The sequence below is a fragment of the Loxodonta africana genome, chromosome X (assembly GCF_030014295.1).
Source record: "Loxodonta africana isolate mLoxAfr1 chromosome X, mLoxAfr1.hap2, whole genome shotgun sequence".
Lineage (NCBI taxonomy): Eukaryota > Metazoa > Chordata > Mammalia > Proboscidea > Elephantidae > Loxodonta > Loxodonta africana.
Window position 1 is genome coordinate 123677666 of NC_087369.1, and position 72089 is coordinate 123749754.

The window sequence follows — 72089 nt, forward strand, 5'->3', positions numbered from 1 at the left end:
ACACAGAGTCATTATACCAAAAAGAATTAGTCGATGTTCAACCATTTCAAGAGGTAGCATATGATCAGGAACTGATGGTACTGAAGGAAGAAGGCCAAGTTGCACTGGAGGCATTGGTGAAGAACAAGGCTCCAGGAATTGATGGAATATCAATTGAGATGTTTCAACAAATGGATGCAGTGCTGGAAGTGCTCACTCATCTATGCCAAGAAATTTGGAAGACAGCTACTTGGCCAACCGACGGGAAGAGATCCATATTTATGCTTATTCCCAAGAAAGGTGATCCAACCGAATGTGGAAATTATAGAACAATATCATTAATATCACACACAAGCAAAATTTTGCTGAAGACCATTCAAAAGTGGCTGCAGCAGTGTATCAACATGGAACTGCTAGAAATTCAGGCTGGATTCAGAAGAGTACATGGAACCGGGATATTGTTGCTGATGTCAGATGGATCCTGGCTGAAAGCAGAGAATACCAGAAGGATGCTTACTTGTGCTTTATTGACTATGCAAAGACATTCGACTGTGTGGATCATAACAAATTATGGATAACATTTCGAAGAATGGGAATTCCAGAACACTTAATTGTGCTCATGAGGAACCTATACATAGATCAAGAGGCAGTTGTTCGGACAGACCAAGGGGATACTGAATGGTTTAAAGTCAGGAAAGGTGTGCATCAGGATTGTATCTTCTCACCGTACTTATTCAGTCTGTATGAGAAGCAAATGATCTGAGAAGCTGGACTATATGAAGAAGAACAGGGAATCGGGATTGGAGGAAGACGCATTAACGACCAGCATTATGCAGATGACACAACCTTGCTTTCTGACAGTGAAGAGGACTTGAAGCATTTACTGCTGAAGATCGAAGACCACAGCCTTCAGTATGGGTTACACCTAAACATAAAGGAAACAAAAATCCTCACAACTGGACCAATAAACTACATCATTGTAAACAGAGAAAAGATTGAAGTTGTCAAGGATTTCATTTTACTTGGATCCACAATCAACACCCATGGAAGCAGTGGTCAAGAAATCAAAAGACACATTGCACTGGGCAAATCTGCTGCAAAGGACCTCTTCAAAGTGTTGAAGAGCAAAGATGTCACCTTGAAGACTAAGGTACACCTGACCCAAGCCATGGTATTTTCAATGGCATCATATGCATGTGAAAGCTGGACAATGGATAAGGAAAACCAAAGAAGAATTGATGCCTTTGAATTGTGGTGATGGTGAAGAATATTGAATAGAGCATAGACTGCCAGAAGAATGAACAAATCTGTCTTGGAAGAAGTACAACCAGATTGCTCCGTATAAGCAAGGATGGTGAGACTGCGTCTTACATACTTTGGACATGTTAGGAGGGACCAGTCCCTGGAGAAGGACATCATGCTTGGTAAAGTACAGGATCAGTGTAAAGAGGAAGACCCTCAAGGAGATGGACTGACACACAGTGGCTGCAACAATGGACTCAAACACAGCAACAATCGTAAGGATTGTGCAGGACCAGGCAGTGTTTTGTTCTGTGGTACTATGAGTTTAGCTATGAGTCGAAACTCAGTGGCACCTAACAACAACGATGAATCATCCATGAAGAAAAAAGTAAATTGTACAGGTCAATAATCACAAAGGGAACACATCTGATGAACACTCTCCTGGTCAAGAAAGAGAATACTGTTAGCAGCCCAGAAGCAACCCTCATGTCTCCTGTTTATCTCTACCCATTGGCCAGCTTTCCTGTTCTCTCCTGCCTTCTAGTCCTTTCCCCAAGGCTGGTGTGCCCCTTCAGTCTCAGTCTCATTTTGTTTCATGGGCCTGTCTAATAATTGGCTGAAAGGTGAACCTCAGGAGTGACTTCATTACTGAACTAAAAGAGCGTCCAGGGGCCATACTCTAGGGGTTTCGCCAGTGTCTGTCAAATCAGCAAGTCTGGTCTTTTTTGTGTGTGTATGAGTTTGAATTTTATTCTACATTTTTCTCCAGCTCTGTCTGGGACCCTCTATTGTGATCCCTGTCAGAGCAGTCAGTGGTGGTAGCCAGACATCATCTAGTTGCTCTGGTATGTAAATGGAATCGTATAGCATATTCACTGATCTGGCCATTCTCTGGAAACCCTGGTGGCGTAGTGGTTAAGCACTACGGCTGCTAACCAAAGGGTCGGCAGTTTGAATCTGCTAGGGGCTCCTTAGAAACTCTATGGGGCAGTTGTACTCTGTCCTATGTGGTCGCTATGAGTCAGAATCGACTCGAAGGCAATGGGTTTTGTTTTTGGTTTTTGTGGCCATTCTCTTGGGTCTGGTTTAATTCACTCAATCTTATATTAGCAAGATCCATTCACATTGCTGTGTGTTGTTTCTGTCGTAGGTGCCAACGAGTTGGCTCTGACTCAAAGCAACCGCATAGGACAGAGTAGAACTGCTCCATAGGATTTCCAAGGAGTGGCTGGTGGATTTGTTGTTCACTCAGTTTCATTGTCATAAAGTGATTTCATTGTACAAGTATCAATACTCATTTATCTCTTTCAATGTAGAGGAACATTTGGGTTGTTTCCAGTCTTGGGCAATTTACATGTCTCTTAGTGCATATGGGCATGCGTTTCTGGTGGAAATTTGTAGGAGCAAAATGACCAGGTCACAGAGTATGTGCATGCTCAGCTTTAGTTGATTGTGCCACAGAGTTTCCGAAAGTTAGACCAGTTGTTGTAATAATATACATCTTCACCAGCAGTGAGGTGAACTGATTACTGATATACCAAACAGCAGGTAATAATCTTGCAAAAGATGCCAGACACAAAAGAAAATAAACTGCATGCTTCCATTCATATAAAATTCAAAACCCAGCAAAACTAATATATCTGCTACCGGTATATTAGTTTTTTTATAATAAAAAGCATGCAGTTATATTAGTTTTTTTTTATAATATAAAAAAAAGTAATATACGGTAGCAGAAATCAGGATAGCAGTTACTTTGGGAGAACACAGTGGGCATATTGACTGGATGGGCTACAGGAGAGACTCTTGGAATTGCTGGTAATGTTCTCTCTCTCTATCTGGATTGTGGCAGCACAGGTGTGCACACTTCGGATTAATTTAAGAAACACTAATGATTTGTACATACTTTCTGCATGTGTTTACGTGCGTGTGATATCGCAACAATGAAGTATACAGTGAAACCTGTGATAGCAGGAACTCAAGGGACTGCCTTGTTTTTCCGTGTCTCGAAAGTTTTCCACTTTTGACAAGGTACAGCCTTACCACTTTTTCTGTCATACTCTATTAGTGGAAAATACTCGAGTTTTCCTTCTCTAACAGGTTTCTGCCTTACACGGGTTCTGGCTTCCGCAGGTTTTACTGTATATATTTTCATAAGTCAGAACTACAGGGAGAAATAGAAAAACCTGCCATCCTAGTTGGATATAGAAACAACTCTCACAGTATCAGAACAGTCAGGCAAAAAAATTCAGCAAGGATACAGGTAATTTAAACAAAATGACTAACAGACTTGACCAGATGGATATATAAAGACTGATGTATAAAGAGCTCTGCACCCAACAAAGACAGAATTCACATTTGTTCAATGGCATGTGGAACCCTGAACGAACCTTACCATGTGCGGGACCATAAAGCAAGTCTCCACACATCTGAGAAGACGGAAATCATACTGAATATAATTCCTGACCACAGTGGAAGAAAACAAACAAACATAATTAGGAAAATCACCATGTGCCTGGAAATTAAGAAGTTAAAAATTGTGAGCCAATTGATAAAGAATTGTTTTTATAATAGGACCCTCCCCACCCCCCACCCCCAAAAAACACCGGTCTTAAAATCTGCCAATTATTCAGTGTGTATCCCAAGGCAAGATACTAAAACTCTGACTTTCAGTTTCTCCCTTTGGAAAAACAAGGAGGGAAATCCCTCCGTCACAGGGTCGCTGAGGTGATTTGAGGAAATTATCCTTGGTGGCGCAAATGGTTAAGCACTAGAGTCCTAACTGAAAGGTTGGCAGTTCAGACCCACCCAGAGGCACCTTGGAAGTAAGGAGGACCATCTGCTTCCTAAAGGTCAGAACCTTGAAAACCCTGTGGAGCACTTCTGTTGGAATCAGACTCGACAGCAACTAAAACAACAACCACAACATAAAAGAATTTGTTTTGGTTTGTTCTCAGGCAGACCTCGAATCTAATCCTACTTCTCTCACTTAATAGCTGTGGAATTTGCTGAAAACTTCCTTACCCCTCTGAGATTCAGATTCCTGATCTGTACAATGGAGATAATATTGACCTTGTATGTTTGTGTAGTTCTCAAAAAAAAAAAAAAAAAGATAATGCCTATAGTTAAAAATTGTCTCACATGTATTCTAGAAAGGATAACTCTTTTGTGTTTGTTTGACATCTTGCAAGGGGAGTTGACTAAAGGTAATATCTAGTATTCTATTCATATGTTTGTCTATTTTTCTAATTAAAAAAAGACTGTGTTATTTTGAAAACATTTGTAAAATTTTATACCATAAAATCAAAATTTTAAAATTTTGAGAACCCTTGTCTCAGTCATTCCTCCCTGAGAATTTATCTTATAACAAGGCAGGTTTTGGAATTTTCTATTAAAAACAATGCTACAATTAACGGCATTTTACATATACTTTCCAAAGGCTCAATTGCTGTGAGTGGAAATTAATGGCTAAAGGGTATGACCATTGTATATTTTCATAGCGGGAGCCCTCGTGGAGCCGTGGTTAAGTGTTCAGCTTCTAACCAAAAGACTGGAAGGTCTAATCCAACAGCTGCTCCGCGGAAACCGTATGAGGCAGTTCTTCTCTGTCCTATAGGGTCGCTATGAGTCGGAATCAACTCGACGGCACTGGGTCTGAGTCTGGTCACTTTATATTTATCTCCATGAATCCTAACAGCTCTCATGTTACCCATTATTAGAACTTTTATTCGGATGAGGGTACTGACTTTAGGGGAGTGTAAAAACTGGTGGTGTGGGGGCGTAAGGCCTCCTCCTCTAATTTCACAAGCAAAAGGAGGGAGAACCCTTATCAGCATCAACAGCCCAAAGCGGATTCCTGTGAGGTGGAGGTCACACATACCTCCAACATTTTTACCAGTTCTGACACCACCTGTCCTTCCCACAGCACTCTATTCTCTTCTGGGTTTGATAATTCATTGCAATGGCCACACAGATCTCACAGACCATAGTCACAGTTATAGGGTTTTCTTAGGAAAATAACAGAATCAAGGTCAGGAACAACTCTGGATACAGTTCTTTGATCAGGACAACATATTCTCAGCAGTGTCAGAAGGCAGGACTCTCTCTGGCCCTCGGCCTCTTGGCCCCTCTGCCCCTTGGACTGGCCTCTGCCCTGCTTGAGCAAGTAGTTCCGTGGGTCAGCCAACCCCACCACGGCTTCTGCTGCCAGTCTCCTGGTTCCTGCCATCTCGAGCAGCTCTCAGTGTTGCTACTACTGCACCACTCTCTTGCTGTCTTCCGTGTTACAACTCTCTCTCTCTCTCTCTCTCTCTCTATCTCCTGGGTCTAGGAGGTTCTCAGCACAGGGATCTCAGATCCAAAGGGTGTGCTTTGGTCCCATCTGTTCTTCTTGGTAGTAGTGAGGCCTTCACCCCGAATCTACTTCTGGTATGGCTCATTTTAAGCCTCGTGGGATGGCAAAACTGACCGTTCTCCTCATTAGGGTTCCATACGCCTTATTTGCACCATCCCATCCCCCCATGTGTGCCATGTACCTTATTTGCATTATTGGCGAGCTGTCCAATCCCTTTGGTGGGCCACAAATACCTTATTTGCATAGTCCCACCCAATCATTTTTGGCAGTTACAAGACCATGGGGAGGAAGGCCATATAAAAGCAAACCATCTCACCACAGAGATGGATCCCAGCCACGGCACTGGATAACTAACATACATGGTTTGTGAAGCATACTCATCAACAAAGAGATTGGCAAGTAATTTCAATGGAGAATTCACATACAAATATATGTGAACAACAAATATGTTAAAATATGCCAAAACCACAAGAACTAATAAGAGGCAAATATAAATCCTGAAAAGTAATATTAAGTGGAAAAGACAACTCACAAAAAGAACATGAGTAATATGCTTCCCATTTAGGTGTTGCTGTGTAGGTGTGTATGTTTGTGTCTACCTCAGTGACAGGAACAATCCAGAGAATATGTGCCTTTCTATGGACAAGAGACCTGTTTGGGTCAAGGGGGCGTGGGTTGGGCTAGTGAGAGATGCAGCATAACATCAATTTTTAAATACACTTTTCTATATTTGAAATCTTATATTCAGAAAAAAATTATTTTAATAAAAATTTGAAAACACTTGTGAACAGAATGACAAACGTAATGTAAATATAGGTTCACTATAGGGTCCCTGGAAACCCTGGCGGCATAGTGGTTAAATGCTATGGCTGCTAGCAAAAAGGTTGGCAGTTTGAAGCCAGCAGGCACTCCTTGGAAAATCTATGGGGCAGTTCTACCCTTTCCTGTAGAGTCGCTATGAGTCGGAATCGACTCGATGGCAATGGGTTTGATTTTTTTTTTTTGGGCAGGGTCCCTATGAGTGGGAATTGACTCGATGGCAACGTGTTTGTTTCTTTTGGTTTTGTACTCTTCAAATGTTGTATAGAAACCACTCAATAATGTGAAAAATAAGAGTCAGCTTTCACTGATGGATTACTAGATTCTGTTGTCAGTTCTTGATGTATATCATATAATGTAATTCTCCTAACTCTGTTTAGAAGGAGTCCTGAAGGCGCAGTGGTTTCAACAGTTAAAGGGTGTGGCTGCGAACCGACAGGTGGGCAAGTGCTCCGAGATAAGGATCTGCAGCCTTGGAAACCCTACGGGGCAGTTCTACTCTGTCCTCTAAAGTCTCTACGAGTCCAATCGGCTCAACGGCAGAGGGTTTTTTTTTTTAATCTTGTTTTACAGAGAAAGCGGAGACCTGAATAAGTAATTGACCCAGTAGATACGAGTCGGAATGGACTTCAGGGCAACGGGTTTTTTTGGTATACTGAGTTTTGGAGCCCTCGTGGCACAGTGATTAAGAGCTAGGGTGAGCTATGGCTGCTAACCAAAAGCTCGGCAGTTCAAATCCACCAGCTGCTGTTTTGAAACGGAATGGAGCAGTTCTACTCTGTCCTATAGAAACGCTATGGGTCGGAATCGACTGGATGGCAATGGGGTTTCAAGTTTCATATTGAGTCTTATGGGAAAATGAAGTAGTTAAAAGTAGTTGCTTTGACCGTGTGTGTGTGTGTGTGTGTGTGTGTTTCTAAGTCTCTCCTGGCTCTCTCACCCCAAATACACACAGGCGGAGCTTTACATTCTGCTCAGACAGTTCACTTCCAATCTCAGGTTTGAATATCCCAGAAAAGGATGGACACAAAGGGATTGGTGCCAGTAGTTGAAAAATTCCAGAAAACTCTGGCTGATACTATTAAGCCAAGATCTTCACCTCCATTTGTCTGTCCCCTTTTCTTGAGCCACCTGATCTGACTCTCGGAGCTGCAATCCTGGATCTGGCCACCAGGTGGCACTCATTTCCGTTTGTCTTTGTTCAAAGAAAAGAGCATTTTGCGCAGTGAAACATACGTCATGAAACGGCTTGTTGACTGTGATACCAATTCTGCTTGAAAAATTTATATGTATACTAAAGCAGTTCGACTCATTGTTGACCTTAAATCTCCATGTCATTTATTGATTTATCTATTCCCTCATCAATGTCGGCTAACACGTCCACATTGTAGAGAGGACCCCTCCAAGAGAGCAGGGGTTCACCCTCCATTACCCTACCCCTCCGAAGGCTTCCCAGACACTCTCCCACTCCCTCTCACCCCCTTTCCAGGCCACTCTGGATACAGCTGCCCAGACCACGCTGCGGCATCCCCATCCTCTCAGTCACCTCTTGTCCACCCAGCTCTGCGCTGGGCAGCCCTGTGGCGCACGAAGGCGCGCTACAGCTACCTGGTGTTTCAGCCTCTGGGTGGTCAGAGCATGTGTTTGTATAGTCTTATTTTATGCCTGTACCTTTGTCAGATAGAACCAGCATCATTCTGTACATAGGTTCATAATTTATCTTTTAAGAGAGGGCATTGCGGTTTTTGCTCCTTTTATGAACCCCTCTGTAGAGAAGTTTGACAATGCCGGTATTTTGGCGCCACTTCGTGACAGAAGGCTGAACTGCAGCGTATACTTGTCAGGAAGTTGGGAGGGAGGGGCTGTGTTCCAAACCCACTAGAGAGAGCTTTCTGGAAGGGTGGATGGCAAAGGAGGCATACCCAGGGTTCAGGAAAACTGATGGCCTTCAGACAGACAGTACTTTCTCTTTTTATGCTGAAGGGAAAGCTCTATGTGAGTGGAAGAAAAAGATCGTTTTTATTTTCCTGCTTTGAAAATAAAAATAGCTAGATACCTACATATGCAAAAATGAATTTATGCCAGTCGTCACCTTTGTAATTTGCTTTTGCGTTTGCTGTCTTTGTATGTAAATACATTTCTATGGTAAAATTTTAATTTACAACAAAATTTCAGGCTTTTTTTTTTTAATACCTACCTTGTGTTACACTGTACAGGTGTCCCAAAATTTGTTTCATCAGTACTCTCATGATGAAAATTCCCTTTCTTTACCATTTTTTCTATTGCAAACAATAGTAAGCTTAACGCTTTTGTTCGTATATTCTCAAATGTGTTTGTAAGCATTTCTTTGTAAGTTCCTGAAAGTGTTCTCTCCAAACCATGGAGTCTATAAAATTTTATCTCAGTACACTACATTCCAAATGCTATAACTAATTCCCATTCCTCACGATGCCGTATGAAAGTGCCTTTTCCCCACTCACGGGAAAGAATGTGAAGTGTTGCTAATCTGACAGGGAACAAATCGTCTCTCATCATCGTTTTCATGACAACGTGCCTTTAATGCCTGACCGTAATGCCATCCTATGGATGTGGCCTCATCAATTTTTGAATTCCATGTCGTTTGGGATTTGCAGTGTTTCAGATACTCCCTGTTATACGCAGTGTGTGGATGGCATCCTTTTCGTCTCTGTAGACTGCTAAGGGGTGCAGTTCTGGGCGTGATTCAAGGTCTGGGACTCTCCTGATTCCCCATCTCAGTGCGTGTGTTGAACAAGGTGAAGACAGTTGGGAGTTAGATGATCCGTCATGACGTTCAGGTCATGCTATCGACCCTCCTAAGGGAGGAAAAACGTCACTGAGGCCCACAGCTCAACTTCCCTTGTCTGGGTCTGAGATGTGCTGAAGTGGCTGCAAATGTCCATATTCCCCCATGTATTTTCTCTGTTATAATCATACCCAGCCACAGTTCCTGATTATTCGGATATTCTTTAAAAGGTATGTATTTATGATTTGTCACTATCCCATTTTGAATAAAAAACTAGAACATTAAAAAGAAGATGATATTCACCAGGGTGTAACATTTTTCCTTCTGAACTATGTATAATAGATCTGAACTATAGATAGATCACGTTTATTCAAATTTATGGCTGTAAGCCACAGAACATGATTGCATTTTTAACTTATAAAATATATGAAGCTGATTATATTCTTACATTGATTTTCCTGGAAAATAGGTTCAGACAAATTTGTTTTATGTGTATACGGAATGTCATTTTTATCCTCCTTAGTACCCTAACTGCTTATCGGGATATAAGTGTATCTTCCATACATGCTGTCTTGTTATGGATTATAAGTACAAATCATTTACCCGTTGAGATCGAGTCAATTCCGACTGATAGCGACCCTATAGGATGAATAGAACTGCCCCACAGGGTTTTCAAGGAGCGGTTGGTGGATTCAAACTGCTGACCTTTTGGTTAGCAGCCAAGATCTTAACTGCTGCACCACCAGGGCTCCAGAGATAATTTACGTGTTTTTTTAAACTGCCCTACAGCCATACAAGGTGAAGTCCCTTTCCTGATCACCATTCCCCCACGCCCCTCCCCAAAGGTCACCACTCTTGGCCTTTGTGGTCAGCATACGTCCATCTTTCCATGTATACACAAATAAATATTCGTACTTGCATTGTATATAGGCACATTCATATAGCAGTTTACTCATTTGTTTTTCAGCACCTTATTCAAATCACAGAATAACAGTCCTTATATTTTTCCCTTGACAAGATGTACACTGTTTAAATTATTTTGATTAAGGTACAAAGTACAGGGTTGTTGGAAAAGAGGAAGACCCTCAACAAGATGGGTTGACTCAGTGACTGCAACATTGGGCTCAAGCATAACAACGATTGTAAGGATGGCGCAGAACCGGGCAATGTTTGGTTCTGTGGTACATAGGGTCGCTATGAGTCGGAACCAACTCGACCGGAGGGCACCTAACAACAACAACAACAAGGTATAATTTAGATAACATTAAATTTGCTGCTTTTAGCTTACAATTCAGGAGTACTGACAAATGCATACAATGGTGCAACCGCTACCACCACCATCAAGATATTCCCAGGTGTTCCATCACACCAGGACATTCCCATGCCCCCCTCTTTTTTTTTTTTTTTAATTTTGTTGTTGAGAACATACATAGCAAAACATATATAGCAATTCATCCGTTTCTACTGCTGTCGAGTCGATTCCCACTCATAGCGACCTTAGGGCAGAGTGGAACTGCCCCATAGAGTTTCCAAGGAGCGCCTGGCGTATTTGAACTGCCGACCTGTTGGTTAACAGCCGTAGCACTTAACCACTATGCCACCAGGGTTTCCAAAGAATATATGTGCCCCAAAATATGTATGAATCAATTGGGCTGGTCTGTGATTCCCAGTATTTTGTGATTCTCCAATGTGTTGTAAATCCTGCCTCTATGGTGCTAATGAGGGAGGATGGGCGCAGTTGTGTTAGTGAGGCAAGACTCAGTCTACAAGAGTGGATTGTGTCTTAAGGCAATCTCTTGAGATATAAAAGAGAGAAGCAAGCAGAGACACAGGGGAAACCTCATAGCACCAGGAAAGAAGCACCGAGAGCAGAGCGTGTCCTTTAGACCGGGGCTCCTGCACAGAGAATCTCCTAGTCCAGGGGAAGAGGAGAAAGACCTTCCTCCGGAGTCGACAGAGAGAGAAAGCCTTCCCCTGGAGCTGACACCCTGAATTTGGACGTTTAGCCTCCTTTACTGTGAGAAAATAAACTTCTACTTGTTAAAGCCGTCCACTTGTGGTAGTTCTGTAGATAACTGAGACACAGGGCAATAGCTTCAGGGATTCATCTAACCTTCATGGCTCCGGAAAATTTGGAGTCCATGAGGATTTGAAAGTATGTTCTGCATTTCCCCCCTTTTAATTAGGTTTTTTCTATGGAATCTTTTTTTAAAAATTATTTATTGTGCTTTAGGTGAAAGTTTAAAAATCAAATCATTCTCTCATACAAAAAGCCATATACACCCCGCCATGCACTCCCCGTGGCCCTGCCCTTAATGAGACAGCACACTTCTCCTCTCCATCCTGTGTTCCCTTTGTCCGTTCAACCAGCTCCTTTCCCCCTCCTTCTTCGCATCTCGCCCCCAGACAGGAGTCGCCCACATAGTCTCAGGTGTCTACTTGAGCTACGAAGTTCACTCCTCACCAGCGTCATTGTCTATCTTATAGTCCAAGCCAGTCCCTGTCTGTAGAGTTGGTTGTCTAATTTCTCTTCTGGTGTTTGTGCATTGTTACTAATGTTTTATATACTGTTTATGCCATGTACTAGGGCTCCTAGCATTGTCTGTATTATTCTTCCATGATCTTTATCATTTTAGATTTTATATTTAGGTCTTTGATCCATTTCGAGTTGGTTTTTGTGCATGGTGTGAGGTACGGGTCTTGTTTCATTTTTTTTGGAGATGGATATCCAGTTATGCCAGCACCATTTGTTAAAAAGACGGTCTTTTCCCCCATTTAACTGTTCTGGGGCCTTTGTCAAATATCAGCTGCTCATATATGGATGGATTTATGTCTGGATTCTCAATTCTGTTCCATAGGTCCATGTATCTGTTGTTGTACCAGTACCAGGCTGTTTTGACTACTGTGCTGGTATAATAGGTTGTAAATCAGGTAGTGTGAGGCCTCCCGCTTTGTTTTTCTTTTTTCAATAAGGCTTTACTTATACAGGGCCTCTTTCCCTTCCATATGAAGTTGGTGATTTGTTTCTCCGTCTCATTAAAAAATGTCATTGGAATTTAGATTGAAATTGCATTGTATCTATAGATCGCTTTGAGTACAATAGACATTTTTATAGTGTTGAGTCTTTCTATCCACAGCCAAGGTATGTTTTTCCACTTTTGTAGGTCTGTTTTGATTTCTTGCAGTAGTGTCTTGTAGTTTTCTTTGTATAGGTCTTTTACATCTCTGGTAAGATTTATTCCTAAGTATTTTATCTTCTTGGAGGCTACTGTAAATGGTATCGATTTGGTGATTTCCTCTTTGATGTTCTTTTTGTTGGTGTAGAGGAATCCAACTGATTTTTGTATGTTTATCATGTATCCTGATACTCTGCTGAACTCTTCTATTAGTTTCAGTAGTTTTCTTGAGGATTCCTTAGGGTTTTCTGTGTATAAGATCATGTCATCTGCAAATGGAGATACTTTGACTTCTTCCTTGCCAATCTGGATGCCCTTTATTTCATTATCTAGCCTAATTGCTCTGGCTAGGACCTCCAGCACAATGTTGAGTAAGAGTGGTGATAAAGGGCATCCTTGTCTGGTTCCCTTTCTCAGGGGCATGCTTTAAGTCTCTCTCCATTTAGGATGATGTTGGCTATTGGCTTTGTATAAATGCCCGTTATAATGTTTAAGAATTTTCCTTTTATTCCTATTTTGCTGAGAGTCTTTATCATGAATGGGTGTTGGACTTTGTCAAATGCTTTTTCTGAATCAATTGATAAGATCGTGTGGCTTTCGTCTTTTATTTATGTGATGCATTACATTGGTTGTTTTTCTAATGTTGAACCCTCCTTGCATACCTGGTATGAATCCCACTTGGTCCCGGTGAATTATTTTTTTGATATGTTGTTGAATTCTTTTGGCTAGAATTTTGTTGAGGATTTTTGCATCTAAGTTCATGAGGGATATTGGTCTGTAATTTTTTTTTTTTTTTTGTCATGTCTTTACCTGGTTTTGGTATCAGGGTTATGCTGGCTTCACAGAATGAATTTGGGAGTATTCCTCCTTTTCTATGCTCTGAAATACCTTTTGTAGTAGTGGTGTTAACTCTTCTCTGAAAGTTTGGTAGAATTCCCCAATGAAGCCGTCAGGGCCAGGGCTCTTCTGTGCTGGGAGTTTTTAAATTACTTTTTCAATGTCTTCTTTTGTTATGGGTTTATTTAGTTGTTCTGTCTCTGTTTGTGTTAGTTAAGTAGGTAATGTGTTTCTAGAAATTTGTCCATTCCCTCAAAAACCCGAAACCCACAGCTGTCGAGTCAATTCCGACTCATAACATAACATTCCCTCAAGGTTTTCAAATTTGTTAGAGTACAATTTTTCATAGAATTCTGTTGATTCTTTTAATTTCGGTTGAGTCTGTTGTGATATCGCCCATCTCATCTCTTATTCAGGTTATTTACTTTGTCTCCTGTTTTTCTTTTGTCAGTCTGGCCAATGGTTACTGATTTTAGTAATCTTTTCAAAGAACCAGCTTTTGGTCTTACTAACTCTTTCAATTGTTTTTCTGTTCTCTACATCATTTAGTTCTGCTCTAATTTTTATTATTTGCTTTCTTCTGGTGCCTGAGGGTTTCTTTCATTGCTCTCTTTCTATTTGTTCAAGCTGCAGTGATATTTCTTGGATTTTGGCCTTTCTTCTTTTTGTATGTGTGCACTGATTGATATAAATTGGCCTCTGAGCACTGCTTTCACTGTGTCCCAAAGGTTCTGATAGGAAGTGTTTTCATTCTCATTGGGTTCTATGAATTTCTTTATTCCATCCTTAATTTCCTCTATAATCCAATTGTTTTTGAGCAAAGTGTTGTTTAGTTTCCATGTGTTTGATTTCTTTTCCCCAATTTTTCTGTTATTGACCTGTAGTTTTATGGCTTTATGGTCAGAGAAGAAGCTTTGTATTATTTCAATGTTTTGGATTCTGTTAAGGCTTGCTTTATGATGTAATACGTGGTCTATTCTAGAGAATGTTCCATGTGCGTTGGAAAAGAAAGTATACTTGGCTGCTGTTAGGTGGAGTGTTCTGTATATGTCTATAAGGTCAAGTTGGTTGTGGCATTTAGCTCTTCTGTGTCTTTACTGAGCTTCTTTTTGGATGTTCTGTCCTTCACTGAAAGTTGTGTGTTGAAGTCTCCTACTATTGTTGTGGAGCTGTCTCTCTCGCTTTTCAACGCTGTTAGAGTTTGTTTTATGTATCTCGAAGCCCTGTTGTTGGGTGCATAAATATTTTACATAGTAATATCCTCCTGGTATATTGTGCCTTTAATCATTATGTAGTGTCCTTCCTTACTTTTTGTGGTAGATTTAAGTTTGAAGTCTGTTTTGTCAGAAATTAGTATAGTCACTCCTACTCTTTTTGATTGTTGTTTGCTTGATATATTTTTTTCCATCCTTTGAGTTTTAGTTTGTTTGAATCTTTAAGTCTAAGATGTGTCTCTTGTAGGCAGCATATAGTTGGATCATGAGTTTTTTTTTTTAAATCCATTCTACCACTCTCTGTCTCTTTACTGGTGCATTTAGTCCATTTACACTCAGCATGATTATAGATAGGTATAAGTTTAATGCTGTCATTTTGATGTCTTTTTCTGTGTGTTATTGACAGGTTTCATTTTTCCACTTATTTTTTGTGCTGAGTAGTTTTTCTTTTTAAATTGTGTGTTCCTCCTCCTCGTTGTTGTTGATTTTGTTTTTCCTGAGTCTTTATGCTTCTCTTGTATTTTATTTTGATTTGTAGGATTATTAGCCTCCTTTGTGGTTACCTTAATGTTTCCCACATTTTTCTAAGTTTAAATCTAACTCGTATCTCCCTATATTGCCTTGATTTCCTCTCCTTATGGAAGATCTATGACTACTTTATTTAAAAAATAGTCCCTCTTTATTATTCAATATTGTCATCTTTTATACAATGACATCACTGATTCCCTGTTTTGAGTGTTTTTTATCTTGATTTATTTTTGTGACTTCCCTATCTGGGTTGATATCTGGTTGCTCCATCCTGTGTTCTAGTATTGGGTTGATATCTGAAATTACTGATTTTCTAACCAGAGAATTCTCTTTGGTATTTTTTGTAGATTTGGTTTGGTTTTGCAAATTCCCTAAGCTTCTGTTTATCCGGAAATGTCCTAATTTTGCCTTCATATTTGAGAGACAATTTTGCTGGATATGTGATTCTTGGCTGGCAATTTTTCTGCTCCTTGCCTGCATGGTTTCTGCAGAGTAGTCTGAGTTTATTCTTATGGATTCTCCTTTGTAGGTGACTTTTTGCTTATCCCTGGCTGCTCTTAAAATTCTCTTTGTCTTTGGTTTTGGGATGTTTTATTATGTCTTGGTGACTTTCTTTTGGGATCTACCTTGTATGGGGTTCGATGAGTATCTTGGATAGATACCTTTCATCTTTTGTGATGTCAGGGAAGTTTTCAGCCAACAAATCTTCAACAATTGTCTCTGTATTTTCTGTAGGTTTCTGTATCACTTGTAGGTTATTCTTCTTGAGAGAGTCCCACATGATTCTTACGGTTTCTTCATTTTTTAAAATTCTTTCATCTGAATTTTCTTCAAATATATTGTTGCAGGTGTTTTGTCTTCGAATCGCTAATTCTGACTTCCATCTCCTCAATTCTGTGCTGTTGACTTTCTACTGAGTTGTCTAATTATGAAATTTTATTGTTAATCTTCTGAATTTCCGATTGCTGTCTCTCTATGGATTCTTGAGGCCTATTAAATTTTTCATTATGTTCTTGATTAATCTTAATTTCCTCCACTGCATTATCTGTGTGCTCCTTGGCTTGTTCTGTGTTTTGCCTGATCTCCTTCCTGACGTCTGGAAGAGTTCTGTGTATTAATCTTTTCTATTCTACACCTGGTATTTCCAGGAAGACATCTTCATCCAGAAAATTCCTTGATACTTTGTTTTGGGAGTTTTTTGAAGCAATCATGGTCTGCTTCTTTGTGTGATTTGATATCGACTGTTGTCTCCGAGCCATCTATAAGTTCTTGTATTAATTTGTGTTTGCTTACTATGTCCTGGCTTCTTACTTTGTTTGGTTTTGATATACCCAAATAGGCTACTAGAGTGAGCTAACTTGATTATTGGAGCCTTTAAAGCACGAATGTCCTGTTAGCAGATGGCTAGAGCTGTTACCAGGTATATGAGCCTAGGAGTCCATTCATTATTCTTGAATAGATTCAGCTCACATGTCCTGGTAGTCATTCACCTAGTGTGTGGTGCAGGCTCTCACCTACGATTTTAGAGGATCAGTGGTTATTGGTGTATGCATAGGTTTCTGGCAGTAGCAGGGGGTCACACTCTGAGGAAGGCAGGGGTCTGACAACCTTCCCCAGATATTTGTGAGGAGGGCACGTAGCTGTTCTTTAGAATGGTCTGGTGGGTGGGCTCAGCACCCATACCATAGGCATCCAATGCTTTTAACTGTAAGGACTGGTAGGCACCACTTATCCTCGGACCTCTGTCACTGGTGGCTAGGTGGCATGGGTGGAGCCGGTAGGTGAGAGTCCTGTTTAATAGGCAGAGTGGTATCAAACGTCAAAAATATGCCTCTCCACAGCACAGCTGAAACAGTCACAATCAGACCTCAAACAGATTCGCCCTTGCAATATAACAGCTATATCCTATCTGCTGTAATGGGGCCACCTGGATCTATGCAGGGGTGAAAGACAAAGTCTGTGGACCACTTGTGCCTTGACTGGAGCTGCTTCTTCTCTGAATTTCCAGGTTAGGGGAGTAAGCAGAGTATTTTGTCTCTGTTTAGTTCCCTCTGTTAGTTTCTTCTCCAAGGGTAGGAGAATGGCTCAGGGAGTGTTGCAGGACCTATCTCAGGCCCAGGGAAATCAACTGTTAATGAACCCGGCTGGGGCAGGGGAAAGAGGGATCAGATAGATAGGTGAGAGTTCTTTCAAAAGGAGGAGCTATTAGATCCACACGGTAAATTAGACAGAATCACTTATCTTGTGCTGAGAGTGCTGTTTTATCTCAGGTTCCAGAGGCATGTGTAGATTTTGTGCACTCTTCATCACCTGCTGTGGTTCCACCAGGGTTGTGGGGCTGCCACACCTTGCTTGCCTTCTTTCACTGAAACATCCATGTCCTAAATGCGACCTCCAACCCTGCTACAGTCACAATAGGGGGTCAGGGGTGCAACACTTTGCTTGCCTTCTTTCCCTGAAGCAGCCACATCCCCGAACACCACTGCCAGACCTGCTACAGGGGAATAGGGGCTGAGATGCTGCTGCTGACTCAGCAACTCCTCTCTGCTTCTGCACAGTCTCTCCCTCCCCCTGTCACTCAGTCCAGTTTCTTAACGTTGCCTTTGATCCTCAGGGTTCCTAGCTTGTCATATATATAATTGATTCACTTGTTTTTTCAGTCTTTGTTGTAAGAGGGGCCACCAGAAGCGTGTGACTATACCATCATCTTGGCCTTGCCCCAGTCTTCTATGGAATCTTTGATTAAAATATTCAGTAATTGTAGCTGGGCACCATCAGTTCTTCTGGTCTCATGGCAAAGGAGGCAGTAGTTCTTGAAGGTATTAGCCACAACCTCCATATTCTCCTATTCCTGACACTTGTTCTTCCTGTGTTGCTCCAGGCAAAATAGACACTAACTGTTGTGCCTTGGATGGCCACTTGCAAGCTTTCAAGACCACAAGCATTACGCAACAAACTAGGAGGAAGAACAGAAGCCCCAAAGATGTTATTAGGCCAATTATTTGGGATGCCCCCTGAAACAATGACCCTAAACCTCCAAAGTAAGAAACCAAATTCCATGATATTTTTGGTTGTACATAAGCAGCCTTGGCAGCTACTTTTTTTTTTGGTTGTCTAACCCACAGATTGATAAAGTTCAACATGCACAGCAGTACTCCATCATTAAATAGAAGTGGTATATACGAGATCAGGCCTGAGCAGGGCCTGAAGGCACAGGTAAGTTGCACTAGGAAGGGGCTAAAATGCCTGTAATCTCCACTCCTGTCGCATTACCTGACTTCTCCCAGTCTGCATCTATGGCTTCATGGGGAGATCCTTATAATCACTTGCCCGAGGAAGAGAAAACTCGTGCCTTCTTTATAGATGTTTCTGCATGATACGTAGGCACTACTCAAAAGTGGACAGCAGCAGCACTACATTCCCTTTCTGGGACCTCCCTAAAATTACAGTGGAGAAGGGAAATCCTCCCAATGGGTAGAACTTTGAGCAGTGCACCTGGTTGCTCACTTTGCTTGGAAGGAGAAATGGCCAGATGTGTAACCGTATGGTGATTCATGGCCTGTGGGCAATGTTTGGCTGGATGGTCAGGGACTTGGAAGGAACATGGTTGGAAAATTGGAGACAAGGATTTATGGGGAAGAGATATATGGATAGACCTTTCTGAATGGGTCAGAGAAGGGAAGATGTTTGTGTCTCATGTGAATGTTCACTAAAAGGTGACCTTAGCAGAGGAGGATTTTAACAATCAAGTGGGTAAGATGACACATTCTTCGGAAACCAGTTATCATCTTTCCCCAACCACTCCTGTCATTGCCAAGTGGGCTCTTGAACAAAGTGGCTGTGGTGGCAGGGATGGAGGTTATGCATGGACTCAGCAACATGGCCTTCCACTCACCAACGCCTATTTGGCTACAGCCACTGCTGTGTGGACAATCTGCCAGTAACAGAGACCAACATTGAGTCCTCGACATGGTACCATTCCTCAAAGTGATCAGCCAGCAACCTGGTGGCAGGTTGATTACATTGGACCACTTCCATCATGGAAAGGGCAGTGTTTTGTTTGTACTGGAGTAGACACTTACTCTGGATATGGATTTGCCTTCCCTGCACACAATGCTCCTGCCAAAACTACCATCCATGGACTTATAGAATGTCTTATTTACCATCATGGTATCCCACACAGCATTGCCTCAGATCAAGGGACCCACTTCACAGTAAAGGAAGCATGGCAATGGGCCCATGCGCATGTATGTCACTGGTCTTACCATGTTCCCCATTATCCTGAAGCAGCTGGCTCGATAGAACCATGGAATGGTCTTCTGAAGACACAAGTATGGTGCCAGCTAGGTGGCAATACTTCGCAGGGTTGGGACAATGTTCTCCAGGAGGCTGTATATGCTGTAAACCAGCATCGAATATATGGTGCTTTCTCCCATAGCCAGGATTCATGGGTTCAGGAATCATGGGGTGGAAATGGGAGTGGCATCACCCCCTATTACCCCTAGTGACCCACTCGCAAAATTTTCCATTCCTGTCTATGTGATATTTCCATCACCATTAATCTCCCTTTTCCTCCTCCCTCGCACCTCTGGTAACCACTAATGAGCTTTTTTCTCTAAATGTTTGCTTTTTCTTGTCTTTTTATATAAGTGAGGTCATGCAATATTATCCTTTTGTGATTGACTTATTTCACTTATTTCACATAATGCCTTCCAGCTCCATGAATATCGTAGCAAGTATCAAGACTTCATTTCTCTCACTCCCCATGCCCTTTTGCAGTCGACCTCTCCTCCTCACCCCAGCCTTGACAACCACCTATTGGTTTTCTGGTCCACAAAGTTTTATTGTTTTAGGTTTTTATTTTGTATTTTCATTTTTACTTAATTCTATGTACTCATGTGGAACCTGTTCATAGACCAAGAGATGGTTGTTCGAACAGAACAAGGGGATACTGGGTGGTTTAAAATTAGGAAAGATGTGTATCAGGTTTGTTTCCTTTCACCATGCTTATTCAGTCTGTATGCTGAGCAAATAATCTGAGAAGCTGGACTATATGAAGAAGAATGCAGCATCACGATTGGAGGGAAGACTCATTAAGAACCTGTGATATGCAGATGACACAACCTTGTTTGCTGAAAGTGAAGAGGACTTGAAACACTTACTCTTGAAGATCAAAGACTACAGCCTTCAGCACGAATTACACCTCAACATGAAGAAAACCAAAATCCTCACTACTGGATCAATAGGCAACATCATGATAAACAGATAAAAAATTGAAGTTGTCAAGGATTTCATTTTACTTGGATCCACAATCAATGCCCATAGAAGCAGAAGTCAAGAAATCAATGATGCCTTGCATTGAACAAATCTGCTGCAAAAGACCTCTTTAAAGTGTTAAACAAAGATGTCGCCTTGAGATCTAAGGTGCTCCTAACCCCAGCATGGTATTTTCAATTGCCTCGTATGCATGTGAAAGCTGGGGAATGAATAAGGAAGACCGAAGAAGAATTGGTGCCTTTGAATTATGGTGTTCGCGAAGAATAAAATCGGCTGTGCAACCCTACCCTTAATCAATGCGATCTTTCAATTACCGTCAACTAAAACTCAGTTAATTCATTTTTTTTTAATATTTAATTTTATTTCGGTGAAAATATACAGAGCAAAACCTGCTTCCATTCCACAGTTTCTGGGCATAATGAGCAGTGATTTTTGTTGCATTCTTCACATTGTGTCAACATTCTCATTATTTCTGTTCTAGTTGTTTCTCTTCCATTTACTTAAACTCCATACCTTCCCCAGCCTTCTCATCTATGCTTTAAAATAGCTGTTGACCCTTTGGTTGTATAGAGATTATTATTTCTTTTTGAATGTGTATACTCAAGGGTGGCAATCTTCACTATTTGGGCTAAACTGTTATTTATTTTAAAGGTAACTTCAGGGATGAGTTTCAATTTAAGGCTTAAAGAGCAACTCAGGGCCATATTCTTGGGGACACCTTCAGCCTCAATAGGTCCAGTGAGTCTGGATTCTTTAAGAATTTGAAGTTCTGTTCCACATTTCTTCCCTTTTTATCTGGGTTCATCTATCGTGTCCTGATCGTAATATTCAGTAGTGATAGCTGGACAACATCTATTTCTTCTGGTCTCAAGGTGGAGGAGGCAGTAGTTCATGGAAACCGTTGGTTCCGTATTCCGTCCAGTTCCTCTTTGAATCTGAGGTTTCTTTTGTTCCAGATGAATAAAGACCAATAGCTGTATCTTTAAACCATATCACTTGAACATTGTGAGAAGGAAAGTTATGTACCTTTTATCCTTAAAAATGAATCAACTGAAATGAATAGGTGAATATACAGAAACTAATACTCATTAGTGGCTGCTGCTCATAAGCCTTTAAGACACTACTCACCATACTGGGAGGTAGAACCTAAACTCTAAGAAATATGTTATGCTAATTGACTGAATTGTCCCACGAGCCTATGGCTCTAAACACCCAATCCAATAGAAACAATCCCATGAGGTGATTAATTATTCCCAATTAATAGCAGTATCTGTAGTCCTCCCCCTCTTTGGTTCTTGTTACTGTTGCAAAACCATACACACCCTAGAATTTGCCCGTTCATCCCTTTTCCCTATGTGTAGCTTATTGACATCAATAACACTCGTCATGTTTGACTATAAACAAAAGTGACTACTACCTAGGGAGTACTTCTCCCTATCCTCCCCCTGCCCCATGCCCCTTGTAACCACTAATGAATATTAGTTTCTGTATATTTACCTATTCATCCCAGTTAGTTCATTTTTAATGATAAATGGTACATAACTGTCCTTCTCTGTTAAAGACAATTTTCATGTGACCTGATTTAAAACTGTACAAATGAAGACAGAGTTCTGCAAAATTATCACAGTAAATTGAATCTAGTCTTTCAAAAGCTTTGAAGTGTCAGAAAAGGAACTCAAAAATTCAGCTGTGATTGTCAGTGGGCTGTGGGATTGCTGGTTATTTGTATTTTCCTCTGAATCCTTGAATGTATTTTCCACATGGTCTAAACTGAGTGCAGATCCCTCTTATGGTTGGAAACAAAGCCACTAAAGTTATACCCAATAATCAAGACAAGGCCTGGTGAAGCAGTGAGAAGAGTAAGGGCTTTGGGGTCAGAAAGAGTGGGTTCCATTCTGGGCCCTGCCAATGATGTGAGGCAGGCTAGGACACTTAAGCTCCCGGAGCTCCTGGCTCCCCATCCAGGGAAGGAGGAGAGGCATCTTTCCCTCATAGGGTCCTTGTGGGTTTTGATGGGATCACAAAGGCAGGTTCTTTGGTCTCAACCATGCCTGGGAACTGAGGCTCCGTTTCTTTATCTCTAAAGAGAGAATCACGAAGTTGCAGCTTAGCCAAAAGCATAAGGTGTCATTATGTAGATTAAGAGATAAGTCAGTGTCTTATTAGATATGTACTCAATGAGACTGTAAAGAATGATGATATCTAACCAGAGGTTAATGAGGTTTTCTTGCTTCTTTATTTTTTCCCGTTCTCCAAATTCTTTTAAATATTTAGCAAAGATAATACTTAAGAGCATTGCATAAAGAAAATGGTTTAAACTTTTCAAACCTGCAGTTCTACCTCTAGAAAGTTCATGTAGACTTTGCCATTCAAAATCATGTCTGCTAAAAAGAAGACACTATCCTGTCCACACTCTCATGGGATCCTTTAGAGGAGGAAACATTAATTCACAATCCTCTTCATTTTCAACAGCTTCTCTGAAGTGCACACCCCAGTTATTCCCTGTGGAACAATTCTGGGGTCCCACTGCTGACCTGTGCAGGGGCCTGGACAACCCCCTCAAAAATGCCGTCAAATAAAAAACAAATCCAGACTTTGATAGGGAGATGTTTCATTCAGAAAGAACTATTGCAATAAGAAGAATGCTCAGAATCCTGCAAGTGTCTCAAGGGTTAGATAAAAAGGGTTTTTATTTTATAGAGAGGAGAGTTAGCAAGGCTAAAAAAAACCAAGTGTGGGGAAGTGGGATGAAAGGGTGACATGACTGGATAGTAAATCAGAGAACTTTTTACTCTGAGGCACCTATTGTCAGGACGGGCTGTTAAGGTGGATTTGTACGCTGGTCCGGGCTGAGCGTGGACCATAGTTCAGGGGGCTAGGGGAAGAAGAGAAGGTTATGCAATGTTTGGCTAACAGGCATTTGTTCCAATTGATCAGTGGGGACAAGCCAGTTCAGCTAGTCATTTTTGAGGTAAGGAATGTGAATTTGGAGGGTTTGTATCCACCTTGTCATAGGTAAATAAGGGGCCATCTATGAGTTTTACCTAAGTCATATAGGGAAGGGTGGTGGCAAAGGTCAGTTGTTTTAGAGTCAGGCATTGTGGTCAGCAGATTCCTAGGAGAAGCTTATACGGGGGTTATATTCCACTTTTTTAGTATCTGCTCAGGCTTGGGGACAAGCGGATTTCAGGGGTCTGTAGGTAAGTGTCTTAGTTATGTAGTGCTGCTGTGACAGAAATACCACAAGTGGATGGCTTTACCAAAGAAAAATTTATTTTTTCACAGTTTAGGAGGCTAGAAGTCTGAATTCAGGATGCTGGCTCCAGGGCGAGGTTTTTTTCTCTGTCAGCTCTGGGCGAAGGTCCTCGTCTCTTCAGCTTTTGTGTCCTGGTTCCTTGGAGAGCTCCGTGTGACTTGGCATCTCTTTTGCTTCATCTTTGCTGTTCTTGCTTGCATTTTCAATCTCTTTTATATATTAAAAGAGATTCACTCAACAAGAGACAGAAAGGGCCACATAAATCAGAGACTACATCAGCCTGAGACTGAAGAACTAGATGGTGCCTGGCTACAACCGATGACCACCCTGACAGGGATCAAAACAGAGAATCCCTGATGGAGGAGGAGAACAGTGGGATGCAGACCTCAAATTTAACTAAAAAACCAGACTTAATGGTCTGAATGAGACTAGAAAGATCTCAGAGGTCATGGTCCCCAGACCTTCTGTTAGCCCAAGACTGGAACCATTCCCAAAGCCAACTCTTCAGACAGGAATTGGACTGGACTATGGGATAGAAAATGACCGTGGTGAAGAGTGAGCTTCTTGGATCTAGTAGACACATGAGACCGAGTGGGCAGCTCCTGTCTGGAGGGGAGATGAGAGGGCGGAGGGGGACAGAAGCTGGCTGAATGGACACGGGGAATACACGGTGGAGAGAAGGAGTGTGCTGTCTCATTAAGGGGAGAGTAACTAGGAGTACATATCAAGGCGTATATAAATTTTTGTATGAGAGACTGACTTGGTTTGTAAACTTTCACTTAAAGCACAATAAAAATAAAAAAAAATAAGAATTATATTGTGAAGCCACTGCAGTAAAAAAAAAGAAAAAAAAGATTGACTCAACATACACCCTACACTGATCCTGTCTCATTAACATGAAAAAGACAACCCATTCCCAAATGGGATTATACATAATCACAGGCACAGAGGTTAGGATTTACAACAGATATTTTGAGGGGTCACAATTCAATCCATAACATCCCACCCTTTAGCCCCACCTCAAATTCATGTCCTTGCCTTATGCAAAACACATTAACTCCCATCACTTCATCCTGAAAGTCTTAAATCAGCTCCAAGTACAAATTCCATCCTGGGGCAAAATCCCTCTTCAACTATGAACCCGTGAAACCTAGACTACACGTTATCTGCTTTCAAAGTACAGTAGTGGAACAGGCACAAGGTAGACATTTCCATTACAAATGGGAGAAATTGGAGGGAAAGAAGGGATAGCAGGCACCAAGCAAGTCCGAAGCCCAGTAGAAAAAATTACATTAGCTCTCAAGTCTTGAAAATAATCCTCTGGTCTCTGAGACCATCTGGGCATTGGCCCTGCCCCCCAGACCCTTGCTGTTAGCCACTACCTCTGGATTTTGGATGGAGGCCACTTAGCCTTGGGTTTCATCTCTACCTTCCAGGCTCTCTGGGATGGCAACTCTGCTCCCTCGGCTCTAGGCAGCCCCGCCTACTCAACTTTGGGCAGCAGCTTCATCCCCCTGGTACACCTTAATGGCAGCCCCACACTGTAGAACAAATTTGGCAAAGATCTGACTCTTTGAAATCTAGGAAGCTGTGGCCCCACCTTTTGAGATCCAGGAGACAATGGCCCCACCCTTTAAAACTGATAAGGCCCTGCTTCCCTTGCTCCTTCCAACAGTTCTGCTGATCTCCTAGCTGCTCCAGTTATAGTCTGTTTCTTTTCTTGTAGGACAACAGATGTAGCTGCTTTGGCCTGTTTCCTGCTTGTAGAAGTCCAAAAGGCAAACAGTGTTCTTTTCTTTTGTTCTTTCTCTGCCCCCTTCAGTCTAAGCTGATGGGTTTTCTACTGTGGTCGTTGGTTAGATGCGTCAGTCACAGGCTTAATATCTTTAACAAAAGATGATGTAGCCAAGTCCTTGGCGAAGATTCTAGGGCACATGTCCTTAGTCTGTACAACAGAATTTTCCAAATCTTTAAGCTCTGCTTTCATTTTGCACAGTTCCTTTTCAAGTCCATCTCTTTCCTCTCACATTTTTCTATGAGTGGCAAGGAAAAACCATGTGGCCCTTTTAAGATCTTGCTTAGAAATCTCATCAGCCAGATATCCAAGTTCTACCTTCCAGTAAACATTTGAACATAATTCACATGAGGTCTTTACCACTGCATAAAAAGCATTGCCCTTCCTCCTTTGTCCAATCATGTGTTCATCATTTTATTTTAAAGCCTCACCAAAAGCAGATTTAACATCCACATTTCTAGTAACATTCTGTTGCTGGCTTCATATGTATTCTCTAAGATGATAGAGACTTTCTCTATAGCTCTCCTCACTTCTTTCTGAGCCTTCGCCAGAATTGCCTTTGACGTTAATAATTCTACCAACAGTCTCTTGAGGGAAATCTAGGCTTTTACTATTAGGCACCTTTAAAACTCTTCCAGCCTTTAGTAACTACCCAATTTCGAAAAGCACTTCCACATTTTAAGTATCTATTAGGGCAGCACCCCACTCTTCTGGTACCAAATTAGCCTGGATTCTCTAGAGAAGCAAAATTAGTGAAGTGTATATACTTCGTCTCACATACTTTGGTCATGTTATCAGGAGAGACCAGTCCCTGGAGAAGGGCATCATGCTTGGTAGAGTAGATGGTCAGTGAAAAAGAGGAACGCCCTCAACGAGGTGAATTGACCCAGTGGCTCAAGCATAACAATGATTGTGAGGATGGCGCAGGACCAAGCAGTGTTTCATTCTGTTGAATATAGGGTTGCTATGATTTGGAACTGAATGGACATATAAGAATGGGAGTTCCAGAACACTTAATTGTGCTCATGAGGAACCTATCCATAGATCAAGAGGCAGTTGTATGGACAGAACAAGGGGATACTGAGTGGTTTAAAGTCAGGAAAGGGTGCGTCAGGGTTGTATCCTTTCACCATACCTATTCAATCTGTATGCTGAGCAAATAATACGAGAAGCTGGACTATATGAAGAGGAATACAGCTTCGGGATTGGAGGAAGACTCATTAACAACCTGCATTATGCAGATGACACAGCCTTGCTTTCTGACAGTGAAGAGGACTTGAAGCACTTACTGATGAAGATCAAAGACCACAGCCTTCAGTATGGATTACACCACAACATAAGGAAAATAAAAGTCCTCACAAGTGGATCAACAAGCCACATCATAATAAACAGAAAAGATCTAAGTTGTCAAGGATTTCATTTTACTTGGATCCACAATCAACACCCATGGAAGCAGCAGTCAAGAAATCAAAAGACAAATTGCATTGGGAAAATCAGCTGCAAAGGGCCCATTTAAAGAGTTAAAAAGCAAAGATATCACCTTGGAAAGTAAGGTGCGCCTGACCCAAGCCATGGTATTTTCAATCACATCATATGCATGTGAAAGCTGGACAATGAATCAGGGAGACCGAAGAAGAATTGACACCTTTTAATTGTGGTGTTGGAGAAGAATATTGAATATACCATGGACTGCCAAAAGAACGAACAAATCTGTCTTGGAAGAAGTACAACAAGAATGCTCCATAGAAGCAAGGATGGCGAGACTGTGTCTTACATACTTTGGACAGGTTGTCAGTAGGGATCAGTCCCTGGAGAAGGGCATCACGCTTGGTAAAGTACAGGATCAGTGGAAAAGAGGAAGACCCTCAACGAGATGGATTGACACAGCAGCTGCAGCAATGGGCTCAAGCATAACAACAATTGTAAGGATGGCGCAGGACCAGGCAGCATTTCGTTCTGTTGTATATAAGGTCGCTATGGGTTGGAACCGACTCAACGGCACCTTACAACAACAACACAGATATATACATACACGCACATATGTATGTATATATATCCTCTATGTGTCTGTCATTTTGCCATACTGTGAGGGCTTGTGTGTTGCTGTGATACTGGAAGCTATGCCACTGGTATTCAAATACCAGAAGGGTCACTCATAGTAAAGAGGTTTCAGCTGAGCTTCCAGACTAAGACAGACTAGGAAGAAGTACCTGGAGGTCTACCTCTGAAAAAAGTTAACCAGTGAAAACCTTATGAACAGCAGGGGAATATTGTCTGATATAGTGCCAGAAGATGAGCCCCTCAGGTTGGAAGGCACTCAAAATATGACTGAGGAAGAGCTGCCTCCTCAAAATACGGTTGACCTTAATGATGTGGATAGAGTCAAGCTTTTGAGACTTTCATTCGGTGAGGTAGCACAACTCAAAATGAGAAGAAACAGTTGCAAACATCCATTAATAATCAGAACATGGAATGTAGGAAGTATGAATCTAGGAAAATTGGAAATTGTCAAAAATGAAATGGAATGCATAAACATCCTAGGCACTAGTGAGCTGAAATGGACTGATGTTGGCAATTTTGAATCAGACAATCATATGGTCTACTATGCTGGGAATGACAAATTGAAGAGGAATGCCGCTGCATTCATCATGAAAAAGAACATTTCAAGATCTATCCTGAAGTACAACGCTATCAGCTATGGAATAATATCCACACACCTATGAGGAAGACCAGTTAATATGACTATTTTCAAGTTAAGGCACCAACCACTAAGGTCAAAGATGAAGAAACTGAAGATTTTTACCAACTTCTGCAGTATGAAATTGATCAAACATGCAATCAGCATACATTGATAATTACTGGTGATTGGAATGCAAAAGTTGGAAACAAAGAAAAGGCTCAGTAGTTGGAAAATATGGCCTTGGTGATAGAATTGATGCTGGACATCGTATGATAGAATTTTGCAAGACCAAGGACTTCTTCATTGCAAATATCTTATATCAACAACATAAACGGCAACTATACACATGGACCTCACCAGATAGAATACACAGGAATCAAATGGACTGCATCTGTGGAAAGAGATGATGGAAAAGCTCAATATCATTAGTCAAAACATGCCAGGGGCTGACTGCAGAACAGACCATCAATCACTCATATGCAAGTTGAAGTTGAAGTTGAAGCTGAAGCTGAAGAAAATTAAAACAAGTCCATGAGAGCCAAAGTAAGACCCTGAGTATATCCCACCTGAATTTAGAGGCCATCTCAAGAATAGATTTGATGAGTTGAACACTAATGACTGAAGACCAGAGAGTGGTGGAATGACATCGAGGATATCATCCATGAAGAAAGCAAGAGATCATTAAAAAGACAGGAAAGAAAGAAAAGACCAAAATGGATGTCAGAAGAGACTCTGAAACTTGCTCTTGAAAGTGGAATATCTAAAGTGAAAGGAAGAAATGATGACGTAAAAGACCTGAATGGAAGATTTCAAAGGGCGGCTCGAGAGGACAAAGTAAAGTATTATAATGACATGTGCAAAGACCTGGTGTTAGAAAACCAAAAGGAAAGCACAAGCTCGGCATTTTTCAAGCTGAAAGAACTGAAGAAAAAATTCCATCCTCAAGTTGCGATATTGAAGTATTCTGTGAGGAAAATATTGAATGACACGGGAAACATCAAAAGAAGATGGAAGGGATACACAGAGTCACTGTACCAAAAAGAATTGGTCAACGTTCAATCATTTCAGGAAGTAGCATATTACCAAGAACCGATGGTACTGAAGGAAGAAATCCAAGCTGCACTGAAGTTGTTGGCAAAAAGCAAGGCTCCAGGAATTGACAGAATACCAACTGAGATGTTTCAACAAATGGATGCAGCACTGGAAGCGCTCACTCATCTATGTCAAGAAATTTGGAAGACAGCTACCTGGTGAACCGACTGGAAGAGATCCATATTTATGCCTATTGCAAAGAAAGGTGATCCAACTGAATGCAGAAATTATGGAAAAATATCATTAATATCACACACAAGTAAAATTTTGCTGAAGATTATTCAAAAGCTACTGCAGCAGTATATCAACATGAAACTGCCAGAAATTCAGGCCAGATTCAGAAGAGGATGTGGAACCAGGGATATCATTGCTGATGTCAGATGGATCCTGGCTGAAAGCAGAGAATACCAGAAGGATGTTTACCTGTGTTTTATTGACTATGCAAAGGCATTTGAATGTGAGGATCGTAATAAATTATTGATAACATTGTGAAGAATGGGAATTCCAGAACACTTAATTGTGCTCATGAGGAACCTGTACATAGATCAAGAGGAAGTCGTTCAAACAGAACAAGGGGATACTGTGTGGTTTAAAGTCAGGAAAGGTGTGTGTCAGGGTAGTATCCTTTTACCATACCTATTCAATCTGTATGCTGAGCAAATAATCCGAGTAGCTGGACTATATGAAGAAGAATGGGGCATCAGGATTGGAGGAAGACTCATTAACAACCTGCATTATGCAGATGACACAACCTTGCTTTCTGAAAGTGAAGAGGACTTGAAGCACTTACTGATGAACAGGAAAGACTATACACTTCAGTATGGATTATACCTAAGCATAAAGAAAAAAAAATCCTCACGACTGTACCAATAAGCAACATCATGATAAATGGAGAAAAGATTGAAGTTGTCAAGAATTTCATTTTACTTGGATCCATAATCAACACGCATGGACGCAGCAGTCAAGAAATCAAAAGATGCATTGCATTGAACAAATCTGCTGCAAAAGACCTCTTTAAAGTGTTAAAAAGCAAAAATGTCACTTGAAGGACTTAGGTGTGCCTGACCCAAACTATGTTTTTTTTTAATTGCCTCAATATGCATGGGAAAGCTGGACAATGAATAAGGAAGACCAACGAAGAATTGGTGCCTTCGAATTATGGTGTTGAAAAAGAATATTGAATATACCATCAATTGCCAAAAGAACAAACAAATCTGTCTCGGAAGAAGTACAGTCAGGATGCTCCTTAGAAGTGAGGGTGGTGAGACTTCATCTCACATACTTTGGACATGTTATCAGGCAGGACCAGTCCCTGGAGAAGGGCAACATGCTTGACAAAGTAGAAGGTCAGTGAAAAAGAGGAAGACCCTCAACGAGATGGATTGACACGGTGACTGTAACAATGGGCTGAAGCATACCAATGATCATGAGGATGGCACAGGACTGGGAAGTGTTTTGTTCTGTTGTCCACAGGGTTGCTATGAGTCAGAACAATCTTGACCTCACCTAACAACAAGAACTATACGTACATACATACATAATATATACATAAAGAGAGAGAGAGAGACAGGTTTATCTCATGAAAATGACTCATGTGGTTGTAGAGGCTGAAAAATCCAAAGTCTGTGGGTCAGGCAACATGATGGAGGCTTCTCCGGACTTACGAGTTTGCAGGGGCTGACAAACCAAGATCAGCAGGTCAGTTGGTAGGCTGCTGGCTCGTGGGCTGCAGAGGCTGACAAATCCCAAGTTTTGCAGGCAATATGGCATGCTGCTGGCTCTAGTCCCAAGAACCAGAGGTCAGATGATGACGAGCTGGATGCAGAATCCAGAGTGAGCAAGAGCCAGTGAGCTCTTCTCAAACGTCCATATATATTGGATGGAGGCCACATCCCCAAGGAAGCTCCCCTACAACTGATTGGATGATTACATCAGATCACAACATCGAGGTGATTACATTATACCCCAAAATGGAGGATAACCACATCATTATATAATTGCCAAATTACATCATTATATAACTGTCAAACTACATCATTACATAACTGCCAAATCACTGGGAATCATGACCTAGGCAAGTTGATACATAACCTTAACCATCACAGAAGGAGAGAAGCCAGACTAAAATTCGGCAAGGCAAAACAGAGGGTAGGACAATTGTGAACACTTGGTCAGCAGAAGATGTGAATCCTGGAGCAAATCTCCAGACAATATTACTGTTACTGTGATTTACATCTGTGAAACCATACAGAAGAAGAAAACACAAAGTACAAAGATTTGATCATGATTTTATTTACATGCTCTTTCACCACATGCAACACAAAATAACTTTTAACAGGCCTTTTTTTTTTCTTTTTTCCAAATAATATTTTTAATTTGAGAAAATTCAGAGATTAGAAGTCAGTGTCATCTGGTGATTGGATCCAGAAAGGTTGCTTGGACATCATTTAACAGGAAGCCTGATTACGAGGGAGGGAGGGGCCTCACCAGAGAGAACCTTCTGGAAGTTTATGTGGCACACGAAACATTAATGGGTGACTCAGACTGAGCCCACAGTCATTAAATCACTGACAGGAAGTTGCCTTCAGCCGTCTCCCCCACAATAAAAACAAAGCTCTCTCTGTGCGTGTGTGTGTGTGTGTGAGAGAGAGAGAGAGAAATAATGTGGAATACACGTACATATACAGTTAAGACACACAGATACATATTATTGTTGTGATGAAATTTCTAATGAAATTGTTATAAAATGTTATCAGAATTATTTCTGCTGATTTCAAAATTAATATATGTATTCCAAAAATAAATGCAATGCACAAATGAATATTTATTGCAGAAAATTTTCCTTCTATATTTCTTTAATCCTGTTACACAGCAAGATGTCTATTTTTGGTAATTTGCTTTATATTCTCCAGATATATTTCTGTGTGTATAGTTCTATATAGATAGCTTCACATGAACATATATATTTCTTCACAACTTGTACACACACACATTCAATTTGTTTTTCCATTTGGATATTTCATTGCTTTTTGTACATTAATCTTTTTGTTTGACTGTAATACATAGTTCTCTGAATTATTTCAGTGTAGACTTTGAACAACACTCTTTTAGGTAATGAGATTTGCTTATATAACAAGAATTTGCCTAAACACTATGTTCCAAATATTTTTTCCAATTCTTCACATTTTGTCATATGTGATTTTTTGTTTGTGATAGACAAGGTCTTTTATGACTTCCCTTTGATTTTTCTAATTTGTAACATAGTTAAATGCTTTTTCCAGGACCACACATCTAGCTTAAATCCCGCCCCCACCCGTGCCTATGCCATGCCCCCAGGACACTCAAACACCCAGCCCTCTTGGTGGTGAAGATGATGGTGGAGATGAAATCTCTCCCCTTAGGCCTAGAGGGCTGGTGCTCTGTCAGAGTCCTCTCAGGGCTCCTGCTCACACCAGCTACTGTGCAAAACCAGTCCAGGGAGGCTGAGATCACCCACCTCTGTTGCCAAGTCTATGATGGACAGTAAGTACCACTCTACACACCAACCGTATCCTGTGGAAATATCAGCTTCCCTTCCCTGGTCCTTTCAGACCTCAGACGCTCCACGCAGCCCTTTCTCATCCCCTTTCACTTTGGGCTAGGTCAGTGGGTACCGGCCCCTTCTCTTTCTCATCGCCCTTCACCCAGAACTAGGTCAGCAGGTACCGGCTGCCTCTTTGTTTCTTAGGTCCAATAATCCATTGGAATGACCCACAAACTCCAGGGAAAAGGCTATCTTTAATCTAGCAGGAAGAAAGATACAAACACAGAGGGCAAGGTCTGAGAGGGGTCTCAACTCAGAGCTTCCAGGTCCCCAGGGGATATGCTTACTTTCCTGAGAGCAGATGTTCAGCCACCACCCATGAAGTTCCACTGAGCCTCTGTCTTCCAAGGCCTTCATTGGTCTCACCACATGGCCATGATAATTACATCATGCCTCCTGAGGTTTAGTCAGCGTTGGGCCTGCAGGTGGTCGGTCCCTCTTGGTGTGTCAGCTCCCATTCATTGGCCTCAGGTGGGGTCTGGTTCTTAGGACTAGGACCAAAGGCCAAATTGTATACTGCAAGAGTGTTCCATACCTCACACATGGATATGTCTGGGAGGTGGTTTGTGGGGCCCAGACAGAAGCACAGGAAAAGTGGACAACATGGAGGGAAGGTAATTAACATGACAGAATTACTGTAAGTCAGAAGTAATTAGATTAATTTAAATGATAACTCCTTTAAGCCAAACAAGTATCCAGTTATTCTCTCTATTATTCATAAATGTAGAATTTGGTCTAATGCTTTTTCCATTGTGTCCTGAAGCCTTCAAGGCTTTGAATGCTGGAATCCCCAGTGGCATGGTATTTGATGAAACCCTGCTTATTACTCAGTTTTGTTCTGTGTGAGTTGCATTATTTTAAAATAAAAAAAAATTAATGAAAATTTAAAGAACTGTAGTGTCAACAGATTTTTTTAAAAAATTTAAAATGGGAAGAGCTGGGAGTAAATATTTGCAAACTATTATGTAAAGGAATTTTAAAATTTGAGAGACCTGAGAAAAATCTGAAACGGCTGGCTTGAAGTTTTACTACGGCTCCTCCGTGGCTAGTTCTGTTTCTACCCTAGCAACAGCCATTTTCTGTGCACACATAATCATGAAACTAAGAAATATCAGGCAATGATGGTGGAACTACCCTGTAACTCCACCCACCATTACATACCCCTATGATTACCACACTGTGACAAACCTAAGAAAAACATGTATATTTTGTAAGCCGATCACCTTTGAGCTTCTGCTATAGCATGTCCTGCCTCATGAGTTCCTGCCAAGGGAAGTCCCACCTTAAAATAATCTACTACCAATTGAGTCCAATTGGGTAATATCTTTCAATGATCTAAGCCTGTAATTACTAATCAAGTGATGTCTTTCAATGATCTAAGTTTGTAAATATCAATCAAGTACTGTACTTCATGTCCTTTGTTTCCCCCTTATAAAACATCTCGCCTAGTCGCCATATTAGACTGCTGGATTCTACCTCATGGAGTTCAGTCTATCTCCAGCTCCAGCTATCTCTTTACTTTCAATAAATCTATCACTTTTATATTAATCAGAGTAAGGATAATTACCCTATGACACTAGTACAGACTTTGTTGTAATATGCATGATCATTAAGGACTTTTGTTAATCAGCAGAGGAGAGAAGGGAAAGTATCTCAAAAAATAATCCACTTAAAAAGCAAAATGCTTCTCCAATAAACCTCTGAAGAGATGTCAAACCACATTAGCTGAAGAAATGAAAATCAGAGATGTCATAGTAAGTCGAAAAAAGAACAGTTTGCAGGAAAGTATTTATATGATTACAAATTTTAAAAGAATATGCACACCTATTGAACACAAATATTTTAAGGTAGGTAAACACATTACAAAGGGGCCTTGGTGGTGCAGTGGTTAAAGCACTCAGCTGCCAACCAAAGGTTGGTGGTTCGAATCCACCAGGTGCTCTAAGGGAGAAAGATGTGGCAGTCTGCTTCCGTAAAGGTTTACAGCCTTGGAAACCCCAGGAGGCAGTTCTACTCTGTCCTATAGGGTCGCGATGAGTCAGACTCGTCTCTGGCAATGAGTTTGGTTTATTTTTTAAACACATTACCTAAGAGAAACATATCTGAAAAGTGTACAGTTGATATCTGTGGGTAACGGTGAGAGGATCTTACAGATGGTAGACGCAGAATTTTTCAGCAAGTAGACCTTTTATTGTTTAATATTTTGTAATTAGGCAAATTTGTTGAAACACTTGAAAATATCTAATAAAAATTGATAAAAAGACTCAAATGTATGTATTGTTTTGGAAAAATGTTCACACTGTATTGTTTTTTTTTTTTTTAAAATACAACTTCTGACTTTAGAGTTTTTCTGTGTATGTGCGTATGTTTCTGTCTTGTACTTCCCTCAGCTTAAAGTTTACACACTCTCATATGCAGATTTTCTCCTCACTCAGGGGCTGGACTTCCTTTCTCAGGGACTGGACTTCCTCTCTTGGGGTCTAGAGATTCCTTCCACGGAGTGAAAAATTCCAGAAAGTTTCGGCTGATGCGAGGCTCCCAACCACTGCTTCCCCCTCAAAAAGCCTCATGGTTTGATTTTCAGAGCTACACTTCTGGCTCGGACCACCAGGGGGAATCTACCTACGTTGAGTACTTTTTTTTAAAGAAAATGGCATTCTTCCCCCAATCCCCCGCCACCCCGGAAATCTAGTTCCAGGGACCTAACAACGTCTGTTATTTCCTTTATAGATTCCAGTCCTGCTTTTTCGTATGTTCTCTCTGGGATGGCTGCAGTTATTTCCTGCTATTTTCAGGTCTTTCTGTTACTTTACCCTAACGTCAAAAGAACTATATATAGTGCGGCAGGATTTTTATTAAAGCTGTGCAGGAGGTCGTCACCCCCCTTCCATGGAGCTCAGTTCCACTCTGTTTTCCCATGTAGCATCTGAGCGACTGCAAACAAGCTCCTGCACTTCTCTAACCCTCAGCAACCTCAGAGTGCTGGTGATTCTGCATTCATGCCCCCCTCGTGAGGAATACGTGAACAAAATAGATGTAATGTAGCAAGTACAGAGCTTGGCATGCAGCAGGCCCTCAGAGCTCCTTGGGTTTGCAGAATGAAGGAACACGGTGTAATAATGCCAACAGACACAGATCTTGGTGCACAGTCTACCCTCAGTTCCCTGAATTTGTAGCTACAAGAGCTGGGTCTCAGGCCTCCGGACACTAGTTAACCACCTCATCTGGAAGTAGGAGGGTAGCTCGGTATGGAATGGCTCTCTGGGTGTGAGGCTGGTAGCAAACTCAGGGGGCAGTAAGAACAGGAAGTTAAGTCTTCTCTGGCCCACGGGGCTCTCCTCTCTATGCCCTTGGGGAAGAGATTTCCTGTGAGGACTCCATCTTGGTCGTGTGGCCGGAACTAGGTGGTTTGGGGAGTGCTCTCGCCTTCTTCAACAGCCATCCTGGATCTGCCCCACACCCCAGGCTCCTGACCTGACAGGTTCTCCTCAGGAAATTCCTGTGAGGACAGTAGTGACAGGATACTGGTTGTAGACCACACCATGGGTGAGTGGGTCAGCACAGGAGGCTGGAGGGGTTCTGGGCCCCTCCCCCACCACACTCGATAACAGCAGACCCCTTTAGATGGGGGGTGGTGAGGGCCCAGGTAACGTTTCCACTCTCTTGAGGATGAGGGTTGAGTGGGTCCTGGGACCCCTGTGACGGTTCTACATGGAAAACCTCTCTTCTTGTGGTTTGGTCCTGGTCGAGGTGAAAAGTTCTTCCTGGGTGAGGTGAAATGTTCTTCCTGGTTGAGGGGAAAGGTCTGAGTCAAGTGGTTCAGAGTTTGGGGAGTTGGAAGTGTGTGCCTGGGGTGGGGGTGTTGAAAATTAACATTCTTGGGATTCATACTAGAGGTGGTGTAACCAAATGAGGGTTCTTGTCCTGTCCTCTTAGCTGATTGAAATAAGACAGATGCCACACCACCAGTGGCAAGGGAAAAAGAAAATGGAAATTTGTTGTTTGCACAAACAAGGAGTAACGTGGGGCCTAGAAACCCAAAGACCACGAGCTGCCCACCCCAGGGGAGCTTGGAGTTTTTATGCCCTCCAGTCCCCAGGGGACAGGGATTGGCACCCAAAATCCGACACCCCCCGATCCCTCCCATGTCCATATTTGGAGATCCAGGTGCTGTGTCATGTTGTAAAGGAAGGAACCTTTGGCTTTACAGATGGGCTTGGGGGCAGCTGTGTGCCTGAGAACATCTTCCTCTCAGACAATGTTCAAGTCTGGGGTCAAGTAAGGGCCACGGCTCTTCAGGTCCTGCACATACGCCAAGATCCTGGTTTACAGACATGGGGGATTCCGGTGGCAAATTCAAACCGAGGTTAGGGCTGAGGCAGGGTCAGGCCAAGCTGCAGTTAGAAACTGCTGGTTGCAGGGCTGCGACGGAGGGGGGAAACTGCTGCGGAGCCTGTGAAGCCTAGGCAGTAGGTTCAGTGGGGGAAGGGCTGGGAACTCACCCTTATCCTTGAATCCTTGAATCCTTGAATCCTTACACCAACCATTCAAGATAGATTGCATCACTCCCATAGAAGTTTCTAGAAGCTTGTTTTATGGCCCAGCATATGATCTATTCCGGAAAGTTCACGTGTGGTTGTTAGGTGCAGTGTTCTATGTCGGCAAGTAAATTTTGTTTCTCACGTTTTTTGAAATCTTCTCCTTCTAACTAAAATTGACTTTACCTGTATTATCCGTCACTCAGTTAAAATGTCCCACTGCCACTGTGGACATGCCCATTTCTCCATTTACTTCCATCAGTTTTTGCTGTGTACATTTTGGCTTCTATGTTAAGTGGTGCACACAGACTTAGAGTAGTTTTATTATTATTTCCTTGTGTAACTGAACTTCTTATCACTATGAAATCTCCCTCTTTAGTAATGTTTTTGCCCTAAAATATACTTTTTGTCTTATTAATGTGGTTATACCAACTTAATGTCTTTTATTAGTTTTGAAAATTTCTCAGACATGATCTCTTCAAATACCACTTCCACACTACTCTGGCTCTTTCTTTCCAGACTCCAATTAAGCACGTGTTAGATTTGTTCACTATATCCCCCCCACCCCGCCTCCTTTGATATTCTCCATCATTTTGTCTCTCCAGGCTTCATTTTGGGTATTTTCTTTAGACCTAGCTTTCATTTCTCGAAGTCAAAGTGGAGAATTTGCCTCTGACCCTTGAACTATGACAACAAATATTCAGGGTAGATTTTATTATTCCCCTAGAGCAGAAGAGGGAGGTAAGGGTTAAAGATGTTAAGCAACTTGTCTTGGGTCACTCAGACTGAAAGCAGCAGAGCATGGACTAACATCGCAGAACGGACCCCCTGCCCAAGGCCTTCCGCTGTGCTAGCTCTCTCCTGGGCTGTGAATGACCCCGACCTCTCATATCCCAGGAAGAGGAGCCACAGTGAAGTCTTTCAAGCTCTGTAGCACTGTACTATATTTCTTTCTACACTATAAAAGTCAGTGAAATTACTTCACTAGCCATAGTGTTTTCACAGGACTTTTTCTGGCATTCGGACCACTGATATTTTGTTCTCCATTTCAGGGGATAGTCACCAAGTTAATTCTTTTCAAAGAAGAGGAAGACACTGGGGTATTTCACAAAGAAGATATGATAGTTGGTCTGAACAAGTCAGCCCTGGCATTCATCCGTCATCACGCCAGGAGCAAGGTGGAGTTGCAGCAATGAGTGATGCCCACGTGAGCCCTGGAGTAAGATAGTAAGTGACCACTCAGCATGGTGGCATGTACCAGCCAGTGGAATACGCAACCCTGTATGTAACTCTGTCAGTCCTTCTCCAACCTGGTGGAGTGGGCAATGCTAGGACCAGGTTAATGGTTGAGCAAACATTATTACAGCCTTGACATCAGTAGGGCGAGGTGTTAGAAGCCTTTCCTGGCATTCCTGGACGCCTTCTTTCTCTTCACATCCCCACAGCACCCCCTACACCATTCCAACCTACTGTCAGAGAGGGAGGTGTCACAGAGGAGACCAAACCCATGGGGACATGGAGAGAGAGAGAAGACCTCCACAGGAAGGAATGCAGGGGAACAGGCAGGATGGAACCTCCAGGAGCTGGTTCAAGGTCACAGTGAGTGTCCTGGCAAAATGCACATAATGTTCAGGAGACACAGGTTGGGTGGAGCTGTGCTGATCTCCTGGAGACACTAGGTACTTTGCTGGGGCACAGAGAGTAGGTAACTTCTCCTTTTTCTTACTAGGTGTTAACATCCTGGATTGGTCTAAAGGTAGGATGGGAGAAGTAATAAAAAGGGAAGAGGCTGAAGACAGGGAGAATGGGAAGTTTGTCTAAAGGCAAAGGTGGAAACTGCTCACAAAGAGATAGAGAAGCTCCCCACAGCATGGCTCAGTTTCAGACCTACTCAAACTTAGGTCTCAAAGGAACATATGGTTGGGACTCTTTAAGCTTTATTTCCATCACATCAGTCTCCTCTTCCAACCTTTCTTTTGACCCCAGTTTCCCTCTGGTGTGAAATATGATGAGAAGTGCCTGCAAAATTTGATCAAGAGCCTATGCAGCATCCCCTTCAATCTGATCCAGGTAAGAGAGGGCAGGGAGGCAGCCGAGTGGGCACAGGGCAGGTGGAGGGGCCAGGCTGAGCAGGAAGTCTGGCCTCATGTTGTATTTCTCTTGCCCCTCCCTCTCTCTAAAGTCTCAGTGTCAGAAAATGCATACCAAGGTCTTTGTCAAGAGTGCCAGCATTGCCTTCGAGTTGAAGAAAGTCAACAGCATGATTTGCAATGAAGATAACGGAAGGGTGTGTGTCAGGGCATGGCCAGGGCTAGCTAGGGCCAGGAGGGCAGGCTAGGGGATGGGTCTTCTTGATTTTGGGTTTCAGAGTTCCTGGAACTTACCCAAACGCACTTCTCTGCAGATGTCTCTCTTTGTCAGCCCCTCTACCCTACCCTACTCTGAGCAGAAGGGGCTAAAGTCAGGAAAAGTGAAACTCATAAAGGTAATGCAGACTGAAGATATGTGTGCACACACCCAGACCCACCGCTTCTTCCCTCATCATTTTCCCCCTCCACCACCTCGGCATCAAAGTCACTGACCCACGTCTCTGTCTGTGCAGGTGACCAAGATCAAAGGATATGAAGTCCCCCAGCAAGCTCTTGACCACCAGAGACTCCACTCAGGTCCACATATGAGTGACAGCAGTAATTCTAGGGCAGGTGCAGGCAGAGGGAGGGTAGAGGGCAACTGAGGGAGGTATTGGTGCTGGGGCTGCTCCAGCCAGGCCCCTCTCATCCTTCTGATTCCCTCCTCCTGGCTTCCTGAAGACGTGATGACCCATGATATTGAAATGGGGCCAAATCTTAGGAACTGCATGGCTGAATCCCTGCAGATCCATGAAGAGAATGCGCCCAAGGTGAGGCCTTAGACCCAGTGCTGAGAGGGAACATGGGACAGATGGGGTGGAGGGCATATGTGTCCCAGATGTCACCTCTTAGACCTTCAGTCCAGCTCTTCTCTCATCACAGCTTTTGTCCTTCAACTCGAGCAACAACACATCCTTCAAGCTGGTTGGCCTGCCCAACACCATGCAGAAGGCCCCCAACCTCAAGAGCCTGAACCTCTCCAAAAATGAGGTGAGAAGCGATAGCCAGAGCAGTGTTTAAAGGGAAGGTGGCAGGGCTCATTAGGGTGAGGACAAGAGTTAGGCAAGGCCATGTGTGGGAGAGGGTGGATCTGGGGTGCAGGGCCCTCTGGATCTCTCCCTATTCCTGTTCCCTTGTGTTTTGTTTTGTTTTTTTTTTTTTTTTTGTCATAATTACAGGTTAAGTCTGAAGGGGAGTTGGACAAGGTGAAAGCGCTGGAGTCAGAAGAGATGTGTGCAGACAGAAACCCTCTGTGCACCACCTTCCCAGATAAGTCCACCAACATAAGGTCAGTTGTGCCCTCTGTTGCCCCTGGCAGCCTGAGCTGCCCCGACAGTACCCATCTGCAAGAGGCTGCAGCCCCAGACCTCTGGGAGGACCACGTGCCTTGTCCTGTCCTCTCTCTGTCTCTTACCTGTGCTTAGAGCTGTACCTGCCTTCCTCTGGCCTGCTCACTGCTCCCCTGGGCTGGTGCCTATTTCCTGCCTCTCTGCACCCAGCCTTCTCTGGCATGGCCTCTCCTGAATGTGCTCTAGGAAGCAGAGCTTCCCCTTACTCCCCAGGACTAGGAGTGTGGAGACTGTGCCTTGCTCGTCCACTGGGGCTGCCTGGAGCCAGATCCTGGTGCCCTGGACGGTGAAGGCTCCTCCTGACCAGGGCCTCCTGCTGAGACAGGCCTTCCTGCCTCTGAGCTGAGATGGGGCTTCTCTTCCCATCCAGTGATAGGCCCTGTCTCCCTTGCTTCAAAAGGGTCCCCCGACCTGCCCCAGGCCAACATTGGTGCTTTCTTGCCCCATGCTGAGGGCTGAGGCCCAGGGGCAGCTTTATCATGACCTTTGTTCCTCTGGCTCAGTGAGGGAACTGGGCCTTCCTGGGGGAGAAAGCTGGGTTCCCTGAGTCAAGGGTCAGAAGCAGGTCACCTCCAGTGAGCAAAGGGCATCCCGAGGCAGGTGCCAAGTGTGGAAGGCAGAGGGCAAAGGCGGGTGAGGAGACCGGGACAGTCCTATCATGGGCACTGCCCCCTCCCTCCACCATGTCACGGCACCTGGCCTGGTCCTTCAGAGGAACACTGGGTAGACCAAGGTGGCCTGATTTCTCAGGCAAGGGACCAACTAAGACAGGCATAGCTGTACAGGGGCTATCAGGGGAGAAGGTGACACTTGCAAGAGGGGCCACAGACCCTGAACCCCATGCTGTGCCTTTACCTGAACCTTTCCTCCTGGGGAAGGTCTCCTGCCCCATTGGCTACTCTGTTTCCCATGCCCAGGTCAGATAGCATCACAGAGGTGACAAAGGCCATTGGGCCCTAGCCCAACGAGTACCTGCTTTCCATTTCTTCCTTGTCCCCAGTGCCAGCCAGGGAGAGATGAAGGACAGGGCGGCAGCAGGGGAGCCATTTCCCCCTTCCTTCCCCATTTCTCCCTAACTCCTCCACCCACAGTAAACTTCTCCCCCTTTTGCCTTTCCTTGGCTTTCTCTTTCTCTTTAATCTCCATTCTCTTATGTCTCCCCTCCCTACCTGCACTCCGTTTCTGTCCTTACCCCCTCCCTGTCTCTTGAGCCTGCCTCACCCATCGCCCTCCCCGGTGTCCGGGGCCATCCCTGGGGATGTCCTGGTGTTGTCCAGGGCCAGGCCTGGCAGAGCACTGGACACCTGGTGAGGGAGCAGAGCCTTGGGCCCCACCCCATTCCCCCCTCCTCCCTCCAGAGCCTTCCCTGGGGACTTGGAGGGAGGTAAGTGAGGCAGGGAGGGGAAGGCATCCCTGGAGCCTGGGCTCCACATGCTGCTTCTGTGTCATTGGAGGAAAGGGTCAGGGCCCTCCTGTGGGCGCTTCCCAGGAGGAAGGTGGGAGGAGAGGAGTATGGAGAGAGTGCCCACTAGCTCTCACTGGTCGAGTCCACAGGGGAGGTCCCCAGGGTCCAGGAGGGGTGGTGGCACGGGAATATAGGTGGGACACATGTGGGTGTATTCCTGAGTAGGCTTGCTTGCCTCCATGAGGTGGGCCGGCTGTGTCGTTACATGCTTTTCTGTGTTGTCTTATATTTGACAGCTCCATCCTGGAATTGTTCCCCAAGTTATTACACCTGGTAAGTGTCTTCCTTTATCCTTGACTCCTCTAGCTGGTACAGACAACACTCACAACCTGCCATGAGTTCCTTAGATCTTGACCTGGTTAGATTTTTGGATCTGACCCCTAATCCTCATGTGGGACTGACCCATGAGGGAACCTGATAAAGTCTATGGATCTTCTCTGCTGTTCTCCACAGGCTTCTGGGAGCCCCTGGTTAAGACATCACAGTAGTCTTGCCCATGGAACATCCAAGGCCCTTTCACCCTGACCTCTGACCCTTACCCTCTGCTGGGCCCATCCTTTTCCTTGACCATTCAGTGCCACCTCCCTTGTCTGCACTGCTGACTTCCTCTTCCCTCCCCCAGGACAACCACGAGGTACCCCTACCCATTGTCTTTGGCATTGAAGCATCCAAGAAGTTACCAGTCTGCAGGGTGAGGAGGTGGGCTCAAGCAGGGTGGGGGGTGGGTGGGTGAGGAGAGGATAACATCCATGGTCCTTAGAACCATTTTGATTCCAGGGAAGCATCTTCGGATCTGAGACCCTGAAGAATCTAATCTTACGATTCCTGCAGCAGTAAGTACCTCTGGGACCCCAAGGCAGGGAGGGATGGGATGGGCTGGGTCGCCCAGGCACAGGCCTGCTCATGGGGGGCTTTCAAGTCCATTTAGGGGTGCAGAACACAGACAGCCTGTCCCCTTTGCTTCCCCACAGGTATTACTGGGTCTATGACTATGGGGACAGGCTGGGTCTCCTGGATGCTTACCATGACGAGGCCTGCTTCTCGCTGACCCTTCCCTTCAACCCTGAGGACCTGATTCCGTGAGTATGGCAGTGTCAGCCCTGGGCCCTATGACTCCCCAGTAGACACTGGCCAGTCTTCCACCTCCTCTTCCTCTTTTTCTCCTAGAAGCTGCTTGGACAAATACTCTAAGGGGAGCAGGAATATAAAGAAGCTCAAGGACCCCGGTAAGTGTGTAAGGGGGAAAAAGGGGGGACAGGAGGTATGAAGGGTTCAGTTGTAGGGCCAGGTGAGTGAGGCAACCCCTGACCTTCTCTTTCCTCCCCCGACAGTCCTGCGGGTTCAGTTGCTGAAACACACAAAACATGACATTGTTGACTCCCTCAGTGTATTGCCCAGAACCGAGCATGACATCAGCTCCTTGGTGGTGGACATGTGTGTCCAGACGGTGAGCACCTGCTTCCTCCCTGATGCTGGCCCAGAGGGCAGAGGTGTGTAGGAGGTTAGGGGGACCCTGGGGGCCTGAGCTGTTTTACTCTTTCAGGAAAAGATGCTCTGCTTTTCTGTCAGCGGTGCCTTCAAGGAGGGTGAGTGTCGGTAGAGTCCCTTCCCATGTCCATTAGTGCTCCCTCCCCTGACAGGCTCCCTCTCAGAACTCTCCAGGCTTCCCTGATCTCTTCACTTCCTATTCCCTCTGAGTTCCCCAGCTCCCACCCTGCCTCCTACCCACCTGGTCTGACCTACCCCCATACCTGTCTGCCCCAGCACAGCCCAGGGGTTAGGGACACAGGCTGTAGAGTTTCATGGCTCTCATCCCAGTCCCTCACTCTGACACCTTGGGATACTTGCTTACCTCTCAGTCTCCTCGTTTGTAAAATGGGGGGTAGTAATACCCATCTCTGGGGGTGCTGTGAAAAACAGGTCACATGAACTTGTGAAGAGTGTGTCACAGGGCCTGACACAGAGTAGGGCCCTTTCGCTGGGAGGTGATTGTTGCTGTGGTTGCCCTCCCCATTGCCGACACCCCCTCCTGACTCCCAGTGGGCGCTTGTCCCTGTCTGGCCCCCTTCAGGGTGCCACAGGAGTATCAGGTAAGACTATGATTGGGGAAAGCTGCTGGTGAGTGTGTAAAGCATGGGCATCTCTGAGGGGAATTGTTGTTTATTGTCCTTGAAGTGGAAGGAATGTGTCAGGCTCATGTTCGTGCCTTCACCCGGATCTTCATTGCTACTCCTTCCAGCAACTTCAGGTAAGTGCTGTGTTGTAGGTACCATGTGGGAACACCGATCCGAGCCTGGGGCCAGTGGTGTAGGAAGGTGATGGTGCATTCCTCAGGGTTTCCTCAATACTGCAGAATACCAAAAGGTAGATCCCAGGAGCAGTCTAGCCCAGTGGTTAATAGTGTAGGTTTTGATGTTGGAATAGAGGGTTGGTTCTCACCCTGACCCCAGCATTCACCAGCTGTGTGACCTTGGTCAAGTTACATGACCTCTCTGTGACTCAGTGTCCTCCTCTAAATATGGGGATTAGAGTATCCACCTTCTTGGGCAGTTGTCAAGGGTAAAGGTAAAAGCGGGTGTGCAACTCTCCCTGGGTTGGGAGTAAACCTATGAATCTAGTGCAGCTGGGAGTTAGTTCTCCAAAGGCAGGTTCTGTGGGAGGGGAAAGGGTACCAGTCAAGGAATGTAGGAGGCAGGCGGAACAGGGGATGGAAGGAAAGTAGTTGCTGAGTGGGAGCAGGATCCTTGTTGGGGATATGGGATTGTCTGTCCAGCTGTCTGAGGGCCCATTCTTCCTCCAGCCTATGCATCGTGAATGACCAACTGTGTGTGAGGGACAGCAGCCCCATAGAGACCCAGGGTGCCTTCTTCACCCCAGTGCCCACACCTCCTCCAGCTCTCTACCCACCCTCTCCCAGCAGCAGCAGGAAATGGTGGCAGCGTTCACTGCCCAGTCTGGGATGAACCTTGAGTGGGCTCAGAAGTGAGTTCTGGGAGCGGGTGGGGATGGGATGAGCTGGGAGGAGCTGGGGAGTGAATCATGGGAACTTGCAGGTGATATGTCTTGTTTATTTCACTCATTGTCACACAGAACATCTTTTCTTCTCAGTACATATTGCACCACCTAGTTGTTTTAAACAGGTGCACTGTACTTTCTGAGTTCCATGGATCGCTATTTCCAGAAAATTACATTGCTTGTTTGTGCCCATATTGATATACTGTATACAGGATGTGCATTAAAATTACTGCTTATAAAAGTCCATCACCATGTCAGGTAAAAACGTCTGGAGATGACTCACTTGTGAGAGGCAAGTATTTTCTTCTTTCCGTCAGGGTCCCCCTCCCTCGTGTGTAAGATGCCCTCGGGGTGGGGGAGGTGGACAATCATTTATAAAAGGCAGGCTCTTCAGGGTCAGTTCTGGAAGGGGTCCACTGTGGACCCTCCCCTGAGGCCCAGAAACAATGGGGAAGGAGGGCTCCGGTGGAGGGGCAACCCTGGTGCCCACGGATGGGGAGGGAGCTGGTAAATCGCAGGCCTTCAGGCCTGTACTCCCTGGGCAGCCCCCAGCCTGCTCCTGTCTGCAGCTGAGAGCCAGCAATGCTCTTGGTTAGAACCATCCTGGGGTCCTGAAGGGCCCAGCACAGGGCAGGCACCCAGAGAGGGCCCAGTAGTTCTCTGCCCACTTCACCCCTATTCTCTCTCTTTACCCCCTGCATCCCCCACTCTCACCTGGGGCTCCCTCCTAATTCAGGGCTCTGGTGGGACTGACAGTCAACAGGGGTCATCATCCTGTCTTCCCTGTATAGGTGGCTTGATGGCACCCAACAACAACAACAACTTTGCCCCATACACAAAGTGTATCAGATCTAAATGTAAAATATATAAAACTCTTTGTCTTAGTTATCTAGCGCTGCTGTAACAGAAATACCACAAGTGGATGGCTTTAACAAAGAGGAGTTTATTCTCTCGCAGTCTAGGAGGCTAGAAGTCCAGATTCAGGTTGTCAGCTCCAGGGCAGTCTTTCTTTCTCTATTGGCTCTGGGAGAAGGCCCTTGAGGCCCTTGTCATCAGTCTTCCCCTGGACTAGGAGCTTCTCAGGGCAGGAACCTCAGGTCGAAAGGACGCGCTGTGCCCCCAGCAGTGCTTTCTGGGTGGTATGAGGTCCTCCTGTCTCTCCGTTTTCTTCTCTCTTTTATATCTCAAAAGAGTTTGACATAAGACACAACCTAATCTTATAGATTGAGTTCTGCGTCATTAACCTAACTGCCACTAACCCCCCCCCCCATAACATCGTAGAGGTAGGATTTACAATGCACAGGAAAATCACATCAGAGAACAAAATGGTGGACAATCTCACAATACTGGGAATCGTGGCCTAGCCAAGTTGACACACATTTTTGGGGGACACAATTCAATCCATGACAATCTTATAAGAAGACATAGGAGTAAATCTTTTGACCTTGGGTTAAGCAATGATTTCTTAGATATGCCACCAAAAGCACAAGCAATAAAAGAAATGAAAAATTGATCTGAACTGCATAACATTACACAAAATACACACATGCACGTCCCTCAAACATCTACCTGCTCCAGCAGTTCATGGCATGTGTTATGAGCCACAGCGATCTGTATCTCATATTAGAACTTTCTGTCTGATTCAGGTAACCTTTTCATTATCTTGTAGTAACTCACAAGCAGCAACCCTTCCAATGACCACTTCTACAGGCAAACATCAGGTCTTTGTCAAGTAAAATACCATATTAATCTGTATTTATGTATTTCTTAATCATTTAAGAAGTCTAAAACAGTGCTACCATTTTATTAGATTCCTATCTTATATTTAATGTGTCACGGACAAAGTTTTTGAGTGTTGAGTCCCCAACCTTAGTTTCCTCACAAAGCCTGTGAGTTTTTTTCTAACTTTTTATTTTGAAATAATAAATTTTATTTTGAAATAATAATAATTATTATTTTTGGTGAAAATATACAATGCAGAAAATAGCTACACCATTTCAACCATTTCTACATGTACAGTTCAGTGACACTGATAACATTCTTCAAGCTGTGCAACCATCCTTGCTGTCCTTTTCCAAATTATTCCACACTGTTAACATAAACTCACTGCCCCATAAGCTTCTCATCTAACCTTTCGAGTTGCTGTTTCTACATAAAGAACTGTTGAAAAGAGCACAATGCTCAAGGCAGACATACTTTACTAATTAAGCTAAACTACGGTTTGGTTCAAAGAAGACTTCAGGGGATAGTTTTTATTGATCTGCAAAAAAAAAGATGCAAAAAACATACACGGAGGTCCCTTGACCTACCTTTCCCCAGTGATAACATATCTTGTGTTACTATAGCACAATACTGTAACTAGGAAACTGACACTGATTGAATCCACAGAGCTAACTGATATTTCATCAGTTTTACATGCACTTGTGTTAGAGTGTCTGTGTGTACTTATATTAATTCTACGCCGCCAGCATTCCTGCGCCAGCAGAAGCTGTAAACTGTCGGGGATCTCAGGGCAGACAGAGAAAAGAAAGGGACAAACGGAGAAACCAGCCTTTAGAAATGATGGGTTTTGGTAAGATGTAATTTTTTCCTGAAAGCTGCGTTTATAGAGGGCTCTGCCTTCCCCTTCCCCCATTTCAGTTAAGTGTCCAACTACTAACCAAAAAGTTGGCAGTTCGGTCTCACCCAGAGGTGCCTCGGAAGAAAGGCCTGATGATCCGCTTCTGAAAAGTCATGCCCTTGACAACCCTCTAGCGCATAGTTCTACTTTGTAATAAACGGGGTCACCATGAGTCCGAATCGACCGGATGGCATTTTTTTGAACCCCGTCACGCTGAACCGGAAGTGTATGAGGCCGGGAGACCCTACTGCGGCCTTATAAGACGTTCACCCCCTGCCTCGGGGGGAGGAGTGGGAGGTGGGTCAGGCAGTTTCCCACGCGGGGGTCCTGTGCTTTAGGAGCTCAGCGCTGTAAGCAGAGTGACCAAATAATAAGAGTTAGTGGCTATTCAAGAGCGATTGGATTTGTAATTTTAGGCTGCAAGGCTAAGAAATTATTTCCTAAGAAATGAAATGGCCTACTAATAACTTGCACTTTAACTCAAACAGAAAACCACGTCCATGCATATCGGAATCGACATGATGGCAAAGGGTTTTTTTTTTTTTTTTGTGGTCATTTCTGAATAATCCCTTGTTTGTTTAAACAAATCAAACCCCCTCCCGATTAACTTTAGCCCATCCTCATCTCTTTTCAGACACATTATGACTGTGGAAAGTCCCTCAGGTGGGTGATGTGTGAGAGTATAGGTGAGCCCCATTTTAAGAAAACTCTGATACCCACTCGCCAACTTAAAAAGTTTAATGAGAACATGATTATGAATATTACAAAAAATACGTTTAAAATATTATTTGAATGTTGGAAAAGATCAGTTTTCATCTCATGACATTTCCAGGAATATTTCTGTTATATAAGCAAGCACGTTGGCATTTTCAGCGAATCTAGAGTGTTAACCCTAAATCTACAGACCCAGGAATAAACTTCCATAAAAACAATCAAACCAATCCCGTTGCCGTAGAGTTGATTCCGACTCATAACGACCCCACAGGACAGAGTAGAACTGCTCCATAGAGTTCCCAAGGAGCACCTGGTGGATTCGAACTGCCAACCTTTTGGTTAGCGGCCGTCGCATATCGCTGTCGTCCGCCGTCGCTCGTCGCCGTCGCTCGTCGCCGTCGCTCGCCGTCGCCGTCGCTCGCCGCCCTCGCTCGTCGCCGTCGCTCGTCGCCATCGCTCTTAACCACTGTGCCTCCAGGGCTTCAAACTTCCATAGAAGATTAAAATTTTCCCACCTCATCTCTGGGTAACCCTTCCATCTCTTACTTAACTCAGACTTGTTGGTTATGCTAATTTCATCAATTCGCAAGAGAGAGAGAATCAACACTTCCGAGGTGGGAGAGATTGTGGAGTCCCATCCTGTGTCATGGAACCAATGAGAAGTCGAGGCTGAGAGCAGGGAAGACTTAGCCAACGCTGTAAGAGCTCATTAGAGACTGGGCTGGGGTAGAACCAGCCCTCCTGCCTTCCAGTACATTCCCCAACACTGAGCTTCCCTACATTAAATGACTGAGTTGGATGACCACATCACCAATCTCTGTCTCCTTCTCACTGACTTCTCGTTGGGGATGTGGCTTATTTTGCAGAAGAGGGCAAGTTCCCCTCAAAAGGAGCTCTTATCGAGTGTGCTATGGGTATGAAGTTTTAAGCAACCGCAACCTGGATAAGTGCTGTGCGTCTTAGAACAGAGAGGTTCTTGAGTGGTGATTAAACACACCACTTTCCTGTGGTTGGGAGTAACTGGGGTGTAGGCTTGTTTGGGTGGGGGAGTGTCACAGAACAGACAGAAGGGAAAGTTCAGCGGCCTTTAGCCTGGAGATTCATTCAGGCAGTCTGCACAAAGCTGTTTCTAATGTCATGTTTTGTTGTTGTTGTTGTTAGGTGCCGCCGAGTGGGTTCTGACTCATAGCAACCCTGTGTACAACAGAACCAAACACTGCCCTGTCCTGCGCCATCCCTTACAATGGTTGTTATGCTTGAGTCCATTGTTGCACCCACTGTGTCAAACTATCTCATTGAGGGTCTTCCTCTCTCTTGCTGACCCTATGCTTTATCAAGCATGATGTCCTTTCTCCAGGGACTGATCTCTCCTGACAACATGTCCAAAGTATGGAAGACATAGTCTCACCATCCTTGCATCTAAGGAGCATTCTGGCTGTACTTTTTCCAAGACAGATTTGCTCGCTCTTTTGGGAGCCCATGGTATATTCAATATTCTTTACCAACACTACAATTCAAAGGTGTCAGTTCTTCTTCAGTCTTCCTTATTCATTGTCCAGCCTTCGCATGCATATGATGTCATTGAAAATACCATGGCTTGGGTCAGGCACACCTTAGTCTTCAAGGTGACATCTTCGCTCCTCAACGCTTTAAAGAGGTTCTTTGCAGTTCGAATCCACCAGCTGCTCCTTGGAAACCTTATTGGGCAGTTCTACCCTGTCCTATAGGGTCGCTATGAGTCGGAATCAACTCGATGGCAACGGCTTTATTGCTTGTGTGGCCACCACTCATCCGTTAGTTCATCATACTGTGGTGTGTTGCTGTGATGCTGGAAGCTATGCCACCAGTATTTCAAATGCCAGCAGGGTCACCCATAGCGGACAGGTTTCAGTGGAGCTTCCAGGCTAAGACAGACTAGGAAGAAGTGCCTACCGATCTACTGAAAATTAGCTAATGAAAACCTCAGGGAATTACAACTAAATTTTGTTTGCTATAGTACCAGAACATGAGCCTCCTATGTTGGAAGGCGCTCAAAATACACAGTGACTGCAACAATGGACTTAAGCATACATACCAACGACAGTGAATATGGCACAGAATTGGGTAACGTTTTGTATGAGTTGGACACAACTTGATGACAACTAACAACAACAAACACAATTATTCGTGGTTGTTTTTGACATGATACATAAGTAAGTGCCACTTTAAAATCGAGTTTGGACAGATGCAGCCCTTTGGCCTCCCAAGATACCTACCTGTGGCACTTGGACCTCAGACCAGGTGATGTTGGGCAGGGAAGATGCAGGCTGAAGCAACATTATGGGAAAGAAGTGATTGTAGTTTACCATGGCTTCCAGGCACATGGTCACTGTGATGTTGAAGGGCAGCATGAAAATCAGAAGGTCCCACTTGCTGAAGATGGTGCGCAGGGCACTGAAGGAAATGGGGATGACGGCAGAAACACAAGAGATGCGGTGGAAGAAGCCACCTAGCCATGACACTCAAGAGGTGGTTAAGGACCAACTAAGCAGTAGTAGGGCTCCCTGTGCCCTCTGGAGAAAATCAGGCTGCTGGGCACCCTCCCTGACCCTAACTGGCCTGAGTGGGTCTTTCCCTTGGCCTCCTCCCTGAGCCAGGCACAGTAACAGGTGGAATGTCCAGACTCCAATTCAGAAGGAAGGCTTTCTGGGGAACACTTTAAGGCAGGAAGTCAGAGAGTCACATAGCTTCAATCACAGAAGTGAGGAGAGAGGATGGGTTAGGAAAGGAAAGGGAATCACATTCATTGATTCAACAAATATTGAGCGGCTGAGTGCACTGAGCCCAGTGACCAGAGTGCCCTGTGCTTTCTGGAAGAGAGGAGGCACTGGCATCTGGAGCCACTGACTTTGGCCCGCGGCCCATCTTCAGCCTACGCTGGAAGGTTGTCTTGGTCTGGTCAGGGGTCCCCAGGATAGGGAAAGCTAGATGGGGTGGAGGAGGGATGAGAGGATTTCCAGAACTGACAGGACTCTGTGGCTCGGGGCTCTTAACCTACGTGGGCCTCAGTTTCTTTCTCTGTGCTCTAGCAAGGTGGGTTCAGAAATGGTCCTTTTATATCTTAAAAATAAGTAAAGGATGATAGCTAATGAGATACTGTACGTGGAGCACCTACCACAGTGCCTGACGCTGTACAATGTTAGTCGTTATTTCCAGAAGGTGTTGCTGATCTGCAAGCTAAGTAAATGTGACCCTAAAATCAAGTTTGCACAAATAGTCACAGGCTTGGGACAAAAAGGGAGGTGGCCCTCGATCTGAGCCTACAACCTTAGTCTCAGACTTACCAAGACGTGGACATCACAATGACAGGGAGCAGAATCCACCAGTAATAGTCACCTTTGTCAGAGAACACGGCCATGAGCAGCCCCATCAGCACCCTGTTATACCCGTGGAGTCCTGCCGCTATGGCAGATCTGGGGGAAGTGGGGCGAGGGTTGGTGAGGGGGCTTTCCATGTGACTTGCTATAGGGGCACTGCCTTTTTAATTGTCCTCCTGACTTAGCATTTTCTCTAATGGAGCCTGACCACACCTTCAAACCAGCCACCCCTCTGGGATTGAGAGAGCAAACAACACCCTTCACGTTTCCCTGGACAATGTGTAGCTATGAAAACAGCCAACTAGTAGTAGATAGGGTTCTTCCATAAGCCATTATGCTGAGCAAAATAAGTCAGGCACAAAAGGGCAGACACTATATGTCCTACTTTCATGAGCTATCTAGGATAGGCACATGCATAAGGACAAAAGTTTATTAGTTGTTACCGGGGCTGGGAGGAGGGAAAATGGGGAGTTACGGCAGAAGGGTTACTGAGTTTCTGTCTGGGGTGATAAAGAACTTTGGGAAATACACAGTGGTGATGGTTGTACAACATGGTGAATGTAATTAATGTCATTGAATTGTATACTTAACTATTGTTTAAAATGTCAGCTGTTTTATATATATATATATATATGGAAACCCTGGTGGCTTAGTGGTTAAGTACTACAGCTGCTAACCAAACGGTCGGCGTTTTAAATCCACCAGGTGCTCCTTGGAAACTCTATGGGGCAGTTCTACTCTGTCCTGTAGGGTCGCTATGAGTCAGAATCGACTCCATGGCAACGGGTTTGGTTTTATATATAAAACCATAATAATAAAAAAAAAGAATAACTGGCGGTAATAGACATTGTTAGTTACAGTGTTCTTACTTGGAGGGGTTTCTGAGCTGGGAAACAAGCAGTGAGCTGTGGGAACTTACTTGTCCTGACTCAGGACGAGGGTTGTCAATGTGGAGACAGTTGTTGAGCCTGAGATGGCCCACTAAGGGTTCTGGAAGAAGAGGCTGAGGATGATGAGGATACCACTGAGGGGGTTGTTCACAAACATCACCTGAGATGTGCCCCGGAGGACCCAGTCGAGAAGCTGGAACACGGGGAATTTGTCTGAAATGGACAAGGGCATGAAGTCAGCAAATGTTCAGTGTGCCCTCCATTTGTGACTGCTCTGGGTGAGGCCTGGGGGATGAGGGGAGGGTGGGAGGAAATCACAGCATCCAAGGTGGGTCTGCAGGGAGTCAACAACCTGTTGTGAACCACCACGAAACCAAAAGCTAACCTGCCGCGGTCGAGTCAATTCCGACTCATAGCGACCCTATAGGTCAGAGTAGAACTGCCCCATAGGGTTTCCAAGGCAAGCCTGGTGGATTCGAACTGCTGACATCTTGGTTAGCAGCTATAGCTCTTAATCACTAACTACACCACCAGGGTTTCCATCAACCACCACAGAAGGGGGTAAAAAAAAGCACGAGAAAGGGCATCTGAGTTCCCAGATGACTGCATCTGTTGCCAACTGGACGTGGTTTTAGGTGGGTTTCCAAGCAATGGGGATGCGGTACCTGGACCTACTTTGCCACCTGTGATAGTGGTGTGCATTTTTAAGAAGATTGATCCAGGGAGAAAACTCTCTTGCTGCATGGCAATGCATCAAACCCATGTCTTGAGCTCTGGGGAGATTACTAAAGAGAACCTATTGGAATAATAGACATGGTTCTTCTGTGAGCCATTCAGAGGATGTTTTTCTAGAATGCTGGCTCTAGAATCTCAGTGCTAAAGCTTGCCCATCTGCAGCTCTCTGCTAGAATATTTGACAGAGCATAGCTGTTGTCTTAGTTATCTAGTGCTGCTGTAACAGCAATACTACAAGTGGATGGATTTAACAAACAGATGTTTATTCTTTCACAGTCTGGGAGGCTAAAAGTCTGATTTCAGGGTGTCGGCTCCATGGGAGTACTTTCTCTCTCTGTCAGCTCTGGAGGAAGGTCCTTGTCATCAATCTTCCCCTGGACTAGGAGCTTCTCAGCCTACTACTTTCTTGGTGGTATAAGGTCCCCCATGTCTCTCTGCTAACTTTTCTCTTTTATATCTTAAAAGACATTGGCTCAAGATACAACCCAATCTTGTAGATTAAGTCCTGTCTCATTAACATAACCAAATTTTTTTCTTTTCCACACTAACATAACTGCCGCTAATCCATCTCATCAACATCATAGAGGTAGGACTTACAACACATAGGAAAATCACATGAGATGACAAAGTGGTGGACAATCACACAATACTGGGAAGCACAGCCCAGCCATGTTGACAGATATTTTTGAGGAACACAATTCAATCCATGACAGCTGTTGGGTTCAGAAATGAAAGCTCAAACACTTAAATGTATTGGTGTTTACATCCCAAGAGTCTGTATGTCTGCTACAAAAGCAAAACTCCTATCTTCTCTGGAAAACCATGGAAAAGGAACTCAGGCAGGTCTGGTGAGAACTGTGGCAACGTGTTTCCAGGTGATGACTGGAGGTGTCCTTTTTAGGGTTGGGTCAGGGATTTCTCTCACAGAACCTTTACCTTTAAGGCCCTCCCCACACTCTTTCATCTCTCTCTCCCATGATATAAGTGAGGGCTCTGCTGATCCTTTTCCCACTGGCAGCTACGGAACTCTGAATCCAAGAAGTCTTGGAAATGTTTGTTTCCACCTTGGTCTCTTAGATCTCCTCTATGGTGTCCAGATCCTGTGCAGGGACAAGAGATGGGCAAGAAGCACTCACATTCTGTGATTCTCACACGGAGGAGTGGATGTGCATGGTAGCTTAGGGATCCAGCCAAGATTTTCATGTGATATTGGGAGTTCCTACTTAATCAGCTCCCTGTTTCTATAGATTAGAATGTCTTTGGTTTTGTTTGACATGTTACCTCATTTAATATGAGTACCCACCATGAGGTACAACTAGATAATATCTTTATCATCATACTGTGGATGAAGACTCAGGAATGAAGAAGTTCTCATTTGCAAAGGTCAAGATCAAATGGTAGAATCCAGATTTTACCACAGATCTTTAGACTCTTTCTTTAAGCCATTACTTCCTCTATACCACACTCCTTCCCGAGGAAATTATCTCCTCTCACTCTCAACATGTCTAGTTCCTAATTTAACTGTGCATAAGCATAAAGGTATGAAATTGCACCGTCAAGATTCTGTTTTTGTAAATTGGCACAAGCTTATCTTTTAAATTCCAGAATTCTACATTTAGAAAAAGTCTGATAGTAAATAATTTAAATAAAAGGACTGTGAAGCTTCACAAAGTAAACTGCAAAAAAGACATTTTTATCGCACGTAATTATTTTTCTTGAAAATATGAATTCAAGAAAAGTTTGCCTAAATCACAGAACGTCTTTTTTGGATGTCAGCTCCCTACTCAGCTGCAGGCTCTGAGGCTGTCCAGCTGTCCCTGATTTGGGCCACACTGTACAAGCAGCTCTAGGGAGGGCTTCCAGTATTGATAGGGATTTGAGGCTTTGCTTGGTCTCTCCTGATGGTCACCTTTTCCAAACACCGGCATCAGAAAGAAAGAGCATCATCAATTAGGACACCTTTACCCTGATCCCCCAGCAGCTAATTTCTTGCAAGACTTGAGTTGGAATATTTGGTACTTTCTGTTCCTCTTGAGGAAGCACAGAACCATGGAGTCTTGCAGCTGGAAGGTGCCTTTTTTCTTTCATTGGTCATGGACCCCTTTGGGGCCTCTCATACAAACAGGACAATTCTATTGGAATTAGAGGAGTTCACAGATTCCATCGACCTTTCATTAAGAAGCCCTGATTTAGCTCAACCCCTTAATTTTTTTTTCTTTTTTGCTGAGGAAACAGCAGCCCAGAGGATCAGTGAGTTGCCCATGATCCCTGATCCAGGGCTGTTTCTCCTGTACCACGTGGAGAACTTGCAGGTGTACAAAGAGAAGCCCGGTTTTGCTGGAGTCTGTGACCTCCTGCCCATATTCAGATTCAGAAACATCTGAATTTGGCCATGACTCTCCCCAGCTGGATAAATGTGAGCTGTTTTGGCCTTTTTTTTTTTTTTTAAGAGAGAATGTCTGGATTTTAGGTATTTTAGGACAAGTGATATCCCTGTAGGCACTTGAAACAGATTCTGTCATGTCCTTGTAATTCTAGAAATCCTGTAATGCGGCTTTAGCCATATTTTTAATTATTACTAGATAACTTATATCGACTGGATGGCACCTAGCAACAACAAAGGTAGTTAACCCATTGCCGTTGAGTTGATTCTGACAAGTAGAGCTGCCCCATAGGGTTTCCAAGAAGAGGCTGGTGGATTCCAACTGCTGATCTTTTGGTTAGCACCTGTAGCTCTTAACCACTGCCACCAGGGCTCTTCAAAGGTAGTTAATAACAAAACAAAACAAACAAACCCGTTGCCCTCGAGTCAATTCTGACCCATAGCGACACTATAGAACAGAATACAACTGCCCCCATAGGTTTTCCAAGGAGCAGCTGGTGGATTCGAACTGGCGACCTTTTGTTTAGCAGTGGAGCTCTTAACCACTGCGCCACCAGGGCTCTAAACGTAGTTACAAAAAAACTGAAACTTGTTTCCGTGGAGCTGATTCCTACTGATAGCGACCCTATAGGACAGAGCAGAACTGCCTCATAGGGTTTCCAAGGAGCGCCTGGTGGAGTTGAACTGCCCATCTTGAAGTTAGTAGCTGAACTCTTAACCGCTATGCCACCAGAGTTTCCAAAGGTAGTTAACCCAAACCCACTGCCGTCGAGTCGATTCCGACTCATAGCGGCCCTATAGGACAGAGTAGAACTGCCCAATAGAGTTTCCAAGGAGCGCCTGGCGGATTTGACCTGCCGACCTCTTGGTTAGCAGCTGTAGCACTTAACCACTACGTCACCAGGGTTTCCAAAGGTAGTTAAAACCAAAACCAAACCCAGTGCCGTCGAGTCGATTCCGACTCATAGCGACCCTATAGGACGGAGTAGAACTGCCCCATAGAGTTTCCAAGGAGTGCCTGGCGGATTCAAACTGCCGACCCTTTGGTTAGCAGCCGTAGCACTTAACCACTACACCACCAGGGTTTCCAGAGGTAGTTACCCACCCCACTACCCCACTGCCGTTGAGTCGATTCCGACTCATAAAAGGTAGTTAAGGCCTTGTCTTATAAGGTCGCTATGAGTCGGAATCTACTCAACCGCAGTGGGGTGGATAATTTCTGTCCTGATGCTCTGGTTCCCCCCAGTGGTCAACTCTGAGAATGGCAGGATGGGCTCTGAAAGTCTTACATTTTCTAATTGAAATGCGTGTTTCCTTTGGTTTTCGTAAGAGTCCTCAGGGTATCTGAAGGGACACATTAAGGGCACTGTGTTCCCACTTTTGAAGGAGCAGAAGCTGCAAATACCAGTGTGGTTGGGAATTTATACCAGGCAGGAGAAACAAACTAATTTTGGAAGCTTTGAAAAGAAGAGGAGGAAGCAGAGAGGATCCCTCTGAACCCCGACACCAGCGTATGTGACACCCTGACCTACCCATTGCTTCTATCTGAGGCTCCCCTCTGCCGGCCAGCGCTGCAGCAACCCCGACCAACTTCCATCTCCCAGGCTTCTTTGCAGGGGCTCTTTCCCAAGCCCTCCCCACTCGGCCCCAGCCACTATCATAAGAGGATGTTTGGAGGGAGGTTACCAACCTTCTGAAGCAACCATATTCTCTTCGATCTCATGCCCGGGGCCCTGGCAAAGCCAAGCTCCTGGGTCAGAGGGGCCCTTGAGGCACCTGTAATGCATTCCCCACCTTGCATGATGTTCCCATAAACCACTCCAAGTCTCATCATGAGCTGACTGATTTTTGGCATGAAATAATGCAGTTTAGGTAAACTGAAAGAAGAGAATCACAAAATGCATCATCTGGGAAGCATGTGATATGAGTCAAAAGGGTGCTAAATCTGGAATCAGTCTTATCCGCTGCAGCTTCCCAGCTGGCTGGGTGACTCTGGACTTGTCTGCCCCCCAACTGGCTCTTCTGCCCTGGCTCTTCATGGGGTTGCTGCACCTCTGCAGCTAAATTAGGGGGATGTTTTTTGACTCCTGTCTATTTGCTGGCACATGTTCTCAGCTTCCAAGCCCCAGTTTCTGACTTCACTTGCTCAGCCTTGGCTGTCCTCTTAACCACCATAGCTGCTCACATTTGCCATAGATGAGAACTTTTCATCATTAGTCTCCTAACCTAGTGGTTTTCTACTTGGCTGCTAATTAGAATCTCATGGAGAACTTTTAAAAATCTTGTGCTGTTTGTGCTTTTGTTATTATATTAGATAATCCATTGTTAAAAGCTAGGCCTGACAGCGTTACCCCTGAGTTTTCTTCTAAGAATGTTATGCTTTTACTTTGCACATTTAAGTCCTTAATGCATTTTGGATTTGTTTTTGTTATGATGAGACATGGATCCTGTTCCATTTTTCTGCATGTGGAAACGCAATGTTCCCGACACCATTTATTGAAGACACTCTTCTTTCCCCCATCCTCCTCGTCAAAAATCAGTTGGCCAGAGATGTGTGGTTTCATTTCTGGACTCTCAAATCTATTCCATTGATCTGTGTGTCTATTGTTATACCAATACAAGGCTATTTTGATTACTGTAGCTGTATAATATGTTTTAAAATCAGGAAGTGTGAGTCTTTCTACTTTGTTCTCCTCTTCCAACATTGCTTTAGCTATTCAAGGCCTCTTGCCATTCCTTATAAAGTTGAGGGTTGGTTTTTCCATTTCTGTAATGAAGGCTGTTGGGATTTTGATCAGGATTGCATTGAATCTATAGATTGCTTTGGGTAGTATTGATATCTTAACAATATTAAGTCTTCCAATCCAGGAAAATGGAACATCTTTTATTTAAGTCTTCTTTAATCTTTTTCAACATTTTATAGTTTTCATTGTATAAGTCATTTACATCCCTTACATTTATTCCTACATATATTATTCTCTTAGATGCTATTGTAAATGGAATTGTTTCCCAATTTCCCTTTCGGATTTCTCACTGCTGGTGTATAGAAACCCAACTAATTTTTGTTTGTTGACATTTTACCCTGCAACTTGGCATAATTCCTCTATTAGCTCTAGAGGTTTTCCTGGAGACTCTTTGGGGTTTTCTATACATAGGATCATATCATCCATGAATAGAGATAATTTTTCTTCTTCTTTTCCAATATGGATACCTTTTATTTCTTTTTCTTGTCTTATTCCTCTGGCTAGGATTTCTAATAAAATATTGAATAGAAGTGGTGAGAATGGGCACCCTTGTCTTGTTCTCAATTTCAAGGGGAAAGCTCTCAGTCTTTCTCCATCAAGTATAATGTTGGCTGTTAGCTTTTCATATATACCCCAAATCATATTGAGAAATTTCCATTCTATTCCAATTTTCTTTAGGGTTTTCATCAAAAAGAGTGTTGGATTTTATCAAATGCATTTTCTGCATATATAGAGATGATCATGTGGTTCTTTTCCTTTGTTCTATTGATGTGGTCCACCATGTGTCTGTCAGTTTGTCATACTGTGGTGGTTTGCATGTTGCCATGATACTGGAAGTTTTTCCACCGGTATATCGAATACCTGTAGGATCACCCTTGATGGACAGGTTTCAGCGGAGCTTCCAGACTAAGACAGACTAGAAAGAAAGACCTGGCAGCCTATTCCTGAAAAAAATAGCCAGTGAAAACCTTATGAATAGCAGCAGAACACTGCCTGATACAGTACCAGAAGATGAGCCCCTTAGTTTGGAAGGCACTTGTTAAGGATTGAATTGTGTCTCCCCCAAAATAAGTGTCAACTTGGTTAGGCCATGATGCCCAGGATTGTGTGGTTGTCCTCTATTTTGTGATTGTAATTTTATGTTAAAATGATTAGGGTGGGATTGTAATACCACCCTTACTCAGTTCACCTCCCTGAACCAATGTAAAGGGAGTTTCCCTGAGGTGTGGCCTGCACCACCTTTTATCTCTCAAGAGATAAAAGGAAAGGGAAGCAAACAGAGAGTTGGGGACTTCATACCACCAAGAAAGCAACACCAGGAGCAGAGCATGTCCTTTGGACACAGGGTCCCTGTGCCTGAGAAGCTCCTCAACCAGGGGAAGATTGAGGACGAGGACCTTCCTCCAGAGCTGACAGAGAGAGAAAGCCTTCCCCTGGAGCAGATGCCCTGAATTTGGACTTGTAACCTATTAGACTGTGAGAAAATAAATTTCTCTTTGTTAAAGCCATCCACTTGTGGTATTTCTGTTATAGCAGCACTACATGACTAAGATAGCACTCAAAAGATGAAAAAAGGAGCATTACAATATCTATCCTGAAGTACAGCTCTGTCTGTGATAGAATAATATCCATATGCCTACAAGAAAAACCAGTTAATACGACTATCATTCAAATTTATGCACCAACTACTAAGGCCAAAGATGAAGAAACTGAAGGTTTTCCCCAACTGCTACAGTCTGAAATTGATCAAACATGCAATCAAGATGCGTTGACAATTACTGGCGATTGGAATGCACAAGTTGGAAACAAAGAAGAAGGATCTGTAGTTGGAAAATATTGCCTTGGTGATAGAAACAATGCCAGAGATTGCATGATAGAATTTTGCAAGACCAACGACTTCTTCATTGCAAATACCTTTTTCCAACAATATAAACGGCGACTATGCATGTGGACCTCGCCAGATGGAATACACAGAAATCAAATCAACTACATCTATGGAAAGAGACAAAGGAGAAGCTGAATATCATCAGTCAAAACAAGGTCAGGGGCCCACTGTGGAACAGACCATCAATTGCTCATATGCACATTCCAGTTGATGTTGAAGAAAATTGGAGCAAGTCCGCTAGAGCCAAAGTGTGACCTTGAGTATGCCCCACCTGAATTTAGAGACTATCTCGAGAATAGATTTGAGGCATTGAACACTAATGACCAAAGACCAGACAAGTTGTGGAATGACATCAAGGACATCATACATGAAGAAAGCAAAAGGTCATTAAAAAGACAGGAAAAAAATAAAAGACCAAAATGGATGTCAGAAGAAACTCTGAAACTTGTTCTTAAACGTAGAGCAGCTAAAGAAAACAGTAGAAATGATGAAGTCAAACAGCTGTACAGAAGATTTCAAAGGATGACTCGAGAAAACAAAGTAAAGTATTATAATGAAATGTGCAAAGACCTGGAGATAGAAAACCAAAAGGGAAGAATATGCTTTGCATTTCTCAAGCTGAAAGAATTGAAGAAAAAATTCAAGCCTCCAGTTGCAATACTGAAGGGTTCTATGGGGGAAAATATTAAACGACCCAAGAAGCATCAAAAGAAGATAGAAGGAATACAGAGTCACTGTACCAAAAAGATTTGGTCAACTTTCAACCATTTCGGGAGGTAGCATATGATCAAGAACCAATGGTACTGAAAGAATAGGTCCAAGCTGCACTGAAGGCGTTGGTGAAAAACAAGGTTCCAGGAATTGACGGAATACCAATTGGGATGTTTCAACAAACAGAAGCAGCACTGGAGGTACTCGGTCATCTATGCCAAGAAATTTGGAAGACAGCTACCTGGCCAACTGACTGAAAGAGATTCACATTTGTACCTATTCCAAAGAAAGTTGATCCAACGGAATGCAGAAAGTATTGAACAATATCATTAATATCACACACAAGTAAAATTTTGCTTAAGATCATTCAAAAGTGGTTGCAGCAGTATATGGACAGAAATTCAAGCCAGATTCAGAAGAGGACGTGGAACCAGGAATATCATTGCTGATGTCAGATGGATCCTCGTTGAAAGCAGAGACTACCAGAAAGATGTTTACCTGTGTTGCATTGAGTATGCAAAGACGTCTAATGTATGGATCATAACAAATTTTGGATAATATTGCAAAGAATGGGAGTTCCAGAGCACTTCATTGTGCTCATGTGGAACCTGTACATAGACCAAAAGGCAGTCGTTTGAACACAAGGGGATACTGCATAGTTTAAAGTCAGGAAAGGTGTGCTGTTGTATCCTTTCACTATACTTATTCAATCTGTATGCTCAGCAAATAATCCGAGAAGCTACATGAAGAAGAACAGGGCATCAGAAGTGGAGGAAGACTCATTAACAACTTGCAATATTCAGATGACACAACCCTGCTTGTTGGAGGTGCAGAGAACTTGAAGTACTTACCGATGAAGATCAAAGACCACAGCCTTCAGTATGGATTACACTTCAACATAAAGAAAACAAAAATCCTCACAACTGGACCAATAAGCAACATCATGATAAAAGGAGAAAATATTGATGTAAAGAATTTCATTTTACTTGAATCAACAATCAACGCCCATGGAAGCAGCAGTCAAGAAATGAAACAATGCATTGGGCAAATCGGCTCCAAGAGATCTCTTTTAAAGTGTTAAAAAGCAAAGATATCACTTTAAGGACTAAGGTACACCTGGTGTTTTCAGTCACCTCATATACATGTGAAAGCTGGACAATGAGTAAGAAGAATTGATGCCTCTGAATCATGGTGTTGACAAAGAATATTGAATATGCCAGGGACTGCCAGAAGAACGAACAAATCTGTCTTGGAAGTACAGCTGAAATGCTCATTAGAGGCAAGGATGTCGAGACTTTGTCTCACATACTTTGGACATGTTCTCAGGAGGGAACAGTCCCTGGACAAGGACGTCATGCTTGGTAAAGTACAGGGTCAGTGAAAAAGAGGAACACCCTCAACCAGATGGATTGAAACAGTAGCTGCAACAATGGGATCAAACAGCAACAATTGTGAGAATGGCACAGGACCGGGCTGTGTCTTGTTCTGTTGTACGTAGGGTCGCTATGAATCAGAACTGACTGGACAGCACCTAACAACAACAATTGATGTGGTGTTTTATGTTGATTGATTTTCTAATGTTGAACCATCCCTGCATTTCTGGAATAAATCTCACCTGGTCATGCTGTATGACTCTTTTAATATGTTCCTGGATTCTGTTCGCTAGTATTTTGTTGAGAATTTTTACATCTACATTCATAAGAGATATTGGCCTCTAGTTTTCTTGTGGTGTCTTTGGTTTTGGTATCAGAGTTATGTTTGTGTCATAAAATGAATTAGGGAGTATTCCTTCCTTCTCTATCTTTTGGGAAAGTTTAAACAGTATTGGTGTCAATTCTTCTCTAAATGTTTGGTAGAATTCCTCAATGAAGCCATCTGGTCCAGGACTTTTTGTTGTTATTTTTGGGAGTTTTTAATCACTGATTCAATCTCTTCAATTGTTATGGGCTTGTTGAAATTTTCTATTTCCTTTTGAGACAGTTTGGATAGGTTGTGTGCTGCTAGGATTTTGTCCATTTCATCTAGGTTATCCAGTTTGTTGCTGTACAGTTGTTCATAATACCCTGTCATGTTGTTGTTGTTGTTAGGTGCCTTCGAGTCGCTTCTGACTCATGGTGACCCTATTACTACAGAATGAAACACCGCCCAGTCCTATACCATCCTCACAATTATTGCTATGCTTGAGCCCATCGTGGCAGCCACCATGTCAGTCCACCTTGTTGAGGATCTTCCTCTTTCTTTTTTTTTCTGTCATAAACTTCTTTATTTCTATTGTATCAGTTGTATGTTTCTTCTTTCATTTCTTATTTTGGTTATTTGCATCTTTTTTTTTCTTTCTCCGTCTAACTTAAGTTTTGCCAATTTCATTGATTTTTTTCAAAGAACCAATTTCTGTTTTTATTGATTTTTATTCTTGTTTATTCTCTCTATTATTTTTGTTTTCAATTTTATTTATTTTTGTTCTGATCATTGTTGTTTCCTTTCTCCTCGTAGGCTAAGGCTTAGTTTGCTCCTGTCTTTCTTTCTTTTTTCATTGAGAAAATATTTATTAATCATTAAGCTAGGTTTTGGTTCCTATCCTCAAAGTATTTAAAATCTAGATGGAGAAACAAAATATGCACTGCAAAGAAATACAATTAAGTATTAAACCATGCCACCTCCCTAACTAAATCAGTTTCCACCTTGATACCTTCTCAAAGCACAATATCTTTTTCTGCTGAATTTATTTTACTTATTTGTATAGTTCTTTAATTCATGCCCATTTCTCTCACGGGGGTATACATAGCTCAAATGCAAAAACTAGCTGTTCTTTGTTGTTGCTTTGCCACGACATTCCCAGTACCACTGCTTAGCACATAGTAGACGCTTAATAAAGACTTACTTAATGAAGAAGGTTCCTCTTTATCACAAGTTTTCCTTCCTTGCCTATTTTTCATTAAATTAGCAGAGAATTCTCTTATTCTTCTTTTTAAAGTTTTTTCTGTCTTTTTTATAATTGTATTTTACATAAAGATTTACAGAGCAAATTAGTTTCTCATTAAACAACTGATACACATATTGTTTTGTGACATTGGTTGCCAATGCCACAACATGTCAACACTCCATTACCAGCTTTCCTGTCCACTACTACCTTCTCGTCCTTGCCCCTGAGCTAGTGTGCCCATTTAGTCTCATTTTGTTTTATGGGCCTGTCTAATCTTTGGCTGGAAAGCCTGGTGGCGTGGTGGTTAAGGGCTATGGCTGCTAACCAAAAGGTTGGCAGTTCGAATTCACCTTATGGGGCAGTGCTACTCTGTCCTAAAGGATTGCTATGCATCGGAACAGACTCCCATGGCAATGGGTTTTAATCTTTGGCTGCAGGGTGAACCTCAGAAGTGACTTCAGTACTGACTTAAAAGGGTATCTGGGGCCATACTCTCAGGGTTTCCAGTGAGCCTGGTCTTTTTTTGTGAGTTAGAATTTTGTTCTACACTTTTCTCCAGTTCTGTCTGGGGCCCTCTATTGTGATCCCTGTCAGTTGCACTTGTCTTTCTAGTTCCTGGAGTAGTTGAGTTAGGATGTTGGTTTTAGATCTTTCTTATTTTTTCATGTAGGCATTTATTGCTATAAGTTTTCCTCTGAGTACTGCCTTCGCTGCATCCCATAAGCTTCGGTATGTTTTGCTTTCATTTTCATTTGACTCTCAGAAATTTGTGAGTTCTCCTTTTGATTTCTTCCTTTACCCATTGGTAGTTTAATAGTGTGTTTTTTAATTTTCGTATGTTTATGTGTTTTCCATTTTTTCTGTCATTGGTTTCTAGCTTCATTCCGTTGTGGTCAGAGAAAATACTTTGTATTATTTCAATATTTTTAAATTTATCAAGACTTGATTTGTGACTTAACATGTGGTCTATCCTGGAGAATGAGCCATGTGCACTGGAGTAGGATGTCTATTGTGCTGTTGTTGGATGAAGTGTTCTATAGACGTCTGTTAAGTCTAGTTGGTTTACAGTGTCATTCAGGTCCTCTGTTTCTTTGTTGATCTTCTTTTCGGATGTTCTGTCCAATATTGAAAATGATGTACTGAAGTCTCCAAGTATTATTGTCCTGCTATCTATTTATCCCTTCAATTCTGTCAGTGTTTGCTTTATATATTTTGGTGCTCTCATGTTGGGTGCATAGATATTTATAATTGTTAAATCTTCTCGATTAATTGACCTTTTATCACTATAGAATGCCCATCTTTATCTCTTTTAACAGGTTTTGTCTTAAAGTCTACTTTATCTGATATAAAGATCGCCACCCCAGCTCTCTTTTGATTACTATGTGCACGAAAAATTTTTTTTCCATCCCTTCACTTTCAACCTATTTGTGTCCTTGGGTCTAAGGTTTGTCTTTTGTAAACAGAATATAGCTGGATCATGGGTTTTTTTGTTGTTGTTGCTGTTTGTTTTAAAATCCATTCTGCCACTCTCTGCATTTTGATTGGCGTATTTAGTCCATTTACATTCATTGTGATTACTGGTAAGAAGTGACTTATTTCTGCAATTTGTTATTTGTTTTTGGTGTGTCTTAAGCCTTCTTTGTCTTTGTTTTTTACTACTGCTTGCTTTGGTGCTTTATTGGTTTATTGTACTGAGCCATTTTGGTTCCCTTCTCCTTTCCTTTTCTGTATGTTTTTTAGATATTTTCTTAGTGTGTTATGGATTGAATTGTGTCCCCCAAAAATGTGTGTCAACTTGGCTAGGCCATGATTCCCAGTATTGTGAGATTTTTGTCATCTGATGTGATTTTCCTATGTGTTGTAAATCCTACCTCTATGATGTTAATGAGGCAGGATTAGAGGCAGTTATGTTAATGAGTGAAGACTCAATCTACAAGATTATATTGTGTTTTAAGCCAATCCCTTTTGAGACATAAAAGAGAGAAGCAAGCAGAAAGACAGGGGAACCTCATACCATCAAGAAACAAGAGCCAAGAGAATAGTGTCCCCTTTAGGCCCGGGGTTCCTTTGCTGAGAAGCTCCTAGTCCAAGGGAATTGATGATAAGGACTTTTCTCCAGAGCCAACAGAGAGAGAAAGCCTTCCCCTAGAGCTGACACCCTAAATTTGGACCTCTAGACTACTAGACTGTGAGAGAATAGGCTTCTGTTTGTTGAAGCCATCCACTTGTGGTATTTCTGTTATAGCAGCACTAGATAACTAAGACGTAGTGGTTACCATGAATATTACATTTAACTGCTTGTACTTATGCTAAGGTAAGTTGAGGAGCCCTGTTGGTGCAGTAGTTAAGTGCTCAGCTGCTAATTGAAAGGCTGGTGGTTAGAGCCCACCAGCTGATCCATGGAGAAAGATGTGGCAGTCTACTTCTCTAAAGATTACAGCCTTGGAAACCTTATGGGGTATTTCTACTCTGTCTTTAAGGTCACTATGAGTCAGAATGAACTCAACAACAATGGGTTTGGTTTGGAGTTATAGGGTAAATTGGTACCAACTTAACTTCAGTAGTGTACAAGAAATTCTATACCTATACCATTCCTCTCCCTTTGTGGTTGTTGTTATCACTAATTACATCTTTATATTTCATGTGTCCTGTAACATAATTTAGCCTTGCTTTTTAAATATTTATTATTAAAAAACATGAAGGATAAAACAATTAGAATTAGCAAGCATGAATACCTTATTACTAGCCCTTATACTTGTCCATGCAGTTCCCTTTATTAAGTGTCTTTATTTTTATGTGCAACTTTGAATTACTTTCTAGTGTCTTTTCCCTTCCATCTACAGAACTTCCATTAGTATTTTTCATAGGACTGGACTGGTGGATATGAATTCTCTCAGCTTCTATTTGTCTGGGAATGTTATATTTTCTCCTCTTGATTCTGGGCTGGCCTTGTGATTCTTTGCAGAGAGAATGCAGTGTCAGTTACACACATAGTTTTTTAAAGGCCTGGCAAATTCTAATCCCTCTCTTGGGGAATCCAGCCACAATTGAAGAAGCTAGATAACCCTGACACCACCATAATATTTGGAAGCGCAAGCTAGCAACATATAAAGGCTGTGTGAAGGAAAACTTAGGAACATAGTTGAAAGCAAGAATCAAAATTAAGCTTTCCCATTAGTCCAAAGGACTAATGGCCCACATCTACCATGGCCTCCAACAGACTGAGTCCATTACAACTAGGTGGTACTTGGCTACCACCACTGACTGCTCTGACAGGGATCACAATAGAGAGTCCCAGACAGAGCTGGAGAAAAATGGAGAACAAAATTCTAACTCACAAAAAAAGACCAGAATTACCGGTCTGACAAAGACTGAAGAAACCCCGAGAATATGACCCACAGACACCCTTTTAGCTCAATAATGAAGTCACTCCCCAGGTTCACCCTTCAGCCAAAGATTGTACAGGCCCATAAAACAAAATGAGACTAAATGGGCACAACAGCCCAGGGGCAAGGACTAGAAGGCAGAAGGGGACAGGAAAGGTGGTAACAGGGAACCCAAGTTTGAGCAGGGAGAGTGTTGACATGTCGTGGGGTTGTTAACCAATGTCATAAAACAATATGTGTACTGTTTAATGAGAAACTAGTTTGTTCTGTAAATCTTCATTTAAAGTACAATAAAAAAAATAAAGATGGAAAACCTCACAATTTAAAAGGAAAAAAAATTAACTTTCCTGGCCAGCCTTTGCAATTGCAGCTGTCCCAGCTGAGACCATAGACATCGTGGAGCAGATATCAAGTGTCCCTGCTGTGCCTTGTCCAAATTACTAACCTAAAGAATCATGAGCAAATAAAATGTTTGTTTTAAGTCCCTAAATTTTGGAGTAATTTTTTACTCAACAACAGACACAAAAACCACAAAAGATGTACGAACAGATAAATTAATCAAACAAAATACAAAGCCCAGAAAGGAGGCTCCAGTGTATATAATTACTTAGAAAAATAATTGTGTTGGTGTCACTTAAAGTCAGTGAAGAAATGATGGGTTTTTCAGTAAGTGGTATATGGATAATGTATTAACTATTAGGGATAAAATAAAGTTAGAACTCTACCTTGATAGAAACAAAACATGTGTTAAAACCTTCATCTCTCTCTTCAATAAATCAATGCCCATGGAAGCAGCAGTCAAGAAATCAAACGATGCATTGCATTGGGCAAATCTGCTGCAAAACAATTCTTTAAAGTGTTAAAAAGTAAATATGTCACTTTGAGGATTAAGGTGCACCTGACCCAAGCCAGGAAAACCTGGTGGTGTAGTGGTTAAGAGCTATGGCTGCTAACCAAAAGGTGAGCAGTTCGAATCCACCAGGTGCTCCTTAGAAACCCTATGGGGCAGTGCTACTTTGACCTATAGGGTGGCTATGGGTGGAGATCGACTTGATGGCAACGGGTTTTTTTGGTGACCCAAGTCATGGCATTTCCAATCACCTCATATGCATGTGAAAGCTGGACAATGCATAGGAAGACTAAAGAATAATCAATGCCTTTGAATTGTAGTGGTGGCAAAGAATGTTGAATATGCCATATGCTGCCAGAAGAACATAAATCTGTCTTGGAAGGAGTACAGCTAGAACACTTCTTAGTAGTGAGGATTGCAAGACTTTGTCTCACGTACTTTGGACATATTATAGGCGGGACCAGTCTCTGGAGAAGAACACCGTGCTTGGTAAAGCAGACGGTCAGCGAAAGAGAGGAAGACCCTCAGCAAGATGAACTGACATAGTGGCTGCAATGATGGGCTCAAGCATAGCAACGATTGTGAGGATGGTACAGGACCAGGCAGTGTTTCATTCTGTTGTACTTAGGGCTCCTGTGAATCAGAACTGGCTCAAAGGCACCTAACAACAACAATTGGAGGTTTCTTTCCTTTCCATATGAAGTTGGTTAGTAGTTTTTTCCACTTCAGTAAAGAATGTTGTTGGAATTTGTATTGGAATTGCATTGTATTTGTATATCACTTTAGGTAGCATCAACATTTTCACTTTATTAAGTCTTTCAATCCATGAGCACAGGATGTCTTTCCATTTTTGCAGGTCTCTTTTAGTCTCTTGTAGTGGTGTTTTATAATTTTCTTTTTTTTTTTTTAGTGGCTTCAAACAATACACATTTATTTTCTCATACTTTCCATGGGTCGTGAGTCTGGGCATCGCTTAGCTGTGTCTTCTGCTCAGGGTTCCACAAAGCTGCACTCAAGGTATTGGCGGGTTTGGGCTCTCATCTTGAGCTGGAGTCCTCTTCCAAGCTCATTCAGGTTGTTGGCAGAATTCTGTTCTTTGTTGTTGTAGGACCCAGGTCACCTGTTTTCTTGCTGATTCAGCCAGGGACCACTCTTGGCTCCTAGAGGCTACCCACAGTTTCTTGTCTTGTGACCCTCTCGCATGCCTTCAAGCAGCATGATGACTTACTTCTTCAGGGCCGGCAGGATAATATCTCACTCCAGTCTGCTAAAACAGAGTCTTATACAACTTAACATAATTACAGGACTAACTATCCCATCACTTTTCCATATAATGTAACCTAATCAAGGAAGCAGCAATCCCTTCACCCTTGCCATATTGCTTTTTTTATTATTATTTATTTTATTGCATTGTTCTTTAGTGAAAAATAATTCTCATTGTATAAGTCTTTTATGTCCCTGGTTAGGTTAATTCCTAGGTATGTTATCGATTTGGGGGCTTTTGGAAATAGTATTGTTTTCTTTTTCAGAGTAGTCTTTGTTATTGTAGAGGAACCCAAATGATTTTTGTGTGTTGACCTTGTACTCTGCAATGTTGCTAAATTCTTCTATTAGTTCCAGCAGTTTCCTTGTGGAATCTTTAGGATCTTTGTCTTAGGCTGGGTTCTCTAGAGAAGCAAAAAAAGTAACCATTTACCTTCCAGTTGATTTCAACTCATAGCGACCATATATATATAATATATACATAATATATATTATATATCTTATAATATATATAATTGCAACTCAAAGCTTGAATTTTTTCTTCAGTTCTTTCAGCTTGAGAAATGTGGAGCATGTTCTTCATTTTTGGTTTTCTAACTCCAGGTCTTTGGACAGTTCATTATAATACTTTACTTTGTCTTTTTGAGCCACCCTTTGAAATCTTCCCTTCAGCTTTTTCACTTCATTTATTCTGTTTGCTTTATCTACTCTACATTTAAGAGTAAGTTTCAGAGTATCTACTGACATCCATTTTGGCATTTTCTTTCTTTCCTCTCTTTTTAATGAACTCTTGCTTTCTTCGTGTATTATGTCCTCAATGCCATTCCACAACTCATCTCGTCTTCAGTCACTAGTATTCAAATATATTCTTGAGATGGTCTCTAAATTCAGGTGGGATATACTCAAGGTTGTTCTTTGGCTCTTGTGGACTTGTTCTGATTTTCTTCAACTTCAACCTGAACTTGCATACGAGCAACTGATGCTCTGTTCCACAGTCGACCCCTGGCCTTGTTCTAACTGATGATATTGAGCTTTTCCATTGTCTCTTTGCACAGATGTAGTCGATTTGACACTTGTGTATTCCATCTGGCAAGGTCCACGTGTATAGTCACCAAGTATATTGTTGAAAAAAGGTATTTGCCATGAAGAAGTCACTGGTCTTGCAAAATTCTATCATATCATCTCCAGCCTCGTTTCTATCACCAAGGGCATATTTTCTAACTACTGATCCTTCTTTGTTTCCAACTTTTGCATTCCGATCACCAGTAATTATCAATGTATCTTGATTGCATATTCGACCAATTTCAAACTGCAGAAGTTGGTAAAAACCTTCAGTTTCTTCATCTTTGGCCTTAGTGGCTGGCGTGTAAATTTGAATAATAGTCATATTAACTGGTCTTCTTTGTAGGCATATGGACATTATCCTATCACTGACAGTGTCGTACTTCAGGATAGAACTTGAAATGTTCTTTTTGATGATGAATGCAATGCCATTCCTCTTCAAGTTGTCATTCCCGGCATAGTAGACCACATGATTCTATTACCCAAAATGGCCAATACCAGTCCATTTCAGCTCACTAATGCTTAGGATATTGATGTTTACACATTCCATTTCATTCTTGACAATATCCAGTTTTCCTAAATTCATAATTTGTACATTCCACGTTCCTATTATTAATGAGTGTTTGCAATTGTTTCTTCTCATTTTTAGTCTTGACACATCAGCAAATGAAGGTCCTAAAAGCTTAACTCTATTCACGTCATTAAGGTCAACTTTACTTTGAGGAGGCAACTCTTCCCCAGTCGTATTTTGAATGCCTTCCAACCTGAGGGGCTCATCTTCTGACACTTTATGAGAAAATGCTCTGCGGTTATTGGTAAGCTTTTCACTGGCTAATTTTTCAGAAGTAGGCTGCCAGGGCCTTCATCCTAATCTGTGTTAGTCTGGAAGCTCAGCTAAAACCTGTCCACCATAGGTGACCCTGCTGGTATTAGAAATACCAGTGGCATAGCTTCCAGAATATGGCAGCAGGCAAGCCACCACAGTACAACAAACTGACAGACATGTGGGGAATTAGAAAATCAAAATGGGAGAATACACTAACCATTTCTCAAGCTGAAAGAAATGAAGAAAAAATTCAAGCCTCAAGTTGCAATATTAAAGGATTCTACTGGAAAAATATTAAACGATGGAGGAAGCACCAAAAGAAGATGGAAGGAATACACAAAGCCACTGTACCAAAAAAATTTTTGTTCAACCATGTCAGGAGGTACCATATGATCAAGAACAGATAGTACCAAAGGAAGAAGTACAGACTTCACTGAAGGCTTTGAAAAAAAACAAGGCTCCAGAAATTGATGGAATATCAATTGAGATGTTTCAACAAACAGATATAGTGCTGGAGGTGCTCACTCGTCTATGCCAAGAAATTTGAAAGAGAGCTACCTGGACAACCGACTGGAAGAGATCCATATTTCTACCCATTCCAAAGAAAGGTGATCCAACAGAATGCGGAAATTATCCAACAATATTAATATCG

General features: G+C 42.9%; 2 protein-coding genes across 2 annotated transcripts; one reads left to right on the plus strand and one right to left on the minus strand.

Annotated features, from left to right (window-relative positions):
* The first annotated feature begins 18051 nt into the window (after nt 1–18051).
* On the plus strand, nt 18052–45037 carry LOC135228949 (nuclear RNA export factor 2-like). Its single transcript, XM_064278465.1, has 16 exons — nt 18052–18126; nt 38184–38309; nt 39118–39201; nt 39314–39418; nt 39536–39616; nt 39734–39833; nt 39942–40030; nt 40143–40250; nt 40439–40548; nt 42311–42347; nt 42697–42773; nt 43046–43153; nt 43242–43300; nt 43406–43564; nt 44250–44322; nt 44875–45037. The coding sequence occupies exons 1-16, from the start codon at nt 18052–18054 to the stop codon at nt 45035–45037; spliced, it is 1554 nt and encodes a 517-aa protein (XP_064134535.1).
* Nucleotides 45038–47327: 2290 nt separating this feature from the next.
* On the minus strand, nt 47328–55065 carry LOC100677085 (urea transporter 2-like). Its single transcript, XM_023553819.2, is given in 6 exon segments — nt 47328–47349; nt 48756–48910; nt 50679–50871; nt 51747–51875; nt 52699–52882; nt 54341–55065. Coding segments are annotated over 6 exon segments (711 nt in total). The 5' UTR covers nt 54369–55065.
* Nucleotides 55066–72089: the final 17024 nt, after the last annotated feature.

Excerpts from the sequence above, each read along its gene's own strand:
- LOC135228949 (XM_064278465.1), top strand. The coding sequence starts at position 18,052 with ATGCACAGCAGTACTCCATCATTAAATAGAAGTGGTATATACGAGATC. Across the intron at positions 39,834-39,941 it reads CAGCAGTAATTCTAGGGCAG|ACGTGATGACCCATGATATT; the intron begins GTGCAGGCAGAG and ends GGCTTCCTGAAG. Across the intron at positions 40,251-40,438 it reads TGAACCTCTCCAAAAATGAG|GTTAAGTCTGAAGGGGAGTT; the intron begins GTGAGAAGCGAT and ends TCATAATTACAG.